Source organism: Carassius auratus, chromosome 26 (genome assembly GCF_003368295.1).
Source record: "Carassius auratus strain Wakin chromosome 26, ASM336829v1, whole genome shotgun sequence".
In the NCBI taxonomy this organism is placed as follows: Eukaryota; Metazoa; Chordata; class Actinopteri; order Cypriniformes; family Cyprinidae; genus Carassius; species Carassius auratus.
In genome coordinates, this window is record NC_039268.1 from 10,306,144 (window position 1) to 10,378,232 (window position 72,089).

At 36.5% G+C, this 72,089-nt stretch overlaps 1 pseudogene; it reads right to left on the bottom strand.

The window, feature by feature from the left end:
• Positions 1-16,441: 16,441 nt before the first annotated feature.
• On the bottom strand, positions 16,442-56,241 carry LOC113043961 (pseudouridine-5'-phosphatase-like; annotated as a pseudogene).
• Positions 56,242-72,089: the final 15,848 nt, after the last annotated feature.

Sequence of the window (72,089 nt, forward strand, 5' to 3'; positions counted from 1 at the left end):
ATTCTTTCCTCTGCTTTGATAAATTAAATAAAAAAGTCATCCATCAGAATGAGTCCAAACAGCTTTAAAATAAATAAATAAATACAATCACAATAATCCACAAGTAATCCACATGACAGTCAATCGCTGAACATGTTGTGACATGCTTTTTCTTTCTTTCTTTCTTTCTTTCTTTCTTTCTTTCTTTCTTTCTTTCTTTCTTTCTTTCTTTCTTCTTCTTATATATATATATATATATATATATATATATATATATATATATATATATATATATATATATATAAATATCTCTCTGTGTGTTTGTGTGTATGTGTGTGTGTGTGCGTGTGTGATTTTATCTTTAGTCTATAAGTACTCTTTGTCCCAGAATTGTTCAGGTAAACCTTATGTGCACCCAAAAGCCAGCTTTGCCATATGTTGCAATCAAACCAACAGATAGTTTGCAATATATTTTAATATATGCCATTTATGTCCAACTGATTGCTATTGAAATAGAGAGAGGAAAGCTGAACCTAGATTACCTCTGATGCTAAATATGTACATTCCCAGCCATACTCCTTCCACTGGCCTAAATATAGCAGTACAACAATATTTACTTCATAATGTGAAAGCTGTGCTCCTACATGGCCTGCAGAGGTGAATTGACTTGCAAAAATACCTCCTGTACAGTGGCTGAGAGAGCTCTTACTCCTGCTGAGGAATTTCTGTTTGTAGTTTGCTTTGGACATGAATTAATTCATGCTGATTTAGAATTCATGAGGAAAGGTTGGCAACATATTTCAGCAAGTCAACAAGGCCTGTCTCTAGTGCGTCTCCATACTCTCTTCTGCTTGTGTTTTACCTGCCTGACAAATGAAAGCTCTAATTCATGCAGATGCAATAGAAGCCTGCTGGTGTGTGTCAGTTCGGTTCCATTTCCACTAAAGTTCAGGAGAACAGATATATTCACACTGCTGTAGTGGGATTTGAAGGGAAAATGGTTCTGTACTGAGAAAGAAATGACTTTTTTTTTTTTTTTTTTAAGAGGAAGATATTGTTCCTATTGTTACTCAGTCTCCTAACAGTAAAGACATCTGACCTGAGGCAGAGTTGCACTTTAGCAGATTTTCTTTTGCCTCATTCCAAGTGAATGTTGTCTTGTCAAATCATCGATCGCCTTGAGTCATAGCCTTAACGGACTACTTGTGGTCTTTTCAGTTTAGCCAACTTTCATGAGTGCAGTTGTGTCAGAAATGTGCCAAAAACATTTCTTCTGGAAGTCGTAAGTGCTTCATCATCTACATCCCAACATCCCTCCTCCAGATAAGAGCTGCATTGTTAGTTAGGGTTTAGTCTGCAGTTTGCTATTCCTCCATCCCAACTATCATGTTTATTCATTTATTTGTTTATTTGTTTGTTTGGTAGTAATAAATAAATAAATACATAAATAGTAACAATTTTCCTTTTAATAAAAAACATAATAATTAACCATATTAAAATAATAAAATTATTGAAGATGTAGGCCAAAGCCTTAGCTTATTTTACATACCTTAACCAATCAATCAAAATATACATACATACCATGTATCAAAGTTCAATACAGTATATCTCTTACAATATCACATATTTTGAACTTTTAATGTCAAATGACTGAATTCACAAAATCTACTTTTTGGGTCACACTTTATTTTAAGGTCCACTTCTCGCTAGTAAACAACCATTAACCACTTTTATCTAGAAAACATTAAAAACTTTTTTAATTTACATAAGATACACTAATGCTTATTCAATGTACAAGGCAAATAGGTCTTTGAATTTAAACTTTCTTTAAAACTATTGAAGACGTTTTTCAAAACTACATTAAACCAACATGGATACAAAGAGTATGGCACATGCTAAATGTTTAAAAGGACCTTTTGATTTTGTCTTCTATCATGGACACTTTTGTGTCATATCCTGGGTTTTCTTTTGCCAGAAACTGTTCACACTCAAAGAAGGGCCTCAGTTTCCGGATGTCCTGCTTCTACATCAAGAAACACTCACACAATTAGTACACACTTGCCACAGTAGATAACACAACACAACAATGCCCTATTTCTTCAGTCTTGTGAGAGCATAAAAACCTGGCATGCCTTTTAGAAAGTGTGTCACCTGCTTCAAAACTAAAAAAAGAAGGAAAAGAAGAAAAGGTGCATTTACTACTATTCTAACATATAGCAATGTAAAAAAAAAACAAAAAAAAACAAAAAAATCCCTAAACCCTTAGGTTTTGTACACAGTATTATATGTATGTATATATATATATATATATGTATGTATGTATGTATGTATGTATGTATATATATATATATATATATATATATATATATATATATATATATATATATATATATATATATATGTATATATATATATATATATATATATATATATATATATATATATATATATATATATATATATATATATATATATATATATATATATATTATAGATTATTGTCCTCTTTATTTTGTGTATTACATAACCTCAGAGGAAATACTATTTTTAAGAAAATTCCTGGGAATATAACTGAATGTTATAACACCCAGCCCAAAGCATTCTGGCCTTCTTTCTCATGCAATCTGTCTGTCCATCCATAGCTTTGTCCCATTTTTCTCTTCCTCCTCCTATCTCTCCCTCTTTCTCCAGAAGATGTCCCAGGAGGAATTTTAAAGCACCCTGGAACCAAATCTCCTCTCTTGCCCCATTTCACCATTCCCACCATGAGGAGGCTCCCCAGCTGCCTTTGATGAGTCTAGCTTCCGTCTAATTAATGAAGGGAAATTAGAGGATATGGCTCTTTTTTTTTATCAGTCTTAATATGTCTGATGGCTCATTAAAACCCATTCTGTCCGTGGCCTGTGATTCGATAGCTGCTCCTGCTGGGAGAAGAGAGAATCAGCGTGGAGAGTCTCTAATCTCCCTCCCCTCCTCCGCATCCCTTGTTCGCAGCATGCACTTGTATTCTGATGGGGGAAATGAAGGAGAGTGGATCCACATGGCTTCTCTTGACTTTCTGCTGAACAAAGGGTCTCTGTAAAAATGCCACTCTTTTTGTCCCGCGCCACATGGGACATTGCTAATTTATCCCTGTGATAGTTCCGTTTGTCTGGGTCCCTGCAAGTGCTCCTGTGCCGGATCTGGAAGCTGTGAGGTCAAGAATGGAACAACATCAATGGCGCTCAGCTTCCTAAGAGACAGTGGAGAACTATACGCTATACGATGAGGAGATGGTCTTTGGAGACATTGGTTACAGCAACACAGCATGCATTTATTTACCAAATCCTTCCTGTTACCTACTTAAACTTTTCAAGTTTTAGCACAAGCTATAAATCTTTAACCCCATTTTTAATTCAAACTTATTTATTCCAAAGTGCTATACAAATTATTTTCCTGCTTTCCAGAATGTTATGTGATATAATAAAAAGTATATTTGTACCTTCACTAAACCCAAGTTGTTGTTTTATTTTTTCATTTTTGTTTATTATTATTATTTGTGTGTGTGTGCGTGTGTGTGTGTGTCTGAAGAAGGTTTGACTGCCTGTTTTTAGCTAGAGCTTTGCAGACATATGTATCTTCCGCTCTCAATTTCCTCTTCATTCCATAAGTTTTTATGCATATGCTCCATTTTCATGTTTGTACACACACACACACACACACACACACACACACACACACACACACACACACACACACACACACACACACACACATATATATATATATATATATATATATATATATAAAGCTCATAATATAATATACAATAAAAATGTGGAAACTGAGCACAAATTAGCAATTTAGCATTGGCACTGATATTTATTAGCAAAATGTTAAATATAAAAAGATAATATCAAGTAAAAACTCATGTTTTAGCATATTTTTTTTTTCTAAATCAATCAATAAATTAATTAATTAATCAGACCCCCTATCCCCCCCAAAAAAAATAATAAAATAAAAAAATAATGTTGATTATGAGAAGTATTAGATATTTGCACATCATATATGATACAGTGGGCTTTATAGGATAAACTGCATGCATCAAGTTGGTATGAGTGTAGCCTCAGTTGTGGCAGGTGAGTATTAGCAATCATTATTTTCAATCAGTCAATAAAAAGATTAAGTGTAATTTTAAGGTACAATTATTTTTTACAACATTTTTATTTTTTTATTTTTTCAGGAAGTTGCATCACTTATTATTATTATTATTATTATTATTATTATTATTATTATTATTATTATTATTATTATTATTATTATTGTTATTATTATTATTATTATTATTATTATTATTATTATTATTATTTTTTTTTTACTTTTTTTTATTGTTTTTTTTTATGTACCACCTTGACACTTTATGTTCACAATGAAAATATCTAAATGTATTTATATTCAGAAATCAAAAACATGTTTGTAATAGAAGAGGTGCTTTTCATAAGTGTGCATGTGTGAATTTCATTTTTAATTATTATTATTTTTTTCTTCTTTATGAAATTAATTTATCCAAACCCGCATACCCATTGACCCATGTACATTTTCACAGCATTCCTTTCATATTTATCCTTTATTTATCTGAAACAGACTTAAACATGTTTCTGAACGGACACATTACACAAACATGGCACCTGAATTAAAAGTGTGTGTTTAAAATGACACATGTTCATACCCTGAAAATACTGTGAGTTAATCTACACAGAGGAATGAAAAGATTTGCGGCTTTGTTTAGATTACTGCAGAAGCTCAGGTTGACCGTGACATGGCGGAGCTTAAGTGTGAGTCACACATGTAACAGCAGAGTTGCTTTTTCTGTCTGTGTTCCTCACATTCTCAACTTCTTGCCTGCATTTACCCAAAAAGAGGCACCTCATATTTCCACCTTTCCCGTATTCTCAATACTGTGTTTATCAACAGCTCATAGATGGATTTATTTGCCTCTGTGCACCTAATGTAAGAGATTATTTTATTGTGCAAATGTGAAAGGACTCTTGCTGAAATGCCTTCACAAGAGAACCTTGTGTCTACGAAAGCACAGCAATAACAAAAACAGAAAAACAGAGGTGGTCTCTGTCTTTGTCTTTCAACCTTGTTAAAGATTTCACACAATCCTTTGTTTTTTTTTTTAGGTAATTTGGGCTGGCTGATAAATAATAGGTATTATATGGGTTTTGCAACTGTGACTGGAGAACGAATAGCACAGAAATAAAAGTGAGAGAGATGCATTCCCACTTTCACTAAATTAAATTTCACCTCACTCCTGACAAAAAAAATAAATACATAAAAAAATAAAAATAAAATTATGACAGACTGGTAGGTATTTTTTTTTTTTTTTTTTTTTTGCACATTCAGCAACCACGGAAAAGCAATTCAGTGGATCTCTGAGAGGTCTTTCAGTGCACTGAAAACACAACTTACATCTAAGGATTTCAAAACGGTGTGTCTATGATGAGCGAAAAATCATGGTTGTAGGGCATTCTTTAGTAAAACATTTGCTTTGATCTGTTATCTACTTTTTATCTGTCATCTGCTTGATCCCGAGAATAAAAAAGCAGACTTCACACAAGCTGTAGTCTTACTTTACATCTTGGAATTGTGACTTTATATTTCTAATGTGACTTTACATGTCACAATATCACTTTGTATATCCCTTTGGTGACCAAATGTCTCTTTATATCTCAGGAAGTATATTACTCATAGAGTGACTAAGAATGTCATTTTTACGACATTAGGAAGAACAACTTTTTTATATATTTTTATATTTTATATCTCTCTGTTGTGCCTTTATGTAGTAATGTGTCTTTAGATCATGCAAATGTGACTTTATTACTCACAAAGTGACTTAGTATTGTATTAACGTGAAAAGAAAATATCACACACAAATTATTTCACTGTACTTCTTGTTTTAAACTGTATTAGGCACTGTCATGTGGCCGTGGCAATAAAGGTGAGAAAATGATATAATCACTGCAGTAGTGATGATTATTAACAAGCAACTAAAAACAAAATCTTCAGAACACTCTAGATCACCACATGAACAGAACAACTGTGTAAAATGTAGCTACAACAGATAATAAACAGAAAGAAAAAGTGTAAATACACAGAACAAACCAAATCATCAAAATAATAATAATAATAATAATAATAATAATAATAATAATAATCCATTTATTTTATGTAGCACATTTAAAAGTTAATTCTCAAAAGGATTTACAGTTAAGAGGATACAGAGGTAATAATAATAACGCATCAAAAACAATACCCCTCTCCCCCACATCCTTACAAATTACAGATAAGCAAAAAGTGAGTTTTCAGAGAGGATTTAAACAAAGACTCTGCATGTCTAATATTATAGGGGAGAGCATTCCAGAGTTTTGGAGCAAGGGAGGAAAAAGCCTGGTCACCCATATTGCGTAGACAAGTTGAGGGAAACGTCAAAATCCAGAATCCGAGGAACAGAGATAATGCCTAGGAGAGTAAACCATTAGAAGTTGTGAAATTCCAAGATGGAACCATCTACAGTAAGTGTTAAAGGTCCTGCTTTACATAGGTGGTGGGTTGAGCCAATAAGCATGACCTCCATCTTACCACTGTTAAGACAAAGATTTTTTGTCTCAGAGGTGCAATGGTCGAGGAAAGCAACAGCTGCATAGTCACCCGATTTTGAGTGAATGTACTGCGTTATCTGCGTAGAAGTGATAGTTAAGAGATCTAAGGAGATGACCAAGAGGGAAAATATACATACAGAAGAGTAATGGACTCAGAAGTGTTGAGACTGTCCCATAGACTGCCAAGTAAATAAAAGTGTCATGGTCCATAAAAGGTATAAAAGTTGTCATCAGAATACTCCATCTGCCTTCAGATGTGCAATCTTGGTTATATGAACCGAAGGGGAACATTTTTTGTAAGAAAAGAAAATAAATAAATTGAATAAATACATTGAAATAATACAGTGCATCCTTGTGCCATGGAGGGCACAGAAGTGAATAAGCAGCAAGGTGTTCCCGTCACTTCATATAACCCAGCTTGCATGTTTGATGGCAGATGGAGCATTTTGATGATGACTTTTCATACCTTTTCTGGACCTTGACAATGTTATTTACTTGGCAGTCTATGGAACAGTCTCAGGCCTCCAGGGAACACTTCTGAGTCCATTACTCTTCTGTATGTATATTTTCACTCTTGGTCATCTCCAACATTTTCATTTTGGGGTGGAGTAACCTTTTAAATAAAAGGAAAAAGAGAAAAATAGCTGGTCTGCTTTTACAAACAACTTCTAACAGCCCCTAAACTTTATAACTAGGTATGTTCAACATCAGTATGGACAATAATTGTGGTATTAAGAATAATAATAATAAAAAAAAAAAAAAAAACAAAAAAAAAAAAACATGCAATATCATAAATAAGCCATCGTCAGTAACTGGTTGACAGTCCAGCATTGTAGGTGGCAGTGCTATACAAGCCACACAAATTCAAATCAAGGAAATGACTGAAGAAAAGTTTTGGGGATTTTGTAAAAAGAAAGGGTGTACAAAAATAAGAATAAAAAAATAAAATACAGACAAAATACAAACAGACAAAATAAATAAATAGAAAAATAGACAACATAAGCAAAGTTAAAGGTAAATTTGGTGACAATATGTGACATTTTGGCCACAGTAGTCATGTATTGAAATCTGACAGCCCTAGATACCCTAGATACAGCTATTGAAACGTTTAAAGTACACAGACTAAAGCTCCAATAGTCATTTGGTGGAGTGTAATGTTAGTTTGATCAGCATTTGGACGGAGCCAGAAGACCATCATCCACAAAGTGCTGTTTCAGCACCTCGGACAGCAACTCAGCTCAGCACAATTCCTTTACACTGGCCTGTAGTTTTCTCTATGTAACTCTATTTCTGTGGATATTTTTGTAAGAAATTGAAAATATTACATTGATTACATCCTCCCTTAGTGAGAGGAAATTGTCCATTTTAACCTTTAACTCATTTATTCCAGGAGATTCCAAGAATGTACACTGCAAACACCACATCCAAAGGGGTGTGATTGTAGCCTTAGGCTTGCTTGGCCATGTGTGATATATCTGCAAACAGAGTTGAGAATGTTTCCAGAAATTCTGAATAATGCTTTGTTGCAGTTGCATATTTGTGATTTAAAAAAAAAAAAAATGCTGTGTCTGCCATAAACTTTAATCATACATGATGTTTACTTGTGAGTGTACAAACAAACAGACAAAAAAAAAAAAAAAAAAAAAGAGGGAAATAAAATAGGTATTTATGATTTTTTTTTTTTTATTTTTTATTTTTATTTATTTATTTATTTTTTTTTTATTTTTTTTTTATTTTTTTTTTGGGGGGGGTATCAATTATTAATTTAACTGTGTGCAGGTGTGTATATCTATGTGTTTGTCCATCATTGGTTCCACCACATCTGTTTCCTGTTCTCTTCTTCATGACATTGATTAACAGGCTAGTTTAAATTAATTTCTCAAGCATGAGTGCTGATATATATTCGTAACACCCCCCACTCATTAGCCTTGACATCACTCTTTCTCACACACACACACAATCATGGGCAAACCAAAACACACTGTGTATATGTGCTCATGAAGCTAGGCATTTTAACTCATGGATTTTCAGGAAACATCCTGCTTGGAAAACAAATCCCCTCCATCAAGATATTTCCTTTGTGAAACACAATGTCCACTGTGGCTTTGATGACGGTTTAAGAAAATAAATCCAATTGATTTCGGTCCAAGATACTAATGTGCTTTATCAGTACTATTAACTGAACAGTATAAATAAGAGTATCACATCAAATGTGCTCAGTTCGATATCCATTTGATATCAGCAGGTAGTGTGAACAAACACACTTTTAAATTGGCTGTCAGCAAGAAGGACCGTTGTTTTAAAAGCCGAGACAGTTTGCCAGCGCTGTTCAACAGCACTTTCCCATAGTCGACAATCTATTGATATCTCAACAGGCAACAAGACCCAACAGCAACAGAGTCATCGACCCACCCCAACCCCCTCCTGAGACAGTATGAGGAGGGACGAGGAGAACAAATGCGGATGACAGAGAGGGACAAATAGTTTTTGAATAGTCACATGGAAAACTACTATACCATTTGGGAAGATTCACAAATCTGCATAATTTTATGGGAGGATGAACTATGCTGGGGGAAAAGTAAATCAGAAGACAGGATAAAAAAACATGTTTAGAGAATTAACACGAGCACACACAAATACATTTACAAACACATATAATGTTATAACAGAAATATAACAGAATAACAAATATAACAGAAATAGTAGATGAAGACAGCATGTAAACACATAACATCACTTTCAAATTGATATGCAAAGGTATGCTGAAGAAGGACAAATTGTTCATTGCATAATATATGTATAAATACAAAATACCATTCAAAAGTTTAGGGTCAGTAATTTTTTGAAATAAATGTTTTTTTTTTTGTTTGTTTTTTCACACATGAAATAAAAAAGGGACAGTAAAGACATTTATAATATTATAATGTCTGCTGAAAATGCAGACTTGTATCACAAGAACAAACATGCAACATATATATGACTGTACTGCAGGTACTGTAGAGGTTGGTTGCCATTCGCCTGCCAGTTTTTCTTACAAAGAGACAGTTGTGGGTTCTTACATTGAAACTGTTAGTGAGTCCTGTGTGTAACAAGTAAAAACTATGAAGCACAAACCAGTGGAGCAGTCCATGCAGGGTCCTGACCAGCTCACATGTACTGGAAGGAAGGCTTGGAGACCCAAATGTACAGTAGAAAGAATCATCTGAACTTTTAGGAGCACCACCAGCTCTGGCTGGCTGAGCATTTTTCTCATTGGATTTCATTCCTTTTAAAGTGTCATCTCTTAGACAGACTCTCCGGTGAAAGAAAAGGAGTTACTTGGCTTCTATGTCATGCAGTGAAAGAGGAAAAACTGTGTGAAAGGGAGATATGGAGAGAGAATATGTATGCTAATACCAACCAAATGCAATTATTTCTCATTCATATCTGTCAAATTCAAGGCCTATACGTTTTAAAGCACAAAGAAATCAAATGGCAGTGTGTGTGTGTGTGTGTGTGTTTTATAATTTAAAATATATTAAAAAAAAACAGATCTTGACCTTTTCAGACATCCTGCTTTCTCCTTGCAGGGTAAATAACTAATTTGCTAGTATCAATATAGTACAACCTGGATTGTTGCTGTAATCTTCCTGCATATCCACTGTATATGCATCTTGTTTTTGCTTTATCTCTTTTGTCTCTTCCACATTATTTTTGCTCCACCACCTGCTGTCATAATAGAATTTATAATAGAATTCATTCTCTCATCAAGCCCGTATGAATAACGGATGCAGCAACCACATGTCTGATTTCTCTGGGTGTTTTTTTACTTAGACCAAAATTGCAGAGCAATATTTTTCCTTTTTTTTCATAAACAAAGGCAGATCATTCAAAATCAGAAGCCTGTGTGCTTTTACTTTCTTTTATTTCAGTGATCACACTGAAAAATGAAGCAAAATAAAACAGAAAAAAAAAAAAAAAAAAACTAAATGAAATTAAATGAACAAAACTAAACAAAACAACAATTGAACGACAAAAACAACAAAAAAGGGACTAAGAAATAAGTCCCTTAATCTAAATCTAAAATAATATAATATTAATATTGATGTCATATTATGTATTATATTAATGCATTATTTTTGGATGTCACAACTATGGCACTTGTTCAACTGACTACTCCTCTACATGCTAAATGTGAAACTTTACTTTAAATTAAATTCATTTTCAATATATGGAACACACAAGATTTATTTATTTATTTTATTTTTCACAAGACTTCAACTATTTGATATGCTTTTTTTATAGCTTTTATTTCACAGTAGAAGCTAGCAATGACAAGTCTGAATGGCAGCTGTAAAATATCAAGGACTTCCCGTCTTATCAGATGAGTTCTTTTTTTTCATTATTATTAAACAGTACAATCACTTGCCCAATAGGGTTTGACAGTCTCTAAGAGGATAAAAAAGGCTTTTATGTTTGAAATGAGGTCATCTACCAAGAGTCTCTTGGTTCTACTGGTCCATGTAAGGGCCGGATCCCTGAGTGTAGATAAAATCCTGACAAAGACTGACATTGTGGATGAATGTAGTCCACACACACTGCCCCTCCGACATTGCAGTGAATAGAGGAAGAGAACGTCTGAAAAGAGCCATCTCTCCTAGTTTCTGCTCCCTGTTCTGTTTCCTATATATCACTGTCATCCTCATCCATTCTCTCCTAAAGCTCCATTCCTTCTCTCCTTATCACTCCTTTCCTTCTCCATATCTTCACTAACCATGTATTTGCCGTCTCTTTCTAACTCTATCTATCATTTTGCTTTTACCTTGGCTATTTAAACCGGCCTCAAATAATGCAGACTGACCTCCCTACAGACCTGCTTATTATACTCTGCCTCTTGGCGGTCAGGTGACAGTCACATTCCCGACCAATCAAAGTGTTCCCGGGATGGATTTTCAGTGCTCCGGTCAAGCAGAGGTGGCTCATTTTTACATAAACTGAGGACATGGCTGGTGGCCAGCCTAAGGCATCTCCCCCTCTCCGTCTGTCTCGCTGAGCATGGACAAACACAACAGCTTCTAAACCAGTGCACAGTGACACTATGGATTTATGTTATTACATAATGTATGTTATGGTTTCCTTTTAAGGCAAACTAATTCCAAACATAAATGAACTCCTCAAATTAATGTGTAGGTAAAATGGTAGTTTTGAGTAGTTCACCCAAAAATGAAAATTTACTCATCCTTAGACCATACAAGATGTAGATGAGTTTGCAGATTTGGAGAAATTTAGTATTACACCACTTGCTCACCAATGGATCCTCTGCAGTGAATAGTTGCCTTCAAAACTGTAGAAAGTATTAATGTGATTAGAGGACTCCTACAGACATAAGTGACAGTTATAACACATTACTTAGGGATTTGTTTCATGCAAACACACAGATTTGCTTTGCAAGATGTCAAGTGATGGGCTGGAGTAGTGTAGATTACTTGAATTTTATTCTGATGGTTTTATCAGCTGTTCAGAATCTCATTCTGATGGCACCCATTCACTGCAGAGGATCCATTGGTGAGCAAGTGATGTCATGCTTGGATGGCCTGAAAGTGTTCACTTTTGTGCAAATTTTCTGATTTTGGGTGAACTATTCTCTCATATTTTATGGTATGGTGCACAAATGGCAAGGCCAATAAAATACATTTTGTTTATGAAAAAAAAAAAAAAAAAAAAAAACTCTGCTCTTGCCATTAACTTAAAGGGGGGGGGGGGGGGGGGTGAAATGCTCGTTTTCACTCAATATCCTTTTAATCTTGAGTACCTATAGAGTAGTACTGCATCCTTCATAACTCCAAAAAGTCTTTAGTTTTATTATATTCATAAGAGAAAGATAGTCTGTACCGATTTTTCCCGGAAAAACACGACAGGCTGGAGGCGTGACGTGTGGGCGGAGCTAAAGAATCACGAGCACGAGTAGGCTTTTGCGTTGAGAGTGTCTGGAAGCTGTGTCATTACCGTGAGGAAAAAAAAACATCATCCAAAACAAACCATGGCTAACAGTCAGATTCAGCAGTATATTTATGATCCAGAATCAGATCCAGAGGCTGAAATTTAACAAGAGCAGCATCAGCAAACGACGTCTCTATGTGGTTTGTACTAAAACTGTATATATTTGCTTAGCTGTTTTGGAAAATGACTAAGTTCCACTTTATGTCGTCTTTTTTTTTTTTTAAGCTGTACATGTGGAAAGTGCAGTTTGATGACAACATCGCATGTTGTTTACTTGATGTGCTTACGCGCCGATAGCTAAGTTAACAACACAGAGATATTTGAAGCAGTTTTACTCACCGCCTGCGGTTCCAACACACAATCGTGACCCTTTTTCGTTGGGACTGCATTATCCTTAAGAAATAAACGATGTGCAAACCCGGCGTCAAACTGGGCCTTGTTTGTAAAACAAGCATCTTCGAAATGCAGGGAACAAACAAAAACACTTGCACAACTCCGTTGGTGCTCTGTAAAAATAAACTCCATCCACTGGTCCCTTAATGCTGTTTTTTTTTTTTTTTTTGGTAATCTGTGCAGGGTTGTCTCGCCCTGGCAACCAAAAACACACTTCTGTGACATTTCGCGACGCTATCGCTCTGATCAGTGAGTCTGTGCTCAGCCTCAGTACTCTGCTATACAGGAGCGTGCGCTCTTCCGGCAGAAGTGCCCTTAGGACCCATATAAGGAAATTCCGCTCCATCTAATGTCACACAGAGCCATACTTGAAAAAAAACTTTCCGAAACTTGTGACAAACCGGAAGGAGTATTTTTGTTCCAAAAATACTCCTTCAAATGTACAAATTAATTTTTGAAAATCTGTCCATGTTTAGCATGGGAATCCAACTCTTTAACAGTTTAAAACACTCAGTATGCATGAAATAGCATTTCAGGAAATTTTGAAATTTTTGAGGAAATGAATATAGACTGCACAATACACCAATGAAAAACTGGATTTTGCGTAAAGGCTGTGTTTTTTGTTTGTTTGTTTGTTTTTTATCTGCAGTATTTATGCATGTGCAGTGCTTCTTATTAATCACAGATGAATGCAGAGTATATTATGCATGTTTAATAGAAAACTTTTTAGGACATTAAATGAGAATTAAACCAAATTTGCAAAAAAAAAATAAAAAAAAAAAAAAAAAAAAAAAAAAAAAATATATATATATATATATATATATATATATATATATATATATATATATATATATATATATATATATATATATATATATATATAATATACATAAGTTCCAGCCCTTTACTCATAATACAATTTGGTTGATTGCAGTGTTTAAAAACAGAAAATAGTGAGCCTTCTGACAGCACTCTTAAAATTATTATTCTTGTTATTAGTATTTGGCCCAGAGGAACAAATGCATAAAAAAAAAATAATATAAGAATAATCCATGTTTGAGGAAAGATCACGAAACTATTTCCAGATCAATAATATTTACAGAGTAATATTGTACATTTTATTTTATTTTTTTTAACTACCTCATAAAATAATTATTATAATAACTATTAAAGAGTTGTTGAAAATTGCTGCTACATATATGTACATAATTCTTCTTCAGGCTAATATTTCTGGTTGAATGTCAAACTCCAATGTGCATGCTATTAAAATCACATGAAAGAGGTCAAAAACATAAACATAAAAAGTTATTTAATATGTTGAGCCATATGTTTGCTAAAGACAAATAAATAAAAAATAAAAAGTGCTTAATTCAAGCATGCTTCAATAAAATGGACACACATAGTATACTCAAAATTTGCACTATTTACAATTGACAATGCTTTAAATTCATGTTGTTGCATAGGTTTAATAGTAACAAAAAAAAAAAAAAAAAAAACATTTTAATATGTTTTCTAACATTTGATAAACTTTGCGCTATGCTGTTCTGGGCTAATATGGGTTTCCGCATTGTTTAAAATGCATTCTAGTGCTTATGTATTTATTGTTCAAATTGCCAATTTATTTTAAATAACTGATTCAGCTGAAGTATTTGACAAAAATTTATGAAAAGTTATGTTTTTAACACATGTAAAATGTAATCATAATACTTAAAAAAAAAAAATGATCCAGAAAATCAGTTTTGGCAGGGTAAAATGTTATCTTTTAAATTGTTTATTAATAAATTATCAATAAACTAATTCAACAATTAATTATTTGACAAACGGGTGTTACTTAGTGTTTTACATGAAAGAAATAAGAATTTGTAAAATGCCCCTTAAAAATCAGTTCCACCAGGATGAATATTTCTCATTAATAATAATAATAATAATAATAATAATAATAATAATAATAATAATAATAATAATAATAATAATAATAATAAAAAGGTAATTTCTAATACCGGTCTATATGCACACACACTCCAGACATTCACACCCTAATCCTTAGATCCTTCAGGTGTGAAATGACATGTAAAAGGCCTTCTTGGAGTGGAAAGTCCTAAAGAAGGAAAAAGCTTTCCAGATTACCCCATCTTTAAGGATGAAAGGACGTGGCATATGTGGAGGAGGAAGAGGATGCTGGCAAAAACCCTTTTCTTCCTACCAGAGGGTAAGGCTGAAAGACATGCTTGAACTCTCTGAGATGTTGGACAGCGCTGGAGTGAGTGAACATGCTAACTCCAGCTCTGTGAGGGCGGACACTGGAAGAAGATGAAAGACGACTGTGCTCACGGATCCCCTTTATTGGATTACGCCACACGCTTCAAACTCAAAAATCTCTTTGGTATTTTAATAGACCTCTGCAAAGAGGAAAGGTAACGCTAATAGAAAACACGGCTGGTCGAGTGGGATTGTTAAACCGCCACTTACTGTAAATTTAAACCATGACCGGAAAGTTGTGAGCTTGAATTAAAGATTTAGGGCCCTATTATACACCCAGTGCAATGTGGCACAAGTGTTTTTGCTAGGTTCAGCCGGATGCAGTTATCGTTTCTCGTCCTGCGCCGTGTTGTTTAAATAGCTAATGCATTTGTGACCATTTGTGCGCCCATGGGGATGCTGGTCTAAACAAATGTTTAGGCACATTGTTATTGCTTTGCTATTTGAGGAACTGAGAATAGACTGCACCATAGACCAACTCAAAACTGGTCTAAAGTCTGCCGCAATATTTTTTTCTTTGTTGTTTAAAGAGCGCGTTAGAAATATTCGTTCGCTAGGCGGGTGCACAAACCGCATACACTGCGTATTACACACACATGGACACGCAGCAGCACACAAACATAAAAAAAACAACAATAAATACTCATTTAGACAATAGGATACAATCCATTTAGACCATGTGCCCAGGTGCGCCAACCGGTTTCTTGTCGTTAAACTAGCAAAAGTGGATTCGGACACACCCTGAGTGCACCTGCACCATGTGCTTAAGACAGTGCGTTTAGGTCCTTAAAATAGGGCCCTTATAAACAGAAACACAAACACTCAAGACATCTGAAAAAAGAAAGAAAGAAAATGACACCCTGTAATTGGTTGAAATGCAAAATGTCAGTATGGCCTAATGGTTCGATTGAGGCTTATTGCTTAATCAAATTTGTCTCTGTGTTATTCGGGTTGTCAAAGGAAAGAGATTCAGAGTTGTGATTGTCAAAAAAAAAAATAAAAAATCGAAACAATCAGCATTCTGTTGTGTCCCTGAACAGTAAATCCATGGCTCACACAGACATAATGGTTGAGATTAGCTTCTCCTGTTTTTGATTGCAGGAGCTACACTGCAGCCTGATTCCATTTTTCAAAAAATGACAAGATACAGTGTAATGGAATTTAAATAACTGTGGTGATTACTGTGCTTAATGGTAGGCTGGGAGAGTGAAAAGTACTGGTCTGTACTCTTCCATGCTTCTAAGCAGCAACGTGGACTCCTGGGTGAGGCAGCGGTCCAGGTTATCGTCTGGGATCATCACCACCTGCATTCCAGCTGCCAGACCCACCTTTACCCCATTTGGTGCATCTTCAAAAACCAGGCACTGTGAAGGCAGAATCAGAATAGGCTAATCAATTCAAACATAAATGAATTCATGTACAACTCAGTATACTGAATAGTTTGTACCAATACCAGTAAAATTCCATGGATCTCAGTACCAGTTTTGGTACCACAACAAAAGCTATTGCAGCTATATATATATATATATATATATATATATACTTGAGTAAAAGTACAGATACATATGGTAAAATATTACTCCAGTAAAAGTAAAAGTACTCCTTTTTCAATTTTACTCAAGTGAAAGTACAAAAGTACTAAATTTTTTATGTACTTAAGTAAAAAAGTTCTGCAAGATAGATGTTTGCAATTTTATATAGGCTACTTAATTAAATTTTATATTAGCACGTTTTTTATAATCCTACTGCTCAAAATACCTTGGATTTTTTCAAAATAACCACTATATGGAGTCAAGATATATTTTTGTTGTTGATATAGACTACGCTGATGAGAGTAATGTTCACTGTGAAGCTTACACTGTGATGTACCTGAGAGAAAACAGAGAAAACCATCTGATTTTCACCAGTAAGAACAAAGTATTTTAAATTTAGTTGTTTTACAGAACATCAAAGTTACAGTACAGACCAAAAGTTTGGACACACCTTCTCATTCAAAGAGTTTTCTTTATTTTCATGACTATGAAAATTGTAGAGTCACACTGAAGGCATCAAGGGCTATTTGACCAAGAAGGAGAGTGATGGGGAGCTGCGCCAGATGACCTGGCCTCCAGTCACCGGACCTGAACCCAATCGAGATGGTTTAGGGGTGAGCTGGACCACAGACAGAAGGCAAAAGGGCCAACAAGTGCTAAGCATCTCTCGGGGAACTCCTTCAAGACTGTTGGAAGACCATTTCAGGTGACTACCTCTTGAAGCTCATCAAGAGAATGCCAAGAGCGTGCAAAGCAGTAATCAAAGCAAAAGGTGGGTACTTTGAAGAACCTAGAATATGACATATTTTCAGTTGTTTCACACTTTTTTGTTATGTATATAATAGATATATATATAATTCCACATGTGTTAATTCATAGTTTTGATGCCTTTAGCGTGAATCTACTATTTTCATAGTCATGAAAATAAAGAAAACTCTTTGAATGAAAAGGTGTGTCCAAACTTTTGGTCTGTACTGTATATATGACATGATAATAAGGCCTGAAGTTAGGAAGAACATTTTAAGGAAAAAAATAATAAAAAAAAAATTCATAATGATTTTTTCCTTCTCAAATCTTGTCTGTGGTTTAAAAACACCCCTGGCCAAACGGGGTGCATCTCTTCCCACTGATAATTACTGTAGTTACCATGTTCTGAACATCACATCCTCTCTTTTCTAACCAGATGTAATCTATATATATATATATATATATATATATATATATATATATATATATATATATATATATATATATATATATATATATAGGTGGCTGAATAAAAATATTTGGACATTATTTATAAAAATTACATCAACTTAGCACCAACAAGCTTGTTAGCTAGACAGTTAGCATCAGCTAACAATTAGGGCCGGGACTCGATTAAAAAAATTAATCTAATTAATTAGAGGCTTTGTAATTAATTAATCGAAATTAATCGCATTTTAATCGCATATAAATATTTGACCTGAGAACAGTGAGAAGTAATTTTTTTCACATGGATTTATAGTATACCATTGAATAATGACTGAATACATAAGCTTAAGCAACAAAATATTGTTTATTTTTGTTCAACCAAGTCTAGCAGACCAGTGCAATTTTTGCCATGAAGTGTAGCAATAGCATATTTAGAAACAATTTAGAAATAGTACATTTCAGAAATTCAGGAAGCTTATAGGTGCTGGAACCTTCTGTAAAGTTTTTTTTTTAAGTAAAACACAATACTGTCAATTACATTCAGAACATTGGAAACACTGACTATTAGAAAACATCTCTCTGTTGCTTCAGAGGCCATAACATACTAAGTCCAACACTCAATAACCTTGGCCAAAACAATAAAGAGTTCAACATAAAGTGCCAGTTGCAACAACAAAATAATACATAGTTCAACATAAAGTGTAAAGTCCACGCTAGCTGCTATATGTTTTGCGTTGAGGTGATACTTGAGGCTGAAATGCGAAGCAAACGCTAGTTGGTGCTCCAGTATAATCGGTCCGCCGAAACTCATCCAGTGAGAAACGCTCCGTGGTGCAAAAATAAGTTATTAAGAATGCGGGATTTTTTTTTTTCTGTAATTAATTAATCTTAGTTAACACGTTATTTTTTGTGTAATTAATTAATCTCAATTAACGTGTTAAAGTCCCGGCCCTACTAACAATATTTACTTATTTCAAGTAGGATGAACATTCATGTCTCTCTACTCGTCTAGTTAATCCAAACAATATACATATGTATAACGTTACTGTCGATAAACAATATAAAAACAGACGTCACATAGGACATTTTAATAAAACTGTTAACATTACGGCGGCGGGGAATTTGAACGTGCATGAGTTATTGTATTTAATCGGTGTTATTTTATGTTTTTTTTTGTTGTTGTTGTTGTTTTTTTACCTAAAATTGATGTGTCTGCATCGTCTGCACTCGAGCATTTCAGTGGGCTTAAATAGATCACTCTTTACAATGGATTTAGTTCCCAAACAACTGACAGTTTTGACCTAAATATGATTTTCAGTTACAATAATTAATCCAAAATTTCGACATTAATAGCTTACTTTTAGCAACGTCAGACGCACGCACGCTCAGAAGATCTCCCGGTTCTTACTTCTGGGGACTCGTCTCGCACTAAACGGTTCATTTGAATCAGTGAGTGGTCGACACCAGAACAGCTGCAATCGGATCATTCTAATCATAGACAGTAAAAGAAATGGACACAGCGACCCCATTGGAACTCAATTGAGACAAGTGAAGCCCATTTTTAGTGTTTTTCAGCACTTCAGTTTCTGACGCGCAGACTCAAACGAAGCTTGACGACGTCAGCAACCTGTCTGACAGATGTAAATCTTCTAAGTGGCTGTGCGTGCAAACTGCCATTGTTAATCTTGCAGAGACGGCGAGCTTGAGCGGGGAATTCTTTGTCGTGAGTGAGCAGGAGTAAGTATTCTGATTAATTATTATGTATAGTATTTTAAAATGTAACGCCAGTATGCCATATTAAGTTAATTGCCTGCGAGCTTCTCCTCCTGTCTGTACGGTAATGCGACAGAGAGACAAGTGGTTATGACGCAATCGTTAGCCTATTTTTTACAAAAACTGTTTATACGGGGCCATAATGTAACATAGAAGGTAATGGAGCCCTTTATACATTGTCGTTTATCTTTAGAAATAAATAATGGACAAACGGAGTCTTTAAACGCCTCAGATGTAAGGTTATTCGCTGTCAAAGTGACGCCAAAATGAATGGGAGTCAATGGGAATGTTAACGCAAGTGAAGTTCTGCTAAAAGATGGTAGCCCCCACCCGACTTCAACTTCCAGTCGAGTTCCTTGCCCCCTGATTCTAATTCGTAAACGAATCGTTTGGTGTGATTCGCGATCCGATTTAAAAGTTTATTTTGAAAAGATTCAGTTCGTTCATGATGAATCAGACACCGCTTCTGGGTGTCGGAGCACATGATATGTTATAGGGAGTAACGATATGTTTTATGAAATGTAGTGAAGTAAAAGTAAAATTTGCTCAAAATAAAACTACTCCAGTAAAGTACAGATACTTGAAAAATTTACTTAAGTACAGTAACGAAGTAAAGCTACTCCGTTACTGTCCACCACTGTATATATATATATATATATATATATATATATATATATATATATATATATATATATATATATATATGTACATATATATATTGTCACAGTGTCTGGTCTGTGTATCCCTGGGTGTCTACTAGAGGTCTCACTTTCCCTTATTTGGTCACCTTCCTCCTTGTTGTGTTAATTGATTGTTTCCCGCCTGTCTCCACTTCCCTCATCATCCTTTCGGTATTTATACCCGGTTTGTCTCAGTCTGTGTGACAGTCCTTGTTTAATGTTACAGTTATTTCATGTCCATCATCCTTGCCTTGCCTAGTGTTCATGTCTTGTTCATGTTATGTTTTGGATCTTCTGGTTTTGACCCTGCCTGGACTGTTTGCCCCTTTGGATTTGCCCTCAAATATTCAATTCAATTCAATTCAAGTTTATTTGTATAGCGCTTTTTACAAAACAAATCGTTACAAAGCAACTTTACAGAAAATTATGTTTCTACAATATTTAGTAGTAGCTAGTAGTTTGTGCACATTTGACAGGATTTTAGAAAAAATAAAAATAATAATAATAATACAAGATGTAGTCAACTAGACGATGAACTATCAATATTATTAATTAAGTTATTATATGATTCAGTCACACATTTAGCAATAATTGTTAGTTCTGTTTGTTGATTCAGGGTCAGCATCATCTGGGGTCCTCTGAGGGTCAGCATCATCTCTTCTCAGGTGTTCTGGATCCAGACTGGAGCTTGTGTAAATTCTAGTTACCACGGGATGTAAATCCCTTGGCGAAACATAGAAACAAAATACAGACATCATTAGCATAGCTGCTGATCCAACAAAGTAAAATTAGTTTAACCCAAGCTAATGAATAAAATTGCACCTTTGATCAGATGCAACTACACTCACAATTAAAAAGATACATTATTTGAATGCTTGGCGAAAGAGATGTGTTTTTAATCTAGATTTAAACAGAGAGAGTGTGTCTGAACCCCGAACATTATCAGGAAGGCTATTCCAGAGTTTGGGAGCCAAATGTGAGAAAGCTCTACCTCCTTTAGTGGACTTTGCTATCCTAGGAACTACCAAAAGTCCAGCGTTTTGTGACCTTAGGGTGCGTGATGGGTTGTAACGTGATAGAAGGCTAGTTAGGTACGCTGGAGCTAAACCATTTAGGGCCTTATAGGTAAGTAATGATAATTTGTAACTGATACGGAACTTAATAGGTAGCCAGTGCAGAGACTGTAAAATTGGGGTAATATGATCATATTTTCTTGACCTCGTAAGGACTCTAGCTGCTGCATTTTGGACTACCTGTAGCTTGTTTATTGACGAAGCAGGACAACCACCTAGAAGTGCATTACAATAGTCCAGTCTAGAGGTCATGAATGCATGAACTAGCTTTTCTGCATCAGAAACAGATAACATGTTTCGTAGCTTGGCAATGTTTCTAAGATGGAAGAATGCAGTTTTTGTAACATTGGAAATATGATTTTCAAAAGACAAATTGCTGTCTAATAGAACACCCAGATTTCTGACTGTAGAGGAAGTAACAGTACATCCGTCTAGTTGCAGATTGTAATCTACAAGATTCTGTGTAGTGTTTTTTGGTCCAATAATTAGCATCTCTGTCTTATCCGAATTTAATTGGAGAAAATTGTGTGTCATCCAATCTTTTACATTTTTAACACACTCTGTAAGCTTAGATAGTTGGGAAGTTTCATCTGGTCTCGTTGAGATATATAGCTGAGTATCATCAGCATAACAGTGGAAGCTAATTCCGTATTTTCTAATAATATTACCAAGGGGCAACATATATATTGAAAATAGAAGGGGACCTAGGACGGATCCTTGTGGCACTCCATATTTTACTGATGATAAATGAGATGACTCCCCATTTAAGTAAACAAAATGGTAGCGATCAGACAGGTAGGATCTAAACCATCTTAGAGCCTGCCCTTGAATACCTGTATAGTTTTGTAATCGATCTATGAGTATATCATGATCTATGGTGTCGAACGCAGCACTAAGATCAAGTAAGACTAGAAATGAGATGCAGCCTTGGTCTGACGCAAGGAGCAGGTCATTTGTAATTTTAACAAGTGCAGTTTCTGTGCTATGGTGGGGCCTAAAACCTGACTGAAATTCTTCATACAGATCATTTTTATGCGGTTTCATACAGTGATAAGTTTATTTAGCTCTTCCTGTCCTATGGTTGTAAAGCACTGCAGTTTATCTTTGGGTGCGATGGATGAAACTGAAGTGTTAGATGTTGTAGAATCTACATTCGCTATTGTATTTCTAATGTTATCTATTTTATTAGTGAAGAAATTCATAAAGTCATTACTATTTAACGTTGGTGGAATATTTGAATCAGGTGGCGTCTGGTAATTTGTTAAATTAGCCACTGTGCTAAATAAAAACCTTGGATTGTTTTGGTTATTTTCAATCAGTTTGTGTATATGCTCTGCCCTAGCAGTTTTTAGAGCCTGTCTATAGCTGGACATACTGTTTTTCCATGCAATTCTAAAAACTTCTAAGTTGCGTTCAAGACTACGAGTTACTTTCTTGAGAGAGTGAGTATTACTGTTATACCATGGTACAGTACGCTTTTCTCTAACTTTTTTCAATTTGATTGGGGCAACAGCTTCTAATGTATTAGAGAAAATAGTGCCCATGTTGTCAGTAATTTCGTCTAATTCATGTGTATTTTTGGGTACAAATAGCAGTTGAGATAGATCAGGCAGGTTATTTGCGAATCTGTCTTTGGTGACTGGAACAATAGTTCTGCCCAGACGGTATCGCTGCGACATATAGTTAATATCAGTTATACACAGCATGCACGATACAAGGAAATGGTCTGTAATATCATCACTTTGAGGTACAATATCTATAGCAGTCAGATCGATTCCATGCAATATAATTAAATCTAGTGTATGATTAAAACAATGAGTGGGCCCGGTGACATTTTGCTTGACTCCAAAGGAGTTTATTAGGTCAGTAAACGCAAATCCTAATGTATCATTTGCATTATCAACGTGAATATTAAAATCTCCCATGATTAGTGCCTTATCAACTGTAACTAGAAGGTCTGAGAGGAAATCTACCATTTTTTTTAGGAATTCTGTATACGGCCCTGGTGCCCTATACACAGTAGCCAGAGCAAGAGATACATTAGATTTCTTTTGCATGTCTGACAGTGTAACATTTAGCAGAAGTATTTCAAAAGAGTTAAACCTGTATCCTGTTTTCTGGGTAACATTGAGAATATCACTATATATTGTTGCAACACCCCCGCCACGACCAGTCTGACGGGGCTCATGCTTATAACAGTAGTTTGGTGGAGTAGACTCATTTAGACCAAAATAATCATTTGGTTTTAGCCAGGTTTCAGTCAAGCAGAGTAAATCAAAACTATTATCTGTGATCATTTCATTTACAATAACTGCTTTTGGTGTGTAATAACTAATATTTATGAGCCCAAACTTTAAAAATTGTTTTTGTTCATTTACTTTACATTTTTCTGGTTTAATTACGATAAGATTTTTTCTAGATCCTACATTATATTTATATTTATATTTTGACCTCACTATTCGGGGAACAGACACAGTCTTAATAGGTTTTACAGCGCAAGTACTTTTAGCATTTAAGTGGTTGGAACAAAACTCATCATAATGGTTATTTGAAAATTGACTTACTAGTCACATGGAGTGAAGTGTCCTGGAGATGTTGTCAGAGAGCAGCTACTCTCCGATTCTGCTGGGGTGTAATCCATCAGCGCGAAACAGTCTAGGACGCTCCCAGAAAAGATTCCAGTTATTAACAAATAGCAGTTTCTGTTCTTTACACCATGACAACATCCATTCATTTAAAGCAAAAACTACTGAACCTTTCGTGTCCTTGTCGATACGTGGGCAGTGGTCCTGACACAACGATCGTCGCAGCGGGCGTCGTGCTGCCAACCGTCTCGATCAGGCTCCTGAAGTCCCTCTTCAGCGTCTCCGTCTGCCACAGCGTGGTGTTGTTAACCCCGGCGTGAAGCACGACCGCTCTGAGGCTCTCGTCGTCCTTCAGGATCGCGGGTATCTGCGCAGAAACATCGAGAACACGAGCACCAGGCAAACAATGAGTGTGCACTTTAACTTCGGCTAACGTAGCACTTACGTGTCGGACGATGGAGTCTCCGATGATCACAGCGTCGCGTCCTGTCTCGCGGAGGGGAGCGAAGCGGTTCTGGATGGAGATCTCGAAGGCAGGAGGGGGAGAAGTCGTCGCCCGGGACCCGGCTCGCGTCCTCCGCTGTGGATGCACCCAGGGTCCATGGTGTCCCGGCGTCGCAGTGAAGGACATCAGGGAAGATCGCGTCCTGGGTGCACCGGGCCTGCGCAGAGAAACACACGGAGTAAACGTGGTGGGACTGTTAACAGCACGCTGTATACTTACCCCGGACTTGTGAGCGTCAGCCCGGGATGATTCCAGCGCAGCTCTACGCTCTCTCAGCTGGGCCTGCCTCTGTTCCAGGTCGAGAATCTGCTTCCCCACGGCCTCGAGCTCGAGCTGCACAGAGTGGAGACATTCATCCGCCATTAAAGCAAGTAACAGTGAGTACAGCAGTGGTAATGTGTGTGAATAGAGTATTAGCAATGTAAGCGCAGTTAGCAGCAACCACGCTTGCTGATGCTAATTGGCTAAAAGCTAATAGCGGACCCGGGAGATCAAAATAAAACTAGTGATAGCGAGGCAATCTGATTGTTTTTGTTGTAGAATACAATAGAGGATATATTCACGCGTTATATAAACAGAAACGATGATGTATAAAATTGATTTTTAAGTTAAAAATAGTCAATGAAAAGAATATAGTGACGGAGTTCAAACGCAGTACAGCCGTCAACAACCATCAAATAAACACCAAGGGCATGGGCTACAATGATGCGGCCCTTAAAGACCATTTCAATGGCGGGCTGGATGATCCAGTGTCTCAGGAGGAGATGGCGCAGTTAGAGACACTGGAATTCTGGGAATTCGTGCGCTACCTGCAGCATCGTGTTGGTGGGATGCCCCAGCCACTCCGGTCTCTTCCGGCGGGGTGGTTGTCAGCCCAGCACCACTGCCCAGGATGGCTACCAGCCAAGCGCCACAGCACAAGATGGCCGCTAACCCAGCGCCAATGCCCAAATTGGCCACCGGTCCAGCGTCACAGCCCAAATTGGCCACCGGTCCAGCGCCACAGCCCAAGATGGCCGCCAGCCTAGCACCACAGCACAAGATGGCCACTAACCCAGCGCCAATACCCAAATTGGCCACCGGTCCAGCGCCACAGTACAAGATGGCCGCCAGTCCAGTGCCACAACCCAAGATGGCCGGCAGCCTAGCGCCACAGCCCAAGATGGTCGCCAGCTTAGAGCCACAGCACAAGATGGCCGACTCAACGTCTAAGTCGCCAGTCAAGGTGCCACCCACTCACCATTGTAGAGGGCGGAGGACGAGGAGACAGGCTTCTCTCCGGAGTCGAGTCAGGTTCCGGTGGACTCTCCGGAGTCGAGTCAGGTTCCGGGGGACCCTCCGGAGTCGAGTCAGGTGCCAGTGGATCCTCCGGAGTCGAGTCAGGTGCCAGTGGACCCTCCAGAGCCAGGGCCAGTCACCGATGACTCCCCAGAGCCAGGGCCAGTCACCGATGACCCTCCAGAGCCAAGTCAGGTCACTGGGTGGTCTGCTGTTCCATTCTGGGGGACTCCGACATCGACCACGAGGATGTGGTGGTCATCCGCTCCACCCTGGGGGACTCTGGCGGCGACCACGAGGACGTGGTGGTCATCTGCTCCGTCCTGGGGGACTCTGGCGGCGACCACGAGGACGTGGTGGTCTTCTGCTTCGCCCTGGGGGGCTTCCGCCCTGACCACACAGTTGTGGTGGTCTTCTGCTCCGCCCTGGAGGGCTCTGGCTTTGACCACATGGCTGTGTTGGTCTTCTGCTCTGTCCTGGGGGGCTTCCGCCCTGACCACACGGCTGTGGTGGTCCTCTGCTCCACCCTGGTGGGCGCCTCAACATGCCCTTCATGGACTTCTGTTTTGTGTACTTGGTTTCTGTTATGTTTCTGTCTGTTCCCTATATATATATTGGGGGGATCACGTTATGAAATAAATATTTTTCTCTAGTATGCAATGGCCACCTAACCCTTAATCATCACAATGAGTAAATTAAATATTATATTTCTGATGTGAAAAATAATATTGTTGAACTTCACAAATGACAAAGTGGCTGTAAGTAAAGAGCTAGAATTTCCATTTACATAATTAATGCAATAAATTAGAATAAGATTACATTATGGATTATTTCAAATACCAACAACAAAAAAACAAACAAACAAACAAACAAAAAACAAAAAAACCACAACAACAACAACAACTGACTGTCCATACTGAAAATCTTATTGTGGGCCAAGGTTGCATCTCCCAATAATAATAATAATAATAAAAAACTCCAAGTGTTAGTTTTTCCAATAAGTTTTATTTTAATTGCTATAAAATGATTTGCAGACACAGGCTTCAAATGACAGAGCAAGATGACAGCACCTACATTTGGGATATTTTAGCTTTACGTTTCTGCAGTAGAAGGAAGTGGAGATGCGTTATCCATCTTTTTTTTCACAATCCAACCTTATAAAAATTAACCATGGCAACCACAAAGGAATCTTCTGTTTGCTATATTAACTGTAGATTAACCATGGTATTTGTAGTTAACCCGTGGTTATGCAAATAGTAATCAGTACACCATAAAGCCATGGTTACTACACTTTTACTACAATAAAACCATGGTTAGTTTTCATAAGGGTGATAAGAAATCTTTGATGTTCTTAACAGATCGCTCACATAAATATGAGAGCATCTGAAAGCAGCAGCCTATGGGCGGGTAATGGTACTCTGCATTAGCAAAGTACAGGTACTTTTGACAACACTAGTGTAGAAAAATGTAAACGTAGAAAGAAGAACCAAAACCAGGATTTGGAAAAACCCAATATTTCAAATGCAGTAGTACAAAAAGTACGCCTATTTGTCACAATCGCCAATTTTTTGTTGGAGCGAGGAATGAGGAGTTAACACCAAAAAATGTCTGTAAACATACTGGTAAAAAAAGAAAAAAGAAAGTATAGTCTGCATGAACTGTAAGTCATTTTGGATAAAAGCGTCTTCACAAATTACAAAGTGGCATAAATGTAAATGTAATATTCCAACATAGGGCACACAGGGTAGCCAGGAGACACACATGTAGTTGATGTTTAATACCGGACAAGGGAGAGGGGAACAGGCTAGAACAAAATAAGGGCAGATAACAAAGGGGCAGACAGATGAGGAGGATGAACTAATAATAAGACACACATGAAAACAGTGAACACACGATGGGTACAGAAACTGGAAAAAAAAAACTAATATGAACATGTCACACACGAGGGAAAACACACACAGAGAGCCCATATTCGTGACACAGAGCAATATTTTGACATGCATGTCATTGATTGAAAATGATTCTCTTGTTCTTCTAGAGGCAGTTTTATTCAGGGAAAAGGAGGCATCAGGGTCACGGTTTGAATAAAACGACTTCAGTGATTTGTTAAAGAGTTTGACAGCTGCTGTCAAATGCATTTTAGAAGTTTAAATGTCAGGTAATCTGTCTCTTGATCTAGCGGTCTCCCTTTGGTCCTTTCAGTTATTCATTCATAGCATCCAAGTTCAACAAAAGCACAGCAAAATCAAGTTCAGTGAACCACAAAGAGTTTCCAAATATTGGCCCACAATGTCAAAACTGTGCCCCACACAAACCACCATCCTTCTAGTCTGGCATAGCTAGGGCTGGGCGACATTAGGGCAGTGTATCACCAGCAAAGTAATGATACAATATGCATCATGGTAAAGAGGCCACTATATGACTGCACTGAATTTGACCTTAGAAGAATTTAGTAAAACAGCTGTTTATGAAACACTGCATATTATAGGCCTGTTGCCAGAGGAGTCATACCCCTTCAGATTTCTGAGCCAAGTGGATTTCAAATGCAACTTTTCCAAAAGACAAAAAATAGGCAAATAACATTTTTGATGCTCTCTGCCCTATTATCGTATACACAGGCTCACTGTAAGGCTAATGTTGCTAAAGCTACCATTGTCTCTGCCTGTTTTCAAGAACCCTGCATTCATGTACTACCGGAATGCTCATAATTAGGTATGTGGTAGTTAGAAATTACATTTGGAACCAATGTGAAGTCAGTAACATGGTCACCACCAGTTAAACTGTAACATGTCTGCAAGCATGAGCTCTTAAAGCTCCGCTAGGGTCACCAGGTTTTCACAACAAAACCTGCCCAATTATTACTCCAAACTAGCCCAGTCACGACTTGAGGTGATCCCCGCATTCTGGTGGGTTAAAATATACGTTTTTGGTAAGATTCACCTGGTAAAATTCCAGTTTACGGGCTAAATATCACTTTATTGGGGTTGCATAAACCCACGGAAAAATGGCAGACTTGGCATCACTGACTGCTCTGCACTCATCTGAAAAGGGAGGAGGGAGTAGCAGCTAATTTTCATTTAAAGGGGACAGACACAAATAACAGCAAGTTTTGGTATAAACCCTAAAAGTGGCAATTAAAAAAATTATCGGCGGGTTAATTTGAGATAAGATTTCATATACACACTCTGGGGACATCTTAGAACTATTTGAAATATTGTATCAGTGCATTCCATGGCACCTTTAAGTAAAAAGTCTTTAAAAAAAAGTTTTTTTTATGAGAAGTCACATAAAATAATTACACTATCACTCTACTTTGCCCATAACCAATTGCAGATCAAATAACAATCTAGTCGCATTTACTTACAAATGTCTGAGAATCAATATCCAGATATTTCAAGAGAGTTAACACTTTTGAAAATATTTTGAATAAAAAGGAAAAAATATATATATATAAAACATAAGCCTATTTCAGTTATACAGTGCTACTGTGGCTGCTGTGTCATCTGACAAGCATGACAAGGGTTGCCAGGTTTCACACAACAAAACCTGCCCAATTGCTACTCAGCCAGAACTAGCCAAATCTAACTGCATTTTAAAAGGGTTCCTGGGTAAAAATTGGGTCCTGGGGGATAAAATACATATTATTGTGTCGCTTCAACCTGCGGACATGAAAAAAAAAAAAAAACCTGCAACAGTGATAAAGTAGCCAAATTTCACCGGAAACCGCAGACTTGGCAGCACTGTGATGGATAGTAATAATGTCTACAACCATAACAGCTTAAAGTTGTCTAATTTGGCACAGACTCCCTGCTGCACTTATAATAGTAAGGCTTACCTCGGTGTATACATATCCTTACAATTTTAGATGTATTACCTGTGTTGCATTTTGAATCATCAGTGGCCAATTCTTTAAATATGACACAGACTGTGAGTCAGAAGCACCAGACCGTCCTTGCAAAGTTGGAAATGCCCCACTTTATAGAAATAGCCTTTGATGGCACGGTAGGCTACTCTCCCAGGTTCTGGAAACAGTCCTCCATAAAATGCACTGCACACATCTGAATATTTGGGTTAAACTGGTCTGGAACAGTGTTGTCTTTTGAAAGGCCAAACTATTTTTTTTTTTTTTTTTTTTTTTTTTTTTTACTTTCACAACAAAACACACTGCGTCTCCATGATATGGTGGCGGCGGCAGCAACAATAATACAGCGGGAATCAAAGTTAAACCTTATTCTTTACATTAACATTTGGGTGGTGTTATGCATATCTTCCCATACAGTGACGTTGATATGTGGGGGCATATTTAAATGAGCTATGGAATTAGGCACAGAAGAGTCTTAACTTTTATAAAGAATATCGCTTTGGATTTGAGACTTTTTACTTTTAACTTTTTATCTATGCACATCTTCTCATTCAGCTTAAAGTTGCAAGTAACAGCTTGTAACACTCCAAAGAGAACGCAAACCTTGAAATGGCATCATATAATTCAAATAGCTTAAGTGCCGATCATATAGATTGCATTTAAAAACATGAGATACAGTGAAATGTAATAAACCTCAAAAAATTGTGTTTTCTAAAAGTTTAAACTTTTTTTTTTTTACCTTTACATGATTTTCTATACATCTCTTGCGTGAGATGCGAGTGCAACAGTGTCACGGTTGGTAAACCGTGATCTCGGGGTTTTTGCACTTTGTGGTGAAGTCTGTGTGTTCCGCGTCTGCACTGATTAGTTTGTGGGCATCTCCGCTAATTGTCATCAGCAACAGCTGCCACTCATTACTCATCCCCTATATATTGGCTTGTCTCATGTCTTGTGTTTGTGAGATTGTTGTTTAATGTCGTTTACCCTGTTTGTTGGCTTTAGTGTTGTCTGTGTTGGATGTCTGTGGTTTCCCAGAACCTCATCCACTCCACTCTCCGCTCAGCCACGGACACTTACCTTCGGCTCTATTCCCCGCAGTTTCTGTGCCATCCTCTCCTGCTGCCTACTCACCGCCATCATCCGGATTCCTCACCTCCTCACCACCACCTCGGAGTGTTGTCTTCTCAGCCTCATTGTTCCCTTGTGTTTGTTTGTTCATCTCATTCCATTAAAACTGTTAACTCGCATCTGTTTCCAGACTTTCCTTCACTCCACCGTCACAAACAGTCATGGTTGACTATATGCACTCTTTGTGAATGGCTTGGTTTCACTTTTAACCTAACCAATAACTTATTCGCATTGAGCTTTCATATTTTTCTGATATTCTGAATGCATAACACTCTTGGGACCAGAATGAAGATCTTAAGACCAGTGGTGGCAGATTTAAAGCAATTAAATAAAACATCAAGGTTGTGGCTCAAGTTTTACACAAGTGAGCAAGTTTTCTCTTTTTCTTTTTAAATCATAAAAACATACAGATTTTTCTTAAATTAAATTCAATCGTTTCATTGTTATAATTAGTGGGTGACAAAAATGGGTTTGTCAGCATCACACATTGATATCTAGAAACCCTTTGGTCAATGCTGATATGTAATTTAGTGATTTTAATAATAGCAAATGAGACATGCACAAAATCGCTAAGTTATTAAATAAACAATATTTTCTTACAGACACAAAAGTGCACCAACCATTGATTTAGCTTTTAGTAGGCATTTATTTTCAGTATAACAAGATGGAGAATGTGTTTTGTTGTAATTGACCAAGTAGGCATATTAAGTGAAATCTCAAAGCTGTGAATATCTCTCATTTTGGTCTTAAAGCCATTAGAGTAAGAACGCTTGCTTAGGAGCCACCCAGTACATAATGTATAATTGACCCTCAGGAACAGAGGTTCCACATTTTGTCCACTCATCACAGGAACAAATAAAAAAGGCACTTGAGTTTCCATGAATGGCTGTAATTGACTGATGTCACTAAGCCAGTTGTACGATAAGTGCAAGTGCTTCAACAAAGAGCAGCGGAAGTATGGAGCTCACTTTGGAGAGTAAAGCTTAGCTAATTCCCTTGTACCAGGGGCACAATTAAAACTTCTAATTACGCAAAGAGCCCAGCAAATGACCCATAATTACCAAGGCACGCATTTCTGTGAACATAAAGGAAATAAAAAAGCTTGAGGACAAAAGCTAAGCGTAGCACAAATGCTGCCTTTTTCTCTGTCAGCAATTTGAAGTGGAGCATCTTGTTGGATTAGAAACGGTCCAGGACATCTAACACAAGAACGATTCAGTAATTAGTCATAGCTGGTGTATGAGAAGGCTTAAGATTCACACGTCACTTAAGCAGACAGCTGGGGATGAGAGGGTGAGACGACTGTCTCAAACACCTCTAATTAAGACACTGAATCAGCGTTTTACAGTCGGATTTTCTTCTCACCTCAAAACATGGGGGAAACTTTGTTACCAGTTTATTTTAAATTCTGATTTTAGGCATTCATATTACATAAACAGAAATATATATATAGAGAACAGTGCAACCATGGCATAGCCTTTCCATCAAAAATCATCCATCATGCACCTCCAGAAATCTGTCTACTAGCATTTCTTGCAGAGAAATTCTGTAGTGGAGCTGCACAGCAAAAACATATAGCTATTCCTATATATGTAATTAGTGTTGGGTATTAGAGCCAACTGATAATGTTTTTTTTTTTTTTTGGGGGGGGGGGGGTGATTGGGCAATGCCGATACCGATATTAGGGAGTAAAAAATTACCAATATTGAAATATCGGCAAATTTTCTTCATGTACTGTCTGGGCTAGTATAGTACAGTATAGTCAGATGTCATACTGTATGTAGACTACAGTATATAGCCTACATAAACAGAATATATATATATATATATATATATATATATATATATATATATATATATATATATATATATATATATACATAAACACATTTGTTTGCAATGATAACTCGCATGTTTTGATCAAACACTTATGGTGCGACTTTATTCAGCATTGCCTTCTCTTCCAGGTCTGCTGACGTGTTATCTTTGTTATAGGGCGCACCAGAAAACACGTCAGCAGTGTCATACGTCAACAGTCACAGCAGTCGCACTCACAACAGACCCGGAAGAGAAGACAATGCAGAATAAAGTCATAGTTTTTGTTATTCATTTTTGGAACAAAATGTATTGTCAATGCTTCAACAACTTCTAACTGACCCTCTGATGTCACATGGACTACTTTGATGTTTTTATTATCTTTCTGGACAGTATCCCGTACATACATTTTCAATGGAGGGACAGAAAGCTCTCGGACTAAATCTAAAAGATCTTAAACTGGGTTCCGAAAATGAACGGAGGACTTACAGGTTTGGAACATGAGGGTGAGTCATACATGACTCATTGTAATGATTGGGTAAGAAGATGGAGGAAGCAAGTGCGAGTTTTTGAATATTTAATGAAACAAACAAACAATAAAAATGAAGACAGGTGATACTGGGAATCTTGACAGGAAGGGCGAAGTCCAGGAAGAGGCAGAACTCACAGATGATCCGACGTGCAATGGTGCGTTGGCAGCAGGAGAGTGTGACGCAGGAACTGCGGGGGAAGAGCCATGAAGGTGAGTGATGAGGTCCGGGGATGAGATGGAGTGGACGGGGTTCCAAAGACAGGATAATCCAATGACAAGAACCACAAACACAAGAATGGCAGAACATGAGATACACTGAGAATGACTAATAATAATGCTCTGACAAACACAATATGCCAGACAGGGCAATATATAGGGAAGGGTAACGAGTGGCAGCTGGTGATAATGAACAATTAGCGGAGACGCCCAGATGAAAACAATCAGTGCTGACGCAAAACACACACAACTCCACCCACATAGTGCAAAACCCGAGATCATAGTGCAAAAAAACGTGACACTCATTACCAACTCATTAACCAAACTCTTCATATATAACTTGAATTGTACTGATTATACAGATAACTGTGTAGGGCAAGCAAGCTACTGCCAAACGAACAGGGGCAAGTCTGTGCAGGAAGCACTGCTTTTCCAAATGAAAACATCTAAAATTAATTATATATATATATATATATATATATATATATATATATATATATATATATATATATATATATATATAATTAATTTTAGATGTTTCCATTATATATATATATATATATATATATATATATATATATATATATATATATATATATATATATATATATATAAAGTTCTGTGCTGTGTATTTTCTGGTAATCAAATGAATATGCAGAACATTTGTATTTAAATAAGCAGCAAATTTTTGCAGTTTAATATTCACAGACACAGTCTTTTTACAGTATATATATATATATATATATATATATATATATATATATATATATATATATATATATATATATATATATATATATATATGTGTGTGTGTGTGTGTGTGTGTGTGCGTAGCTGTTTTTTATTAATCAAAAATAAGACAAATTCCATGAAATTATGCGTTATACAGTTAATTCCATTTTTATGACTGGATTGTCAACAACTACTTTACTATATATTAATAAGCAGTAATTAGCAGTATATTGGGGCAAAAGTATAATAAGTTTGTAGTTACTAGTTAGTTAACAGAGAAAATTGGACCCTGATCTAAAGTGTGACTAAAATAATTTATGTAGTTATGTATTATTTATTTGAAAGAATTGAAAGAATGTTTCATGTCTATCCTTGCATCATTCAATAACATGTCAAGGTTGACACAGGATTTAGAAAATTATTAGTTATAAGTAATTAATTATTTTTTGAGAGAGTAATTTGTACAGTAATCTAATTACAATTATTAACTAGTAATTAATTACTTACTCCGACTAGTCATATTCTTTTGCACTGTCGTCACTGACTACACTCAAAAACAAAGGTGCTGTTCTTTTTAGTGATTCACTCAAACAGATTGGTGAATAATACTGAACTGAACAAAGGGTCTGAAAAAATAAATAAATGAACAAATAAATAAAGAAAAACTAAATAACTAATTTAAACATTCCATCACTTGTTTTTTGTTTGTTTGTTTGTCAGTTTTTTTTTTTTTTTTTTTTTTTTTTTTATGTTTTTTTATATACAATAAAATATAATGTTTTTCCAATAATATACTCGGGATTAGGAATAAAATGTCAAAAAGTGCATGTGAAAATGGGCTGAGAGTTAAACTAACAATTATAATCCGATTTAGAGAAATACAACAAATATTCTGCTAATAAAATGATAATACAAGACTTCTTCACCTAACAAATGGTTGTTGAAAGCAAAATTTTCATGAAATGCATATGATACACATTATGTTGTGATTAAGTGTGACAAGCTTGAGCAAAATGTACTATTTTGGAATCAGCACCTCAAAATTAGTAATTAACAAATATTGTATTTAATTCTGCAAGTATGATGTACTGTCATATTTTATTTATTTTGTTATTTTTTATTTTTTTTTGCGAGGTAGGAACAGCCAAATGGACACAGAAAATAAATCAGGAGTTGAACCCAAATCCTCTTACATACTAAAAATATATATATATAATAATAAATACTTAAAAAAGAAAAAAAAGAAAAGAAAAAAAGAAAAAAGAAAAGGATGCACTGCTGTCTGCTGTTCTTCAATATAAGAAAAAAAAGGAAACTTTGCTAAAATGTCAAAGGCAATAAATTGAAAATACCTGTTGGACTATGCTGTTGAATCTCTCTCAGCACATGCCAGCCAACTCATATCTCAATGTGTTTAATGTGAGTTGACATTGTACTCCCCATCACAAGAGTTATTACAGTAATGGGCGTTGATGGGGAAAAAACGGTAAGGTGTCCTTTGACAACAAAGCTGTTGCTAATAATAGTTACCTCCTACAGATAGCAAATAACAAAACATAAAAATGATTTATGTAGCAAGCATCTAGAAGATAGATGTTAATCTTTTTAATAATAAAAAAATAATAATAAAAAATAAAAGCCGGTGAGATATAAACAAATGGTGAGGGTGACATAAGGTAGAATATTTAGCACTTTCACAAGATGCCCAGAAATCTCTAGCACGCACAGGCAAACGTGCCACACTTAATGACTAGACATGAATTCTAGGATGATGCAAAGATGACCTGACACAGTGGAGTCCTTCTACGGTCCAGTGCTCTGGGAAATGTCAGGGGCCAGATGACCATCTCATCTAGGCAACATCAGAGTGACTAACATCACGTGTTATACAGAGAAGACACATCACTGATGCGTTTCTCATGCGCACAAGCTAATACACACACGCAGTAGACTTAAATAAAACTGACAGACTATACAAAGTCTTATTAAGTTATTTATTCTTGTGAGATCTCACAGATGGATGTGTCCTATGTGGAGAACGGAGTAAGGAATATGTTAGTACAAGTCCCCACAAATCTGTTAATAATTGACAGGGGGACCTCTTCTTGTTTCCTCTGAGAATTCATGCAGCAACCAATAACAACAAACTTAACTATACAAAACTAAAGACTTTTGTGTATAGTATTCAAAAAATAAATAAATAAATAAATAATAAAAACTGTCTGTGTGTTTTAACACAGTTGTATGGCTGCAGTGTGAGAAAACAACCAGCCTATAATGGTAAAAATCCACCCACTCATTTTTATTTTATTTTTATACATATATATATATATATATATATATATATATATATATATATATATATATATATATATATATATATATATATATATATATAATCCCAATAAATCATAAACAGTCTCTCAAAACAAACGGTGCCAGATTTTTCTCTATTGTGACATCATACTCGAGGAAGGAAAGTCCTGCCCATTTGCTAGCATAGAAATATTATTAGCATAGACATCGTCTGCCATAACGTTTTTATTGCTGTAGCTGGAGATACAATGTCAGTGCCAAAGAGGCATTACAGGTGTTGTGTTTCGGGATGCACCAACGAAGGAGTCTCCATAGACTGCTGAGGAAAGGTTTAATTTCATTTCACAGAAAAGTCCTAAATGTTTGCGCTAATCATTTTACACCGGACTGCCTCACAAACAAGGGTCAGTTCAGCACTGGAGTTGTGCAAAGTTTGCTTCAGAAAGAGGGTTAGATATCAACGCTTTGTGCACAAACGTCTAAACAAAGTAAAACATCACACATCATATTTAGTTTTCCAAAAGAGCTTCTTGGCTCTCTGTAAGGCTTATTTTGCTAAAGCTACCAATGTCTCTGCCTGTTTTCACTGATGCTGCCTTCGTGTGTAACCAAAATGATCATGAATAAGAATGTGGTCATTAAAAATTGCATTTAGAAGCAATGTGAAGACTGCCAGCCCGTCTAGAATGAAATATCAATAGAAAGTATCTTGTCCTGTCAGATTCGAGGATCAGAACAAACTCTTATGCATGTAGGCTAACAATTATTTAATGACAGATCATACACTTTAGACTACAGAACAAAGCAATGCTTTTAGTGTTCCTGCATGGCTTTGACCAACAGATATCACAATTAATTATCATTTCAAGAAAGTTTATCATTCTCTCGAGAAAATAAGTCACTTTGAAAAAATAAGTCACCATTTTGAGCAAGTTTCTCAATATGTCGAGAACGTTTCTCACTATTCCGAGAACATAAGTCATTATTTTGAGAAAGTTACTCAGTGTTATGAAAAAAGTCATTATTTTGAGAAAATAAGTCATTATTTTGAGAAAGTTACTCATTATTACGAGGAAAAGTCATTATTTTGAGAAAATCAGTCATTACGAGAAAAAAAGTCTTTATTTTGAGAATGTTTCTCAATATTTCAAGAAGATAAGTCATCTCAAGAATATGTCATTATTTTTTGAAAATAAGTCATTATTTTTAAAAAATTAGTCATTATTTGAGAAAGTTTCTCCATACTTCGAGAAAAAGTTTCTCATTATTTCTAGAAAATAAGTAATTATTTTGAGAAAGTATCTCATTATTTAAAGAAAAAAGTCATTATTTTGAGAAAGTATCTCATTGTATTGAGATACTAAATCATAATTATGAGAAACTTTCTCATTATTGTCGTGCTGTCTAGTCTCTGTTTCCCTGGGTGTCCACTAGTGGGCTCAATTCCCCTTAGGCACTTCACCATAGGCACTAGAATTCCAATAGTCTTGTCCTTTCATCACAATAATTGCACTCCTGCTAATTGCACCAGATGCCTTCACTTTATTGGCATTAGCCTCCCTATATTTACCAGTCTTTTCCTGTTGTCTGGATGGAGTCCTTTTCCTTTCGTGTTTCCAGCCTTCTTGTCCTCCGAGATTCTTCGTTGTCCTCTCTTCCTCTAAATTCCCGTTCCCTTTCATGTTTCCTCCTTTGTTTATTTGTTTGTTTGTTTTGGACTGCTTTTGGTTTTGACCTTGGCTTGTTTCGACCACGATTTGGATTATCCTTAATAAAGACATACCTGCAATTGGATCTAACTCTCTCCTGTGTTTCACTGAACACGATCGTCACAGTTATGACTTGTGGCCGAAATGGACATGCATAGTTAAAACACCCACACAAACATGCATGTTTTTTTTTATGCAAATTAGGCTCATTATGCATTGTGCCTCATTCACAAAACTCAGCACTTATTATAAATGGATGGAATATTTTGATGGATGGAAGGATGGATAAAGAATGAATGAATGAATGAATGAATGAATGAATGAATTAAATGTTTTTTAATGCATGATTGGATAAAATATTTTAATGGATTGATGGATGAATGGAATATTTTAATGAATGGATGAATGAATAGAACAATTGAATGGCTGACATGGATCAATATTTGAATGGACTGAAACATGAATGGAATTATAGATGGATGGATGAAAGCAAAAAAGATGATTTGAATCAGAATCTAAAAATTAGGAAATGTGTACGAGTTCTCTGCACTTGCAGGTGTAGCTATTTCTTAATGAAGAGTTCAGCATATTCAGTTTTCAATCAAGTAAACAAATAACAATTTTACCACATGCAAAAATGGCTATACTGTAGCATACGCATGACAAGTAACCCAGTAAATGGCTTAGTTTCAATTTTATAAGGCTGTGGTTATTAGACTGAGTCCATCTGCTCTGATATGGATCCAAAATTCAGACATGACAAGGCAGACAATACAACAACAGGAGATGGAAGCATGCCCTCACCATCAAGTGGATTGACATGTGAATCACATAAGTGACTGTACACATGCCACATGACTATAGGTATGAGTATATATATGTATATGTGCCAGTAAACAAGGTTTTTAAAGATCTTTAGAGACTTTGACAAATTGCTGACAGCATCTTCTAAATGATCAGGGACTGTGGCTGGCCCAAACCAAGATAGCATGTAATGGAAAGAAAGCAGATTAATGATTCCAACGTTTTACACAGAGCACTTTATTTGGTCAAGATGACCAAAACACCATGTCTACTGTTTCACTGTAAAACTTAAACATCATTGGATAAATGCAATCTACACCCATCACTGACTCTGCCTCAACACCAAATGGCCTGTAATACCAATTATGAAAAATAATTTTAAACAGAACCCTCAGAGGTGGGAAAGGCATTTCGGTCAGCATTTTTGTTTTTATAGACGACAGTTTAAATAGACTTTCACAAGTTCTGTGCTTGATGACAAAGCCTATTCAAAAAGCGCTTAATTTCTCCATGGATATATCTCTACATATTTCAAAGGATTCAGCGAACAATTGGGGCCCATCTTTGGATGATAAATTTGGTATAATCTTAAATTGCATTTCTCAACACCCAGTTGGCATGTTCTTCAGAGAGACTTGGGAGGATGATCGATATGGCAAAGCTCCTCAATAAACTCACACACACTCCACTTCTTCAGCCCACTCACACTCTTCATGAGGTCTTGAACTCGGCACGGTCTCCACTCTGCACAAAGCTGTGGGTTGATAAAGTGCTAAGAGGGATTGTGAAGCACTGCTTGGTTAAGAAAGATTCCAGTATCAGTCTTGAACACAGACATAAGAAACTAAACACACACAAACACACACACACACTAAAATGCTGTATTTCTGACTTAAGCAAGCCAAGATTTCTCTGTATTCAACATAATGTATAATGTGTACAATACAGTACTTTTGATTATTTATTCAAATTCAGGCCAGTTAAACAGTGCTTTATTAAGACTGATTGAAAACCCACTGAGAAAACCGACCAATTAATTAGTTTCAAAACTATAGAAATCCCTAGTTTTCTAGTACCTTACACCACTGATGAATTCACACAGCTTGAATCCAGTTCAAAAAGTTCATCTTTTGTCCTGCTCCATCTCAAATATGCTGGATCACTCCTCTCTTTCTCTGTCATTGTGATGGATGACAGCAAAAATGTGACTTCCCTCATGTTCACACAAGAACATGAACTTCAGTTCCTCTATGTTTCATTAATCTAAGCCATGGGACTGAACCAACCTTGTATAAATCTCCACTCCTTTCACTGCACTGCTCAGCACTGAGGGCCGCAAAAAGCCTGACTCTTCCAGAAAGAGGTGGTCCACTTTCTTGCCTCTGGTCACAATGGAGACAGATGACTGGGCATACATAAATTACTCACATGCATGAGAGGGCTTCCATGCCTCTGGAAAGACTACTCAGTATTCATGTCATGCTGGTCTTCCTCACATCACCACGTGCATGAAATGGATAGAGATCAGAAAGTCGCCTTTAAATTCCTCCTCTAATGCTACTCTGCTCTTAGCTAGAATGAACTTGAAAAGGTTGAGCAGATTAATGGCCCTTATGGTGTGGTGATAGTTGGGCCTGATCTCTTTGCTATGGGAAAAGCATGTGTTTCTGTGCTAGAGACTTGTCAAGTTTGATCCTGAGAAAGAAGAAGAAAAAAAAAAAAAAATCTAAAAGATCTAAACACCAAAGCAAAACGAGTGTTTTTTTTTTTCAAAGGGAAACCATATATTGACCATGTCCAAGGCCAGTGCATGCACAATGGAGAAGGATTAATTTTTGATCTTAGGTTCCCTTTGAAGAGCAGGAACCCACATATATTATTGAGGGTATTTTGGTGCAGGGTGATGAACAGTCTGCGATCACAGACAGACATCCATGCTTGGAATATTTTTCTCATTGATATCCAGACCTTCTCTCAGATGTCAGTGTTCTGAAATGACATGAATCCCACTGGTTTGGTTCTGGTAAGTTTCGCTACCTGCTACGTCCTTGAGCTTTGATCACAGATATAACGTTTTAAACCTGCAGAATATTTCAGAGGGTTTTCACCTTTACAAGCTTCCATGTGAGATAATAGCACAAATCAATGATGCTAGTTCTTTGAATTTCAATGTCTTTTTACAGGTTTTAAAGGTTGAAAGATAATTCAAGAGCAACGTCTGAACCGCTGACCTCCTTAAAAGACAGCTACATTAGCACCAGCAATCGCCTTAACAAAGAGATACCACTCTGGCATTTCTTCTTGAACCTTTTTCGCTTTGCCCCAAGGACATCTCATCTAGTGTGAAAATGTGTGGCATATAATTAATCAATTGTCTGTAAATGCATATTAAAATAGTTAAATAGGTAGATCGTTCCAAAATGTATATCCTGTCATGATTTACTAACCCTCATTTCACTCTAAATCTATGTAAATGCTCTTTTCCATATAATCAAAAGGAATGGTAAACAGGAGCTGCCAAGTCCCAGAAATGATCAGTAATATAACTTGATAACGCTCATGCATTAGACTTCAAAGCATTGTTTTTTTTTTTTACTTGTTATTTGCTGATAATCTCTAAGATGGGTCAAATGTCATTTAATCATTAATGTTTCATTCAAACGTCAAACTTCATTCACATATCAGTGATACCAAATATCACTGGGTTGAGAGCAAACTGAATTCAACTTACAATTCACAGATTTTCAACATGATTTAAATATAATATCCTAGTGAAAAATACATATACTAAAATGTATTTGAAATATATGCATACATTATGTGTTTAAAAAAATGTCAAGCTGTTGTACTTTTGGTATACTAAACTGATATACAGTACTTAAAGTCTGCTAAACTGTACTTAATCCACTTTAATTGTGCTGAAGTTGGGCTAAAGTATAACTAAATATTAACTGAAGTATATTTGATTGTGCTAAAGTGGAACTATTGCAAGTATACTTCGGGAAAACTTTAAACATCTTGCGTTTAAAGACAGATATTATATAAAAGATCATGCAATCCTCATTGAACATTAAAACACATTTAAGACTTAATATTAAGAAATGTGCATTGTGCACAAGTAGTATTCCAAATAAAGTGTAATAATAATTTGTTTATATCAATAAGATCTAGTGACATGTCACTAAATATATTAATAGGTTTTAAATAAATGCATTTTAAATACATTACTTTTCTACTGGAGTGATGTTCATATTCATTCTATTTTATATCTTGATTCTATTTTATTTGATACTGAAACTTTTAAAATTAAAATGATTCATAAAAAAAGACTAATGTATGGCAAGAAAAAAAAAAGGATCGGCAAACAACAATTTTCAGCATAAAAAGTAAGCATTGCCTTTTTCTAGGAACACAGGCTACATTCACATTTTTAAACTTGACCTGTAAATGAGTGTCATGCCAGGTTTGCTGCCACTGATGCTAAATATGACAAGTAAGATATGAGACCTGTGGCATTATAGGAGGATTTTCAGTGAATAACAGACTAATCCTCGCTCAAAGCTTTCATATAACTTCAGAAGATATCTCTGTAAGGAGGGAAAAACTACAGCAAATGGGTAATGGATAATGTTATGTACAAAATTCCTAGCACCATTTAACTTGACATAGAACAATACAACAAAATGCAATTCAAAATACACATAAAAATAAAATAAGAATAATTACATAAACATTATTTATTTGGCTTTATTTTATAAATCTTTCTTACAGTGTAGCACACAAGTTATATGAACCTTTTTTTGAGCTTTACAGCCCCTTGCCATTCTTTTCTCTTTAAATGTTAAAAAGCAGTATAAACATCTAGCACAATTTTTCCTCTGTGGTCTACTGAAGAAAGAAAATGATTTTCTTCGGAATTACATGAAGGTGAATAAATGACAGTTTTCATTTTTGGGTGATCCCTTTAATATAAAGTTTTCATGGGGACATGGAAAAGGAGAGAAGCAAAGACAAAGAGAAACAGAAGACTATTCTGCATTATATTAGAATTTTTTTTTTCTTCAACCATTTTGAAAAGGATAAGAAATGCATGGTGCATACAAAGAGGCAGTGATGCTGCAAACATGCAAAGTACTGAGCGGCAACTCTCCTTCCCTCTTTCTTCATCCTTTTCTGGATCCTTCCTCTTTATCAATTCCCCTATTCATTCACTGTTGTTTCACCTTGTTATACACACAAACAAGTCAAACAATTGGAGCACACACTTCACATCAAGGTAGGCACATTTGTTATTCCGTTGATCACTCTGTCGACTGCCTCTCAGCACCACTTCAATATGTTAGCTATGAAATATGTGACCCTGGACCACAAAACCAGTCATAAGTAGCACAGGTATATTTGTAGCAATAACCAAAAATACATTTTATGGTCAAAATTATCGATTATCATGTCCCATGAAGATATTTTTTAAATTCCCTACCACAAATATATCAAAACTTCAGTTTTAGTAATAATTAGTAATAAGTATTGCTAAGGACTTTGGTTAGACGATTTTAAAGGTAGTATCTTTTGCACCTTCAGATTCCAGATTTTCAAATAGCTGCATCTCAGCCAAAGATTGTACGATCCTAACACACCATACATTTATTCAGATGATGTATAAATCTCAAATTTGAAAATTTAGACTATATCTACAATCTCAATTAGGAGTATAAATGGTCCATTTGAGAGATAGGTGGTGGTAATTCACTTATAAGTATGCAATCCACCATAAAGCAAGAAGAAGAAGAAGATGCGCAAGGCGCCAGCATTTAAGAAGAACAAGCTCTGGAAGCGCTTAGGACAGTTCAGATATTGCAATAAAAATCAAAGGTGAAAAAAAAAAAACTGCTGGGTTGAAAACAACCCAATTTGGGATATTTTGGCTACCCAGCACTGGGTCATAAAAGGACGAACCCAGCGCTGGGGTATTTTAACCCAACAAGTTAAAATATTATGTATTATATTATATTATATTATATTATATTATATTATATTATATAAGTAGAATGTTTTTTTTATTTTATTTTTTTTTATTTTATTTTTTTTATATACAAATTATACACTTACAGTTTGTTTCATAGTCCATGAATACAGATCATGCATCACTGTCAATTTTCATGATCCCTTTAGCATAATTGATGTTGTCATGAAGAAGCCCCATCAGCACAGCATGTGACATCTTTTACATCATCCAGGGAAGCATCCTCTTTTAAAACCACTGTTGCATCAGATTAGGGGAAAGGATGTTCTCTTCTTTGACCAGCATTCATCCCAGTCACCGCCTGTTCTTCAACAGTGGCTTAAAAAGAGAAAAACATTTGAAAACATTTAATTAAACTTCATGCATTTTCTGATAGAGGTGTATACATATCAGTAAGGATAGGTAAATAGGGGCAGCTGTGGCCTAATGGTTAGAGACCTGGACTAGTTAACAGAAGGTTGCTGGTTTGAGTCTTGGTGCTGACAGGAGTAGGTGTGGGGGAGTGAATGAACAGTGCTCCCCGGCGCTGGATCTATAGCTGCCCACTGCTCTGGGTGTGTGTTCACTTCTCACTGCTGTGTGTGTGTGCACTTGGATGGGTTAAATGTAGAGCACCATTTCTGAGTATGGTTAACCATACTTGGCAAATGTCACAGCTTTCACTTTTTTTTTTTTTTTTAATAGTATGTTTTACTGTTTTAATTGTTTACATTTTCAACACTTTGTGTGGTTGTTTAATATCTCTGTCTACCACAGCAGTCTAAAATGCTATAATGGCAGCACTAGTGTGAGGGCATGCAATATTGTTTAAATCAGAGATGCTCACAACTCGTTTATTATTATTATTATTATTATTATTATTATGACATTAAATTTTTACGTGTTAAGATGTAATGTTAATGTACACGCAGCCTGTTATATATTTTATTCCATTACCATATTCTAAATATTTCATCCTGAAAACTATACTATTTTAATATTTTTCTTAAAATAATTATGTACTAAAAATGTCTGCAATAATCAAAACATTCTCATCTTGATCAGAAAAGGAGGGTAATCAGCAGTTTCAAAGTTTAAGTTCTATCCTAGCCAGCAAACAACAATTACCCAATTATAATTACAAAATTTGAAATGATCTTAGCCTATCCAGGGCTGTAGCCGGGGTTTGCAGGGCCCCTGTGCAGGTTGTACCAGTGGGCCCTGTTTGAAATTGTATGTTCATTCTACAAACCCAATTCCAAAAAAGTTGGGACACTGTACAAATTGTGAATAAATAAAGAATGCAATTATGTGGAAGTTTAAAATTTCAATATTTTATTCAGAATACAACATAGATTTAACAAACATTTAAACTGAGAAAATGTATCATTTTAAGGGAAAAATAAGTTGATTTTAAATTTCATGGCATCAACACATATCAAAAAAGTTGGCATAAGGCCATGTTTACCACTATGTGGCATCCCATGTTCTTCAACATGTCTGAAAATGTCTGGGGACTGAGGAGGCAAGTTGCTCAAGTTTAGAAATGTTGTCCCATTCTTCTTGTCTAATACAGGCTTCTAGTTGCTCATCTGTCTTATGTCTTCTTTGACGCATCTTCCTCTTTATGATGCGCCAAATGTTTTCTATGGGTGAAAGATCTGAACTGCAGGCTGGTCATTTCAGTACCCCACAGTCCATTTTAAATGAACCTTGGCCCAGAGAAAACACCTTTGCTTCTGGATCATGTTAAGATATGGATTCTTTTTTGACTTATAGAGTTTTAGCCGGCAATGGTGAATGGCACAATGGATTGTGTTCACCGACAATGTTTTCTGGGAGTATTCCTGAGCCCATGTTGTGATTTCCATTACAGTAGCATTCCTGTATGTGATCCAGTGCGTCTATTGGCCCAAAGATCACAGGATTCCAGTATAGTTTTCTGGCCTTGACCCTCATGCACAGAGATTGTTCCAGATTCTCTGAATCTTTGGATGATATTATGCAATGTAGATGATGATAACTTCAAACTCTTTGCAATTTTTCTCTAAAAAACTCCTTTATGATATTGCTCCACTATTTTTCACTGCAGCATTGGGGGAATTGGTGATCCTCTGCCCACCTTCACTTCTGAGAGACACTGCCACCCTCTTTTTATACCCAATCACGTTGCCAATTGACCTAATAAGTTGCAAATCAGTCCTCCAGCTGTTCCTTATAGGTACATTTCACTTTTCCAGCCTCTAATTGCTACCTGTCCCAACTTTTTTGGAATGTGTAGCTCTCATGAAATCCAAAATGAGACAATATTTTACATGACATTTCAAAATGTCTCACTTTCAACATTTGTTATCTACACGTTATCTATATTGTAATGTGAATAAAATATAAATGAATGAGATTTTTAAATGATTTGATTCCTTTTTTACTCACAATTTGTACAGTGTCCCAACTTTTTTGGAATTGGGTTGTATTTATTTATTTGTGCTATTTGGACAATGTTTCAGTTTTTTTCTGGTTTGTAGGTGTCCAGGTACAGAAACTGAATGTAAATTAATTTGAATATAATTAAATGTAAAATAGCACTTCATAGTCTTCACTGTAAAAACTAAATATAAAATCTACACAAAATGCATTCAACATTTTCTCAACATTTTTCACATTATCACATTTTATTTGCTATAGTTTAGAAAATTGTAATAATATATGAGTTAAACTGTCAGAACAAATTCTAATGATTAGAACAAATTCTAATGGTTAATGGTTTGACTTCTAACCCAAAGGTTGTGGGTTCAAGTCTCGGGCCGGCAATACCACTGAGGTCCCCTTGAGCAAGGCAATGAGCCCCCAACTCCTCCCAGGCGCCGCAACATAAATGGCTGCCACTGATCCGGGTGTGTGTCCATGGTGTGTGTGTGTTTGTGTGTGTTCACTGCAGTGTGTGTGCACACTGGATGGGTTAAATGCAGAGAATTAATTCTAAATATGGGTCACCATACTTGGCTATATGTCACGTCTCTCAGTTTCATCTTGATAATGTCAGATAACTTTGAAAGGTATGTAATGGATTACAATCAACCAAAACTTCAGCCATCTGTTAGTATGACAATATTTACACAACAAGCAATACTTTGTTGACCAAGCAATGCTTAATTTAGTTCAGTCTGTGGTGTGAAAATGTTGCAACATGAGAAGTACCTGTTGGATGAATTGGAATGTGCTCTTCATAAATTTAGAGATATGCAGTGTGTATGCAAGTCCATACAGAATACACATAGATTTTGTCAAATCGTCAATATTGTCCATCACAACTTTTCCTTCAATGATGATCTTCAATGAGGCTGGGTTGAGATGGAGAGACAATGAGACCACGTCACCTTCATGCTCAATGAGAAGGATTCCAATGTCATAGTCCTAACAATGTAATAGCACAATCATGAAATGTCTCATTACATAACCATCAGTAATGTTAAGCAGTTTTGTTATGACGGCAGGAGTTCTGTCTTCACAACGATTTTACATTTTGGTAACAAGGACTTTTATGTTCAATTGATGTTCAGTTAAAAACAGTTCACATAAAAAGTGAAAATCTGCTGTTAATTTATACATCCTCAGGCCATCCAAGGTGTAGTGGAGATTTTCTTCAATAGAACCTTAAAAGATTATTATCTGTAACTGTGGTGGTTGAAATAAAACAATGGAAACAATTCTTACTAATTAAAAAAAATAAAATGCACAGGCAAAACCAAATTAATACCTGTGGATACTTTTGACCATACACTGAGGTCTAACGAAGTAAAACAATTGGTCTGAACATCCACAACCTCCGCAAGCGTTCCTGAGTGCATTCATAGCAGTCTGGAATGAGTTTCCTGTCGCATATAATAATGTATGTGCAGGAGCAAACTCACACATGAGCAATCTTCCTGAAGTTGACTGCACAGGAAAATTATTTTACATTTTTATATACATTGTGGGATTCAAGATAAGAATATGCAAGTAAAATTTTGATGAGGACCAATACAACACACAATGCTTTCACTCCAGACATTTGTAAACACCCTCAGAACTGTGTTGATGGGGCTGTGGATTAAAGGTAATAATGCTGAGAATAATTCAATGTATTATCAGGAGACAGAGGTATTAATTTTGTATTGCATATGTTTTGTATTGTTTTTTTGTTTTGTTTTGTTTTGTTTTTTACCCCAAATGATGGTAGCCATTGACTTGCATTAAATGAATCACCAAGGACCACAGTTTGAGCAAAAAATCTTTAAAGTTTAAAATGAACTTTACAAATTTATTTTTGGTTTAAGTATAGTTAAAATTGGATTTTAAAAACTAAGAACTTGAGTTTGTCATGACATGAGGGTGAGCAAATGTTGGATGAACTAACTCTTCAAAAAAGAGATTCAAAGAGCTATTGTAATAAGGTAATGCTTTAGGCATTATTCTCAGAGGTTTTATATCCTTTTTGGTATTTCTGATAGAAAACAGAGGTTACTTACAAAGTATACTATGTAGAAATATGTAGGTTTGTGGCCAAGGACAATAAGGAGTCCTCTGAGCACCAGAGACCTAGTATTAGTTGACTCTTTAGTCTGATGGGGAGTAAAATTAATCACTGATGAATATAATAAAATAAATTATTACAAGAAAGCAGAACCAATCAAGAAGAACTTTGATTGCATTACACAAAAACATTGTAAACTTTTTGTAAAACATTTTTATTACTTAAGCTGTTAAAAACTATGCAATGCAAGTCTATAGCAGATATGGACCAACCTTGATTTGTTGTAAAAGCTGTCAACAGCTGCCATACTTTCTCTCTCTTAGACAAAAATATCTTAGACTAAGACTATGTTGGTCAACAATTTCATCCTTGAGATTCTTGCCCACAGTCCTGAAACGTTAATTAGAACTCCATGAACAACTAAAACAGAGAAGAAAAAATTTTTACGTTTCAAGACTAACTGACTTTCAGCATAAACTTTTAGCATACACATAACCCTTTAAGCTCGACAACTCAGTTGCAGTTATTATAAATAATAATAGACACAATAATTAATAAAAAAGACAAGCTAACTTAGCTTTAACAAAAAGCTAAATGATGCACACATTGATGTTAAATGACTGAAGCTAAGGGTAACGAAATGCTAACGTTACTTTTAAAATGAACATTCAAACACAATTGCTTAACTTATCTTAAATGTAAAAAAAATACAGATTTAAATATTAGCATTGTAGCTAAACTGTGAACCAAAAAAAACATCGATCGGCATATTAAGACTGTGTCGGATAATCAATTTTCCCAAGAAAACTGATTTGGGACATTAGGTCTTCCTCCGGAGCCCTGAATGAAATGTCAGGAGCCTGAGAGGGTCCAGGATCTCATCCAGAACTCAACCGGCTCCGATTTTTGTGAGGGGGGTGGCCCGAGGAGGTTGGATCATCGGGGAAGCCCACATGGTAACCCTCAGATCACCCTGGCCACCAGCTGAAGTAGCCCTCTCACGAGAAGAGGAGCTAGAACGGGGTTTGGCAGAGGGGACTCTGTACCTTTAAGATAATCAAGTCTCGATCTTAACGCATAAATGGTCATGTCCCCTCAATGAGAAAATTAGTCATCCACGAACGCAGTGTCAGCTTGCTGAAGTCCAGACACGTGACACAGCGATCTTGGCCAGCACGAGGAAAGACATATCGACTTCACCCAGAAACACATGGGGTCTTTAAAAAGACGAAAATTCAACCTGTCACACTTTTGTGAGAAAAAAAGCTCTTTCAGTGGCACTGAAGCGCTCAGGGGAACGTGGGTGCTGACTGCAGGAAACCAAGACGAACCGCTGCGCTGCGATGCGATGCGTACCATTGGCTCATTTTGTAATCTGTAGGATTAGTCCAATACAAACAATTGACGGGAGAGCTATGAATGACTATAAAGACACTATTTATGGATTATGAAAAAAAAAAGACTTTAAAGAGTTTCAATGAAAACTCTTATGAGGCTATGCTGGTGGGCATTTACTCACCAGATTTGAGTTCTGTCTCATGGCATCTCTACTAGTCAATTGCACTGTAAGTCAGTGGAGCATTGGATCTGTAGTTCAGTGTTTAGTCTCTGATGACCCAGTCAGTGGACTGTGACACTGGAGCATGTTCAATGATGACAAAAAGGATTTTTTTTTTTTCTTCTTTCTTTTTTTAGTGTGTGTGTGTGTGTGTGTGTGTGTGTGTGTGTGTGTGTGTGTGTGTGTGTGTGTGTGTGTATGTGTATGTGTGTGTGCCACCTAAAATAAAAAAAATGGTTGAGCACTGTTGCTGCACCATCCTGTAATATGCAGTGCTAGAGAAACCTGCTGTCAAATAAATTAGACTGCACAATGTCCCTGAAAACTATGCTATAATCACAAATCCAAAAGTTAACTTATTTTTGATACATTTGAGTATAGCTGTAGCATGTTACCGAATTTTGAATTAGCGTAAAAGCAGGATAATGGCTGATCATTGTTTTTATGATCTACTGTATCATTGGTGTCACTTACTTAAGTTCTCAGGTAACTTGTGCTATATGAATATACCCTCACACCTCACATGAAAATTATACTTTTTAAGCTTTTGATGGCTTTTTAAATATATATTTTTTATTTAAATTTTTAGTGGTTGAAATAAAATGCATGTCTAAAAATTAATGTCTATTGCATCAGCGCCACGGATAATTTAATAAAGCAAAGCTATAGCAACAGCATTAAAAACGTTTTAAAATAAGTTGAGCTCAAAACTCACTTTCTGTTCACAGCGAGTGTTTGAAATAACTTGGTCCGATGTGGATTATAATCACCATACAAGGCAGAAATATTTATAAGCGATGCAAAAGACTATGCACACTAGGTATTAACGTTATCATAGTAAACATGGTAAATGCGGCCACTTGAAGAAATCAGACGTCAGCTTCTGATTCTCTATCACAATTGTGTATTTATTACGTAACTTATTTTATCTGTCATAAGTCTCGTTTTGAGAGTTTAGCCCTGTGTAGTACATTTTATAAAAATATAAAAATGGTTTTAGTGAAGTGCAGCAGAGCTTCTGGCCCGATGGTGGAAACACAGCTCTATTTTGGCCTCAGTGCTACAGGTCTCAGGCTATTAGCCCCACCTGGCCCGTTTAAAGCACTGGCTCACACCTGAAAGTGGAAAAGTGGCTAATGTTAGTAGAGATGCACGTCTGATTGGCAAGTAATCGGAATCGGAGGATTTTTCGCATGACCTCATGACCATTGTGTTTTTATGCTTTATTACTTGAAATACAAATGACACAGAGAACAACGCATTCTGAATTATATTGAATAATTGTGCAGTACATATAACATAGACAGATGTCTAAGATATCAATAGTCCTCAAGTACACCCTCCGTGTTTTCCCTTTTGAGCTCTGGTCCCCATTCTATCCCTTATTGTGGGTATTTTTGTGCTAGAGGAAGTTGATCCAAGAACAGAACAAAATCCTAGGAGCAAATATCAGTTCCTCAAGGACAAAGGAAAGAAGTCAATTCATGGTCCTGTTTCTTCTTCCTGCCACTTTCTTCCCCGCTTTCATTGCTTTTTTTAAATAATTTTTAGGAAAGGGTTTTATGGTAGTGTAAAATGAAACATGCATTTAGTTAATCCCTATTTGTGATTGATTATTTCCTGCTAGACTTTGTTAGCAAGCGTCATGTAAAGCAATTAAATGAGAAAATTAGCAGCTTGCCACTTACAGAATAGACAAGCGGCTTTAAACAGTTCATCTCACCATACAGATTTCCGGATGAATTAATGGCACTATCATTTGCATTTTAATACTGCCAACGAAAAGGCATGCAAGACATAGATAACTCAAAACATTCAGTTTCGTAGTGTTCACAGATTCACAGCACTTTAGTAATGTGTTGGTTTGTGGGGGGGGGGGGGGGGGGGGGTTGGGGGGATGCAATGGCTTGCTAATTCTCTCATCTCACAGTTGGGTTTAAAGTCTTATATGCAATTAGTTGCTGACTTAGAGAAGAAATTAAAAGATGAAGGAAGGAGCATTATCCACTGATTTGGAAACACTGGATTTTTAAACATAGGGAGTCAGTTTCCCTTCATTTAAAATACACACAGATACGGACACATTTAAACAGTTTGGGGGATGCCATAATTTGACTACTTTACTAATTAAATTTAAATATATTACATTATGCAGCAGTTAGCCATGGTCCTCTAATTTGATTGCTTCAGTGGCCTCACAAAGCTGGTTAGCTGTTTTTGGAACAATTTCAAATATATATGAAAAAAAATAACATTATATAGTTATATAGTAATAAAATTATATAGTTAAAATTAGATTATAATGCAAGTTACTCAATATTAACTAATTTATAATTCATAAAAGCAATATCATACATGATCACACTTGTGTACTGATTAAAAAGTCTGGGATCACTAGGACAAGAAATTGATACAGTTATTCAGAAAGGAATTTTTTTGTTGTTGTTTTGTGAAAACAGTGATTCAGGATTCTTAGATGAATAAAAAAGTGAAGTCCTTTCAGAACAAGCATTTTAATTGTGATAATAAAAAATAAAAATACAAGTTTATTATGCATTAATTCAGCATTTTAGAATTATTTATAAAGGATCAGGTAGAGCATTCAAATATGCATATCATCATACTTTAGGATGCCAGCAAACTGTTTAGGTATGCTCTTGTTGTACAAATCTACTCCTGCTAAGCAATCACCTTTTCAACGGTACCTTTTAAAGTACTGTTTGTACTTGATAATATACTGTCAAAAAAGAGGTTATAGCCAACATTCAAACTCACTAATGGCTGGAAGCTTCACTCTGCTGAAAGGCTAAATATTTAAAAGAACATTAGGACAAACTGGAGTGTGTGTCTCCTCAATAATGCCTTATTATCAATACATTTAAAAAAAAAAAAAAGTCAACTAACTAGTCATATGACATCATGTTGTAGCAAATGTGTCATTTAGCCACATTGGTTAATGATGTCAGGCAGATGGTAGAGTAATAACTTTTTAATAACTGCCATATTCATGTCATATTCACTGTGTGCTATATGTAAAATGAGTGTTAGCTTGGCTTTATTTGATTATTCCCAATGCACACATATTTCCCAGAATACAGTCTTTACTTTGTTTTTAATTATATTTTTATTGAATATTAATTTTATTGTAAAAATTGTCATCTAATGTATAAGTATTTCTTTTTCACATTTATTTTTGAATCCATTTTCAAATTATTTTACATTTTTAAACATTGAATAACATAACTAACATTATATCGACCATCCTGCTTTCCAAGATATCGGCATCGGTTTTCAAAAAAACAATATCGGTTGACCACTCTTTTTGACTGAATTAATGGCAGATGTTTTGCTATAAATTACAGTCATGCATCGGCCCTTTCTTACATATTACAGCATGTACACAAATGCACACTCTTCAAAAAAAGTGATTTAAATCTCTTAAACTAAAATGTCAAGTAAATTTGTATCTATTAGAAATGAAAGATACAGACTGTACTGAATGTCAGCTTGCTTATTTTGCTCAAGGATTTATAAATTCATGATGTCATACAAACAAGAAACTTGGCTTCTAACCACAGGTTAAGAGCTATTGTTTCAACCACAAAACTTTGCGATGTTGTTTGCAAATGTTCATTTGAACTATGACAGAAATTGCAACAAGTTGGCTAATGATGCTATTGGGAAATGCACCACTGCATGACAGAACAAGAATAGAATAGAATAGAATAGAATAGAATAGAATAGAATAGAATAGAATAGAATCATATCACTCCTACTGGTTCAGTGTTGGCTGGGCGAGAGAATCTGTTGGCACAAACCAAAAAAAAAAAAATATCAGGGTGTGGCTTATCTTTACTTCACGATCATCTCCAAGTACAATGTGACTGAAGAGGCTGAAAAACTCTTTATGACAGCTGGACTTCATCTCAAATGTTAGAGCTGCTGAGCTTTTGCCAACAGCAATAGCAATACAATGCTTATGTAGATGATTCACAAGCTTTTCCACACCTGAAAAGACATAAAATGGTCACTTAATTAAATAAGCGAGCCGTTTTACCTGACCTTCAACCAGCTTCTCTAATTCAGATGGTGTCTTTGTGGCAAACATGTGGTCTAGATGCTTAATGAGTGCTTCCTTCACCTTCTGTTTCAAAATCACCTTCCAGTTCTGATCCTGCAAGTACATTACCTGGCAACAGAGAGGCTGTGGGAAATAATCACTCCTGAATGTGTCTGGTCTCCTCCAGGAGCTCTTCGGGGGTCATGGGAAGATCAATTTTGTCTCTTATGATCCTGGCAGCCTCCAGAGGTTTCTTGCCCATCACAGAGGACTTCACTTCCCAGGTATTCTGCTTATTGAACCTGTCACAGACTTCCTGGTATGTGACAGTGTACAACCTCTCTATATCTGAAAGAGATACACAGTACAAATACAAACATGCAGTAATACAGTGTTCATTTGTTGGATGGGCAAAAAGTCATTATAAATAACATCTAATGCAGTAACTGATGAGTTTATATTGAGACTGCTTACAAATGGGAGTCAATTGCAAATTAGATGTAGGCTATAAAATGTTATAGATGTACAATAAAAAAAAAAATTTGCAGTTTATTTTGCTATATCCCCACTTACTGTACATAAATGAAATATAGTGTCCTGCACCCACTAGTAAAAGATATGTGTGTGTGTGTGTGTGTGTGTGTGTGTGTGTGTATGCGTGTGCGTGTGTGTGTGTGTGTGTGTGTGTGTGTGTGTGTGTTTCTGTAGCTCAAGTGGTAGAGCAATAAGCTATCAAGTGCAATGTTGGGGGTTCGATTTATATACAGTACTGTCCTAAACCAAAATTGTTATTTTCATGTTACACATTGTAGAGTTAAGCATATTTTTAAACCCTGCACTATTTCTAATTCATTAAGCTAATAAGAATAATTGCGGCATTGCCCTTGTTATCTAATTTGCACAAAAGGTCAGTCTCTTTGCTTCGGTTGAAGCAAACAAGATGCTCTTTAGAAAATAATGCATGCACCATCAGGTTTTGCACTAACATGAGGAGACCATACCAGCTTGAGGGGGACCAAATACTAAGATAAATTATGTATTTATTGTTATTATTAAAATTGGGGGGGGGAGGGTGTTCACTAGTGATTTTTGGACATAATTAAATACCTAGTTGTGTTTTATGGTTGTGTGACTATGAGCTGATGCAAAACAAATTTCTTAGAGGTCAGACAATAAAGTTGTTTTGATTATGATTGTATTGCCATTATTAATAGCAGTGTCTTGTAAATCAATTAACACTATTGCTATGTATTGGTCATACAAATTATTTCGGTAACACTTTAGTATAGGGTCCAATTCACACAAATAACTAGTTGCTAATTAGCATGTCTATTATTAACATATTGGCTCTTTATTAGTGCTTATAAAGTACTTATAATGCATGACATCCATAATCCTACCCAATACCCTAAACTTAACAACTACCTTATAAACTATTAATAAGCAGCAAATAAGGAGTTAATTGAGGTCATAGTTAATGGTTAGTCATAGTTAATGGTTAAAATCATAGTTAATGGTTAGTTAATAGTGAGAATTGGACCCTAAAATAAAGTGTGACCATTATTTCCTCTTAATGTTTTCTGCATGTAACCCATCATGCATACATGTGCATGAATGGTTCCTCCAATAGTGCAGCTTATTAAACTTATTGGGGTGTGCTATACTTTTCTAACCTAACAAACCAAATTTCAATTTTAATATTGAAAAGGGGGTCATTACTTTACAGAAAGACTGTGTGCGTGTGTGTGCACATGTTTGTTCATCAATTCTATTTTAGCCTGGTTTTTGCTCTGCCTGAAATCCACACCCCAGCATCATTTAGGTTCATCACACAGAAGCACCTGCCTAGACACACCTGCCATGCAGTCTATCCACATTTCACAAAGGTAATTGGAAGAACAATGTAAAGTGTGAGAGTCTTGTTAGGAGGGAAAACATGTTTGGGGAGTGGGTGTGCCCTCCGGCATGGGGCAGCTAATGAGGCTATGGATTCCAGGTCTAATTGGGTGTATCAGAAAGTAACCCCACTTTCAACTCTGGCTTGGTTCTGGTCTATTGTACCGGCTGCCTGTTGTGTCACAGTCACACTGAATGCCCAGCCAGGCAAGAAGCTGCCTCATGGATAAACAGAATGAGAACACACATCCAAAAGGGTGCATTGTGCTTTTTCTCTGTAGAGGGGATTTTGAAATGGCAGATTTCAATTTAAGACTATGGATTTTAATTTAATTAATTTATTTTTAATGCATATTTTCTCCAATTTATCTTATTATTCCTTGTCACTTGTCATCCACACTTGCGATCTTGGACACCTGAGAGCATGTGCGCGCAACAGGAAGTAAGTGTGCAAGACTGTCCAAGTCCTTAACAACAGTAAAGTACAGTGCTCTTAACACACACTAAATCTACATTAATCCAGAATGGTATTCAAGGCTTAGTGTATCCCATCATGCATCAAGTTCTGGAAATAAAGTGAGACTGTTTGCCAAGATCGCGTTTTCAAATAATAATAATAATTATATATTACATAAAAATTGGGAGCAAAACAAAGTGCTAAACTTTTTATTTGTGCTAAGGTGAGTAGTGTATATTTATTTAGTACATAATTTGCATCTGCTTTTTCTCACTAAATTAGAAGCACTTGAAATTAAATTGTGTCATCTGAAATAGGGACTATTTAACAGAGATTTAAAAGTTTATTTAAAATGAAAAGTATTTTAAAAAAAAGAAAAATCTAAATTCTATAAACACGTGCGTTTCTACAACATTATAAGTGTGTCCCATCAGGTAATGAAAAGTTGTACACACGACTGTGGTCTTCATCCTCACTTGAACACTTGGGCCAGATACAGGAAATTCTTTATAGAAGCAGTCACATGATCAAGGGCAAAGACCGCAAGTGTGGGTATTTGGACAAGGCAACTCTTTCACAGACTACATTCCCCATAAACTCTTCACTAATCACATTCACCTGTATCTTATCACCTAATCAGTCTCATACTTATAAAAGTATGGTTTACTGACTCCTTGATTACAAACCCTTGTATTGCGGTAGCTTACATTTCTGAGTGGATTGCCTTGTTTCCTAGTTTCCTGTGGTTTCAACTTACGACTGTGACCTTGTTTCTTTTTATCGTTTGCTGCCTGCCCTGACCATTGTCTGATTTTTGGATTACTTTTTTTATCCACCTTGGATGTTGTTGTTTGCTGGTGATTTATTTGCTCCGTTCACCTGTCAGGGCTGTTGAGGAAGTTTAACTCTTTCATTAATATTACAGTCATGTACTTTTAACATCTTACCAAGATGTTACAATCTCGAGTATCTTACCAAGATGGCTGTCAGCTGTTTATAAAATGGCTATTCATTAGTTAGACTAGTTGGCTGCTAGCCCAGGAACTGTCATAAAATGGCTGCCAATGCAGAGACTCTTCACAAAATATCTCTCAACCTTTCCACTTTCCACAAAATGGCCACCATTCCAAGTGTCATCCCATCATGACTGTTGTCTTTGAGTCTTGTCCTATTATGGTCATCATTCCAGAGCCTGGTCATGTCAAAGCTGCCAAGCCAATGCCTGCTCACTTCAAACCTGCCAAGCTAGAGCCTTCTCACATCATGCCTCCCAAGCCAGGGCCTCTTAACAACATGGCCACCACTCAAGAGCATGGTCACATCAGGGCTGCCACACCAAAGCCTTGTCATGTCCCAGTTGACTTTGTAGAGCCTTGTCACATCTCAGTTGATCTTCCAGTCTCATCACATCACAGCTTATCTTCTAGAGCCTCATCATATCATACCTTACCTTTCAGAGTCCCATTACGTCACATCTGCCATCCCAGAGCTACATCCTGTTGTGATTTATTTTACCACAAACCTCCACAGTCCTGTCAATAGAACCTGTTGCTCAGAGTCAGAGACTGGTATCCAGTGTGAAAGACCCACAGCTGCTGTAAGTAATAACTGCTGCCATTTTAGGGGTTACTACTTGCTCCGGTTTCCCAGACACAGCGCCTTCAGTCTCTGAGATAGACAATGCACTCACTTTCCTACAAATTATGTAATATACACATCTGTATCTCATCAGTCTCATAATTCAAAAATCAGATTTACTCGCTCCTTGATTGTGAAGTCTTGTTTTGTGGTAGCTTATATTTCTTTTTACTTTGTTTACTTTTATACTTTTTATACCAGTTTTATATACTGTATAAGGAATGTTTTTGGCGCTTTTGTCAGGTTTAGCTCACTTTTGGGTACAAACTTGTCCCCAAAATATAGTTATGTAGATATACACACCGTCACACACACACACACAAACACACAAACTTTCTACAGTAGTCACATGTAGCCAGTTATTTAGAGTAACCTGAGAAGGTCTGGGAGCCTTGGTTGCTTTGAATGTGCAAGTACCTCCCGAGAAGCCTATGACTGACAGGTAAATCAACCAATCACGTTTCATTTTGTAGCGTGTTATGTTTAGGGGTGTGGAAATTTTCCCACAATAACAGACTGGTGTGTAAAACTTTTGGATGCATTTTTAACAGTCTATGCTGCAAATTTAACATATTTCACATAGTTTTGAAAATCCAGCATTTACAGTAGTTGGTCTTGGGGGCTGTTTCATAAAAGACGCTAAGAAAAGCGGGGATTAATTCCAAAACCTGACTTAACCTAACAAATCAATCGAGACTAAAGTTTCATAAACGACAATTTAAGTTCATGCAATCTCACTAATTCGATACAGATTCAATGAGTCCCATCAAATCGATCCTCCATGACATTCAGTGAATATTTGTGCCATTTAATGCATTTGAGACACTGTGTTCTCCTCAGCGAATAACTTACGCATTGTCACAGGTACTGTATACTGTACTATTACTCTGTAAATGTTAGAAAGTCATGCAAATATATCTATTTTGCTGTTTGCTGTCAGTGGGTGAGGCTTACGTGAACAAGCGTTGCTGACCACATGCTTGCATATAGGTGTATTTTTAGGTGTGTAGGTGAATTTTTTTTATGATGTAGTAACTGTAAATCAAATGTAAGCTAGCTAATACAGACCTAATTAATAGTTCAAATGAGTTAATGTGTATTCCTCTCATCATATAAAATAGAGTCTGTGTATATTATTTATTTTCATTTTTAATTTAGTGATTTCAACTTTTAATTTAGTTTAAAGATCAATTTAATGTTCTACTAATAACCATAAAGTGCAGCTGTTATAAGAGAGAAAGTCTGCATGGCTAGAAATTGATGATCAATGGAATGTGAATGTTGCAGCATGTTGAAATGTTTTTGTATTTTTTTTAAATAGCTTAAAACAAAGTCATTAAAATTTGGACACAATACATTAAATACAGTCAGTTGTAGCCTATATTTTTATTTATTTGATTTATCTAAGTTCCATTTCTGTTTCTGTCTTTTATTTTTGGACTGATAACGTCAAATAATTGTATGTGAGATAGTCAGCACTAATATCAATGCAAAACTCCTCATTAGGCTGACAGTTAGCCTGCCTCGGACCAGGTTAGTTTCCCAGCATAAGTTGCCAGAGTGACTGAGCTTGAGCCATGGTAATTTTGCTTTATGAAACCAAATAAAGTGACAATAAGTCAGACTAACTGAAATAAGCCTGGCTTATTTGGGAACTTGCTTTATGAAACAGTCCTCCAATAAGTGCCCACTATAACAGCTGTAAACATGACAGCTTTCCTGTTGTATGAGGGGGTTCGGCGTAACAGCTACTTTGTTTCCAGGCATCTCCCGGAGATCCTGTAGAATTCAACCAATCAGATTTTGACTATGAATCTCCTGAAGTGTTGCCAATTTTGTGAGCTGTACTTACATCTAATCCTAAAAATCTGCATTTTTAGATTTTCAAAAAGAAAGAAAGAAAAGAAAAAGAAAACACCATTTAGCAAGCCATTTCAACTGAAGGATTACGGGACGTGTCCTCATACATAAACCACCTTCACATTGTAATACCTATGTCATACCCATGTCATTATGCAAATTTGTTTCCTCAACCACCTAAAAGAATACGTGCGCACACACACACACTTTATCATAAGCACATTTTTTTGTTGTCGTTGTTGTTGTTGTTATTTTATTTTTATCATTAGTACATGTTATTAACTCTTCCATGCAGAAGATCATTTCCATAGCATGGGCTGTTATATATCCTTCAAACTTCTTTTTAACGGCAGCTTATCAATATTGGTAAACACACACATTACACTGGCATGCTGTGTAATATTGACATACCCCTGAATGATTACCAGGCCATCAGTCTCTGGATAAACAAACAGCATAGATTTAATCTACAGCATTCCATCATGTTGAAAAAGTGTGCTGTCAGTCTGAGACATGCAAGAGCGTGCAGTTTCACTCAGTTCTATTTTTAGATAAACTCCCCTGAAATGAGATATTGCTCTTTGCCATTAACAATGATCTGTTTGTTACCCATATTCTACATTTGTGAGAATTATGAATAATTGACCTTTCAAGCAAACTTTTTATAAGCCCCTCTGCTTGACACATCAATCCATGGTGCTAATGAGTATTTGTGTGTAAAGGTCAAAACTGAAAAACCCTCATCCATTAGTCAACTAAAGATTACAACACACAATGTATGGGAGTAACGTCTCAGGTAGCAGCTCATGCTTATACAATTTAGTTTTGTGCTGGTAGGAAAAATGGTCATATGGGGAAACAAATGAAGGGACAACAAAAAAGCAGTGATTAAATGTAAATGTGCAGTTAATAGCGCTGTATAAAAACGTGGGGAAATCTTGGGGGAAGTAAAGCAGGTGTGAGTCAGAGTGGTAAACATTGATTCCATTCAATATGGCAAATATTTCCCTTTGAACAAGGTGAGCAAGTGGAGATTCAGGGGCTCAGAAGTGATTGGTGAAATAAATAAGTAGGACATTTTTTAGTTCCTACTCACACAGTTATGCTGAACCTGCTGGTCTTCACAAAATTTGAATTTGATATTTTCAAAATAACTCAAAATAACTCATACCGCTGAACACAAATTTTACCAACAAATTTTACCAACAAATCAAGATTTCAACAGGACAATGTAAGATACCAAACAGACCAACAATCTCTCTTTATGACAAAAATGTGCATCATTTTATGTAAAGCAAAACAAATATTTCAATATCAACTGCTTTACAGGGAGCAGAATGTGTTAAATGCAAATAAACAAAAAAAGAGGCAGAACATTTAATGATGACACTCCTTAAAATGTTGCTGGATCTGTTATGTCACCTCTTTTAATATGTTCACTAATTATATATATATAATTTTTTTTTTAATTTCTGTTCCCCCGTATGTTTTCAACAACTCATATTGTTGGCCTGATTTTGGTTAATAAAGAAAGATGTGTTCTGATATGTTCTGTTCAAATATCAACCCAATGACATACACAAGTATATAGATGGATAAAATTCAGATTTCCAGGGATCTAGCCCAAAATTTAAATTAGCCCTTTTTGTGTTGATCATACTGAAACACTTGACAAGGACTGTGTGGCACTTGACTAGCCTCTGTACTATTATCATCTGCAGTCTATGATGTCAAGAGTAAAGCAATTACCTTTTGTCTGTTCCAGGGTCTCTACAGTATATGGCCACTCTAAAGATTATGGACATACTCAGAGCAAGTATCTTTGTAAAAGAGATATAATGGGAGACAGACACTGCTGTTGAACATTTCACAAAAAGATTATGAACCAGTCACAGCAGCAAATCTGAAAATAAGATGGGGGATCTCTGTTGTATTACACCATAAACCACCAACTGATGTCAGACTGTTGTCGTTAAGTTATTTCACGTCATGTCTCTAACAATGTTGATATTGCTAGTATATCTGCTTTAGCTTAGAGCAGGATTAGATTTCTAACGCATGTAAGTAAGTGACTATATATCTGTAACGATCGATCACAGGAAACAAGAAATCCAGAAGCAGTGTGTTTAATGGGTAATCCTAAATACAGTATCCAAACAGGCTAGAGGTCATAACCAAGAAATCAGTCCAAAAACAAAAACAAGAACAAGAAACTAGAAAACACATGGAACATGAGAAAACCGGGTGACGGAAAATAAGGACTCCATGAAAACAGAAAGAGAAAGACTGGTATTTATAGACAGGATAGCGAAGGAAGTGGAGACAGCTGAGTGCAATAACAGGTGTGCAATTAACTGTGATGAAGGGACAAAGCTATGTGGGAAATGTAGTGCCTGCGGTGAAGTGCGTATGGGGAAGTGAGACCACTAGTGGACACCCAGGTAAACACAGACCAGACACCGTGACATTAACAACTGCGGGCGGCAAATCCTTTTCCTATTTGGCGCCTAAACTCTGGAATAACCTACCTAACACTGTTTGGGAGGCAGACACACTCTTGCAGTTTAAATCTAGATTAAAGACCCATCTCTTTAACCTGGCTTACACATAACATACTAATATGCTTTTACTATCAAAATCCGTTAAAGGATTTTTAGGCTGCATTAATTAGGTAAACCGGAACCGGAAACACTTCCCATAACACCTTATGTACTTGCTACATCATTAGAAGAATGGCATCTACGCTAATATTTGTCTGTTTCTCTCCTATTCCGAGGTCACCGCAGCCACCAGATCCAGTCTGTATACAGATCAGAGGGTCACTGCAGTCACCCGGATCCAGTACGTATCCAGACCAGATGGTGGATCAACACCTAGAAAGGACCTCTATTGCCCTGAAAGACAGCGGAGACCAGGATAAGACCATAGGAAACAGATGATTCTTCTGCACAATCTGACTTTGCTGCAGCCTGTAATTGAACCACTGGTTTTGTCTGGTCGGAGAACTGGCCGCCCAACTGAGCCTGGTCTCTCCCAAGGTTTTTTTTCTCCATTCTGTCACCATTGGCGTTTCGGTTCCTTGCCGCTGTCGCCTCTGGCATGCTTAGTTGGGGTCACTTCATCTACAGCGATATCGTCGACTTGATTGCAAATAAATGCACAGACACTATTTAACTGAACAGAGATGACATCACTAAATTCAATGATGAACTGCCTTTAAACGCGCACTATGGAATTTTTGGCCACCAGGGGTCACTCAATCAAAATAATAACATAAGACGTACTTTGATGACGTCGGGAAAGAGCATAAGGCTCATGGGAGTTGTTGTTCATTGGAACACGCGCTATGTCGCTCCCTATCATTCCTCACTCATTCTAACTTAGTATTTTGACAATCACGTCTTTTCGAACTGAGAGTTGGTTTCAACGGCAACAACATAAACAAACGTTACTGTGCATAAGCGCTTTTGTGGACCTAACTTAACTTCCGGTAGACTTCCAAATAGAATCAATAACAACAGCCAAGTCCCTCTAGAGTAGATATTTTTTGATAACAAACAAAATGTTTGCTGCGTGGATCAGGCGGACTTAATGAAAATGCAAATTCATTACTTGCCAACAGGAGATGTTTTAAAGCATAGACATAAAGCGCGAGAAATAGAGGTTTCCCCAGTAACAGCTGTAAACAAAGCAGAGCTGGTACGCTCATACGCTGCTTTATCAGGCATATAACATGCAAGTCTTTCTTCAGAAATACAGCGATATAAAAACACCCGTGCCTCGTTTTGATATTTAAACATATAAATGTAAGGAATTATTATTATGAAACGTGCAGTAAGTAACGTTACTCGTGTTTATTCAATGAAGCCTTTTTGAAAAAAGATCAGTTTTAAAATTGTGGCGAGTCTCCAAAAATAAATAAATGTATGGGAAACACACCCCGCAGCACAAACACCTGAGCCCAACTTCAGTCTACTCATCACCTTGCCTTTAACTGCGCTTGTAGAAGGCACTGCAGCCAGACCGATATACACGACCGTGCGCCCGATGAAACCGTCTATATGAATTATGAGACCCCTATCAAATCAATATTCCATGTAGCTAGTAGTAATATATGTTAAAAAACACGACCGCCTTTCATTAATAATAATAATTATGTTATACTATGATATCGAACAAGTTAGAGAACTGCATTTGAAGCTACTTTATTCAGCTAGATATAGAACAAATGTAGATTTACATGAGAGCTAGTCCGTCTGCATTTTACACAAGACATCATATCGTTTCACAAAATATACAGATAGATACAGTTAGCTGAATGGATGCATACCTGTTTATCAGAATGCAAGCGAGTTCGGCATCTCTCTGTAGTTTCAGCTTGTCACGAAGCTCTCTCTATCTTGGAAATGCAACTCCAATATTTACCTGTGTCTTGTACCCAGGTAGCAAACAGACGTTGGGCCAACGTCAATATGGGTTGGTTACGTTGGCCCAACCTATCGAACAGAAATACACCGTTGGGCCAACGTTGATATGGTCAGCGGCAAGGGCCCCCACTTCTCTCAAATATATGCAGCATTTCATGTTTATTCTTCCCAGTAAACATGGGGAAAAGAGTGTCTAGCTCCTTTTTATGACGTTGTTTCCAAGCAATAAAATGCATCAAATGTGAAATCAGAACAATGTATTTATTAAAGATTACAAAGAAATGACAGGACATCGTATTACAAGAGACGGTTACATAAAATAAAAACAGTAAAAATCGCTCTTCATCTCGGTGAGGGACAGATGTTGCGCTAGTGCGCTTGGCCTCGCGCAGCAGAGAGCGCTCCGGCCGCGCGCGCACTAGAAGAGCTGATGCGCGAGCTCATTCAAGAGAACAGTGAGCGCGTGATTTAGAATTATCGTTATTTTCCGTTATCTTTTAACCGTTGGCCTTCTTCTAGACTTCACTGCAGCCGTTAACTCAGCCAGTCCAAGGTAATCTGCTCGATTCAATACATTGTTTTAATATATAATCAGTCTATTATCTAGTGAGGCATTGTGATGGCTTCACGTTAGCAATCTGATGTAAATGTAGCCTTATAATTTAGCCAGCCGTCAGCCTGCTAGATTCTAACATTGTAGCTTTCGTAATCAAGATGAAACAGACGCGAAATCAGCTGTATACTATAGTAACTGTAATTAACGTAAATTTTTGTTTGGCAGCATACTATGTCTGCAAACAACATTTATTCAGACAGCTTCTCTTGTCCCAAAACCATCTCGGGTAATTTATTTCACCCGTGCGTTTGCGCTTCACAGAACGTGCAGGCAAAGCATAATCATGATCCATAACTAAGTTATTGATTGAGGTTTAAATACGAATATAAATATAAAATTAATAGTCTCAATCAAGGCTACTATTTTTTCTTCTTCGTCTCGTCTTTGTTTCTGTTCACCTTTGTATTTGGCGGTTCCGCAGGAAGTTAGATAAACTAGAGGGGTCAAAGTTTATATGACGCCATAGATGGGCGACAAAACGGAAATAAAGAAACGTGCCGTGTCTTCTAATTAAACTATAATTTTCTCTGGATTTGAAAGTTCGTGGAAACTGTCGGGATGATGTAAGTACACAACTAAAAAATATATATAACATAGATATAGTGATTTCTGCTATTTTTAAAGCAGAAAAATTACATATTGCGCCTTTAACTATCATTTTGCATTATTGACACACTGTTTTCCTAATGAATGTTGTTCAGTTGCTTTGACACAATGTATTTTGTTTAAAGCGCTATATAAATAAAGGTGACTTGACTTGAAATTTCCCCCTCCTCTACGGAGCAGCTACCAGATGCTCCATCGAACACAAAACAAACCAAGGAACACAGAGACCAGGGGCCCGTTCTTCGTACGTCGCTTATTACATCCGAGATCAAATGACACATCCAAAATTATATCATCATGCTAATCATGATCCGGCTAATTGGGTTCTTCGAACACACCTGTTGTGTATGATTATTATCGCTGGATTGAGTTATCTGAGATAATTGCGCGTTCATGTGTTGTCTTAAAAGGGGATATGTATCGATACTCGAAACCATGATCAGCAGTGCAGCGATTGGCTGGTGGCAAGACGGCAATGTAATGACGTCATATAATTTAAAACGACGAAAAACTTGACAAATTTCTAGACTTTTATAAGGAAACAGCCAAGCAAACAAAACTACATAAATGCTATCATAGATACATGAAACAGATTATAGATATATGTTTTTATTTTATTAGAATTTTTTTCATGATTCCCAATTATTTAGATTCGCAATTTATAATAGTTGTGCAGTCTTTACATTTTTATTTCAATGTAGAAATGATCTATTCATTTCATTTTATATTTGGACAGATTTGTTATGTGACAGCATTAATGAAAGTTTCTTAAGGGTCAATATCATGTTATCTGCATCTCCTGCGCTCCATCAAGCCACTCTTATGATAGCAGTCATCACTCAAAATAATGCACGACTCTATTATCTGTATAGCATGTGTGTAAGACTCTAATACAATTATGAAGTAATAATTTTATGATAAATAAATAGTTCAGTGAGTAAAACTGGCTGTCTATGGTAGGCTGTTATGGACTACACAGCATTTTTATATTATTTTAAATTATTGTCCCTGGATCAGTACGATACTCTTGTAATAAAGTAGCGGTGGTAGCAGACATGCGTATCAGACATGCGTATCTTGAGTATCAGTTCTGGTTGAAAAGAAGCAATCTAATCCTGTTTACATGAAATAAGCTGCTCCTGAGCACGTTTAAGCTTATGGACCTGTTGCTATGACAGCAGCTCTGGGATGAGCTTCGAAGAACCAAATGATCCAAGATCACGCCAAATCGTCAACAATCAAATCCAGCTAACTGAGTTAGAGACGTACGAAGAACAGGCCCCAGGAGGGAGATGGATTGTTGGAGGATAAGGGGGAGGGACGGAGGGCCAGGTCCATAGAGGGAAACAGAGAGAAAACAAAACAAATAAAACAACAACAACAAAACACAAGGCCAGGAGGGAACAGGAAGTTCAGGGGCCTAGGGCCGAGCCAACAGGGCAGGTATCCAGGGTGGATCAGGTGGAACTGGTAATTCAGCAGGGACGTGGAGAGGCTCTGGAAGTTCCACAGAGACATGGAGAGGCTCTGGAAGTTCCACAGAGACGTGGAGAGGCTCTGGTAGTTCAGCAGAGATGTGGAGATGCTCTGGTAGTTCAGCAGAGACGTGGAGAGGCTCTGGTAGTTCCGCAGAGATGTGGAGAGGCTCTGGTAGTTCCGCAGAGACGTGGAGAGGCTCTGGTAGTTCCGCAGAGATGTGGAGAGGCTCTGGTAATTCAGCAGAGACGTGGAGAGGCTCTGGTAATTCAGCAGAGATGCGGAGAGGCTCTGGAAGTTCCACAGAGACATGGAGAGGCTCTGGTAGTTCAGCAGAGATTTGGAGAGGCTCCGGTAGTTCCACAGAGACGTGGAGAGACTCTGGTAATTCAGCAGAGACGTGGAGAGGCTCTGGTAATTCAGCAGAGACGTGGAGAGGCTCTGGAAGTTCCACAGAGACTTGGAGAGGCTCTGGTAGTTCAGCAGAGACGTGGAGAGGCTCTGGTAGATTCGTGGTGTTTTGACTCGATTCAGGAAGATCAACAGTGACCATGCTATTTGTAAAATGCTACACCTACAGCTGAGTCACCTCAAATTTATATTATTACATTATATGTTTTCACCAGTTTAACTCAGATGCTGGCCTCTATTAAACAGATCTCAATATATATATATATATATATATAATATATATATATATATATATATATATATATATATATATATATATATATAATTAAAATAGCCAGGTCAGTTTGCACGGTTCAGTATAATGTTTGAAAAGTCAAATCATGTATGAAGGTGTGGATATTCTTGGAGAGGGATTAATTAAAGACTGCGGTCTGAAGCAAACAGTGCAAACAGTGTAAGCATGTATTATTTGAGTTGGTTTCATGAAATAACCAGCTTGGTAAATTTACAGAGATTGCACCTCCTGAGCTGACTTTGCTCTGAATATATGCCATACATAAAACAAATTATTTATAATGGGGGAAAGGATTTATGTAAAGAAATCCATTCCTTTCGGATTCTATAGTGTGGAGAGAAGATAGTCTTTCTTGCATTCAATTTCCATAAAACACAAGCCAATCAACATCTGAACTATTTACATAATGCAAATGTGCTCATTAATTTGAGTAGCTGATTTGTATCACTACTTCAGCAGTTGTTTCTAGACCTGTGAGAAGTATTGGCAATCACAATCTCTGTGGAGAAAAAGTGAGGTAAAATGCAAATTCAGCAGATACAATCAATATGAAGAACCAAAGTCAGGACATACCACTACAAATACCACTCTAGTGAGTATATTGTGAAGGGGATATCTATGTTTGAGTGTGTGTGTGTTTGTTGATTTGTTTATTTGGGACCAATAAAGATATACAAACACTGTGAAAATGTCATTGTGAACATGAAAGGTGGAGTGTAATAGGTCCGGCTGGTTAGACATTTCATTAAATTTCTCCTCGGTTTGCAAATAAGTACATTTCTAAACAATCTAAAAAATATTTTCAACATCTGTATCTACTCAATACAACTGTAACATACCTCTGGATCAGGATCTTCTCTATTAGTCTCAGTGAATAAAAAAATAAGTGCTTGGAGTTCATAAGACCCTCCGATTCCCTTCAAATGAATTCAAATGGATTTGGAAGAGTCCCAATTATAGAATCTGGGATTGTTAAGGTCTTTTTTTTATGTGCAAGATCTGGGCAGCAGAACTCTCATTATTCAAATATATGCCTGTGCCAAACATATTCAACAAGAAATTGGATTTGCTTTGCCTACTTATATCAAATGTATTTATTATGATATATAATATTGATATGATATTATAAATGGTATGATGTGATATTATGAAATACTTAGAATAAATGATTGATGAAGTGTTTCAATTTATTGATTTACATTTTTAGGAGGCCTTTTAACCCAAAGCTTTTTTTTTACACTCAACCTGTACTACCCAATGAGACCCGGAGGGAAAAGAATACATTCCTTTTAATTTTTCAGAATAAAAACAATATGTAATTGCTTATAAGTAGAGACAGTATAGGAATTTTTGTTAAATAATTTAGTGGGTGATAATGTTTCAGCACATTTTCCAAATTGCTCTTTATGTGTCCAGTCATGCCAAGTTGGCAACACAAATTTGCATAATGACGATGCGAAATAGGTATTGCAATGTGCTGTTGGTTTATGAGGACACTTCCCATGATCCCCCCAATTCAAATGGCTTGCTAAATTATGTTTTCTTTTTCTTTATTTTTTATTTTTTGTTTCCTGTAAAAAAAAAGAAAACAAAACACTATAAAGCCTAATGGGTATTTAAATGTCAGAAGTTTCATTCTCTGTCAACGAAAATGTGTTTAACTAAAATGAGCCACAGTGAATTTGTACAGCAAATCCATTTATTGTGGATTTTTTTTTTTTTTTTTTACAACATTCAGTGTATGGAAAATAACCATTATGACAGAAATTCACACATTTATAAACTGTAAGAAGTAAAAAGCTACAATCTGAGTCCAGAAATGCAGTAACTGTAAGAGTATCCTGATCGGATATGACCTGTAAACGTTTAAGCAGGAAAAAAACGCATGGATTGCGATGTTCTCAGATCGAATTCAGGCCTCATTCATATGTGGTAATAAATCGGTTATGAATCGTATACTGTACATGCATTTGTGTGTGCCATGTAAGCAGACAAATCGGATATTCCCCAGTAAATGGGAGTCGTACATCATTAAAAAAGTGACGTCAACTCAGATGGACACTACCAACTGAGATCACATGACTTACTATAGGTGTGGAATTCGCCCAGGCTGCAACAAGGGCTCCTCTTTTTTCTCCGCCACACGAGACCAATGTTTTGCTGATTTTTTTGTTGACTATTGTGGAAAGCAAATCTGCATCCATTGTATTTTGTGCTGTTTTACTTCATTTTCCGGGTCAGAACGTCTACCTTTGGTAGTTTCAAAAACAGATACGGGACACTTTTAAAAGATGATGTAAGTGGGTCGTCAAAAAAATCGGATATAGTCAGAAAATCAGATTTGGGCATCAAGACATGCAGTGTAAATGCAGCCTAATAATAGTCATCATGGAATGATACAATCAACATGGGACATGGAACACATGGAGGGAAAACACAACATACTGAGTCCAGGGCTGTGACATTACTTTCTCCTCCCGGAAGGTGCGACCTCACACAGTGGAACAACAGATGGGGGGTGGGGTGGGTAGGAACCATGGAGGAGGTTCTGGTGGAGGACGGACCCTAGGGAAGGGGCCGGCGTAGGGGGAGGAGCCAGGGAGGAGACAGAAGGAGTTTGGAGTAGGAGGAGTCCAGCAGGACCAAGGCCACAGCCATAACAGCGGCCCACGATGGAGCAGACAGAGGGAGGATTCTATAAGCAGGCACTGGAGGGCACATTCTAGGAGCAGGCACTGGATGACACATTCTAGGAGCAGGCACTGGAGAATTGGAAGCCCCCTCAGGGCTGGAAAAGGGAACCATGGACGAAGGAGAGCAGGACGGAGAGGGTGGCGGTTCGATCTCCATATCACATTCCCAGTCAATGATATCCTCCTCCTCGTTTTGGTCCTTTTGCCGCGCCATATTCATAAGGATAAGCTCCTGGGAACCTGAAAAACCAACTGAAAGGACTAGGGCTTATAAACACAAGATAATTGTGAGAACACAGGTGCATGGAATGGTACAATCAACATGGGACATGGAGGGAAAAAACAACATAATGAGTCCAGGGGCATACAAAAAAAAAAATATATAGTAAATATATAATAATTTTTCTTTTATGGCAAAAATCTTTAGGACATTAATTAAAGATCATGTTTCACTGAGATATTTTGTAAATGACATTTAAGTAAGAAGGGATTACAATTTAAATATGTTATATCTTGAAGTTTTATTCACTGACAGGGCATTTCCAGTTTGAGAAAATCAAATAGTCTTAATCATATTTTTACATGCATAACCTCTTGCTTTAATTCAGCTGTTCAAGAAGCCTCCATTTCACACAGGCTGATAGGCAGTATGGTAGTGTGACAGGAAACGAACAGTCATTGGGCACATGGGAAATCACAGGCATGTCAGATACGCCTCATACCACATCCAGAAGAGAGTGAAATCATAAAGATGTGTGGAGTTAGGCCTTAATTCAGCATATGAGAGAACAGAGAGGGCAAATGACACGTGACCTACACATATTAAAAATTGCTGGTGCATTTAACAGTCATCTTTCACTGCGACAGATTAGAGATGTGGTGAGATGTTCCAGGGAATGTGTGTTCTTGTATAGTTTGCACACACATACACACCATAAACATACCGTAGTGATTAGAAAGATCAGGTTGGGTTTTAAAGTTTTGTCTGTTTCTTCCGGATCTTTCACATGCCAGATTTTGGCAAACACACATGAATATACACACTCACCTACATGCACACACACACACACACACACACACGCATACTGGTTTTTGTGGTTTAGCAGTACTTTGATGGCCAAACCAGTTGGATGGTGGTTTAAGGGGACACCCCTTTCCCGGTGTCCTACAGAGATGATAAAACTATCAAAAATTTTGTTTTACTCTGCAGAACACAAATATCACTTTGGATTTTCTTTACACACAATAGAATGGATAATATGACAATATGATATTTTGGTGGTACACAAGGACTGTCACGCCCCTCCTATAATGTTCCCGCCCATTACATAATTGGGATTTATAGGGTCAGATTGATTTAGGAGGACACTCGTTTTACAATACACAAAACATGTCAGTTTTCTGGATTACAGGGACAATGTGTTTTACAGGTACTTGACCCCATACACAACACACAGACATGTCCCTATGCTGCATTACCAAGACTGAGGTGGTTAAAGAGTACAGGATCTTTAACACAATACACAACTGCACATCGTCCAACATTACAGGGACAAATGTGATTTACTGGAACCTGATCGTACACAACACACA